We start from the raw sequence: 71,474 nt of genomic DNA on the forward strand, positions 1-71,474 counted from the left end.
GTATTGTGACACACCGAAACTCCTGGGCAGAGACACGTGACCATTGTTTTCTGTCTCTTTGTAGTCCTTGCATCTCTGTGTGGTAACTTTTCTCTTTTCAGATGTTTTGCTTGTCTTTGTGTTTGCATCACTTTATTGTTTTTTTTCCAGCTCTTTCTAGTTGTTTTTAGTTTTCGTCTGTGGTAGTTTTATTCTAAATACCACAATACACTATGAAGATTATTGTTCCCCAGGGGCCCCATAAACTCTTGTGTCCCTAGACCGGTGCCTGATAGGAACATTCACTAATCTAATCTAAGGCCTAATGAGTAATAAATCCTTTTTTTTCAGCTCAGGAAAGAGTCCTGCAGAAATCTGAACATGTGTTCGAGTTTCCAGTGGGTCCTCTGGTGCTGACTGTGCGACGCACCCCGGGACCTTCAACCGGCTCTCCCATCACATCCTCAACTGAAAGCCAGGCAGTTAGCCCGAAACTGGATTCAACATCATCCCAGGTCAGAGTGGAAAGACTTCTGAAATAGAGTAAACAAATAATGTCCAACTGGTTATGAAACTATTTTATTACCATTCTAAAGTTGTAACGTTTATAGATATTATTCAGGGTGAATTCAATTTATTGTGAATTAATTTAAGCATTAGAACTCAGCACTGAAAACTTCTTCAACTTTTTCTTTCTTTCTTTTTATTTTTGTGCGTCTTGGACACTCTTGTGAAACATCAATAACTCTTTCAAACTCATACTGAAAAACAAACTTGATATAATAATAATAATCATAATAATATGTCTTTCCAGCAGCAGACACAGCCGTCCAGTCTTACCTCAAGCCTGCTACCAAGTGGTGAAGAATATGAACTACAGCCTGATTATCACCTCCTACGTTATTTCAAGGAGTGCCCAAAGGCTGCAACAGAACTACAGGATGCCCTCACCTCTGTTGCCTGCTCTGTCCAGCTGTACCCAGAGGAGGGGAGGGCTTTTGTTAGCCGGTTAGCTCAAGCTGATGCTGGGGCTGCAGTTAGAAATTGGAAAGCTGAGGTAGACAAAATATTTGATTGCTACATGTGCCACTATGAGGTGGACCCTCACAAAGTTAAAGCTTTTCTCCAGGCCTGCAGCTCTCATCCGACCACAGATGAGGTGAAGGTGTACAGCGAGGTTGGGATATCCGTTGTGGTTGGGGAGCGTCCTCAAGTGAACGCTATGTTGATGGCTGTAGAGGACTCGTACGTTAAACGACGGTCAGGTTACAGCGAGAAGCAAAAAATCATTCGGCGACTGGGCGAGGCCAAGCTCCGCCTCATCATGAAAGACATGGAGCGCAGTTTGCAACAAGATTTTCCAGGAGTGAAGGTCGCACAGGGAGCTGCAGGTCAGTTAGTTTTGGAAGGTTCTGCAGAGGAGATTCTCAAGGCTGAAGATTTTATCTCTGCGCAGGAGAACGCTGTGTTAGAAAGGACAGTCTCTGACATGAGCCTACACTTTTGGGCCTTCTTGAGAAAGGCATACGGTGGTCCAGGGGTGCTAAGGGACTTTTTAGGAGTTGGTGGCAAGGTGGAAATAGAGTTACGAGACACAGAGGTACGTTTCTTCACCCTCTCCACTGATAAACTGGATGACACAGAAACAAAACTACACGAAACATTCAAGGAAGTCAAGATTGATGTCCCTAACTGCTCCTCTGTGCCATCTGACCTTCGGGAAAAGCTAAAGTCCAAGACAAATGAGATGAACCAAGGCCATTACAGGGCTCAGGTTGTGTTTGGTTCAGACAGCACAGTGTGTCTACTAGGCCACACCAAAGAGGTTGAAGAGCTAAATGAAGTTGTCATCCAATTTATTTTGGACGAGTCGAGCATAGAAGGCGTTGTCATTCTTCCTTACCCAGAGTTGGTACAACTCTTACCAGAATTTCTGCGGCTGCATGATTTTGACTATTCAGGGGTTACCTTCCATCCCATAACATCTACCTCTAGGCCCTCGGTAGGCCTGGAAGGTCCATCTGGAAAAGTGACCGAGGTCAGAAACAAGCTTGGAACATTTCTGAACTCCCTTGTTCAGGATAGAGTCACCATTGACCTACCAGGGGCAGTAAGGTATTTCGAAAGTCCCACTGGAAGAGAGAACATTTTTAGTGTTGCTCATTCTCAGAAGTGTCTCATACAGCTTCAGGAAAACCATTACGCGACAAGACAAGAAGTAAACGCAACCGCTGCTAGCTACAGCCTTCGTGACGGGTTCCAGGTGCTGGTGTGTCAGGGTGACATCACCAAACAGGAAGCTGATGCGCTGGTGAATGCTGCCAACGAGGATCTGGACCACGGTGGTGGGGTCGCTGCTGCACTGAGTAAAGCAGGCGGCCCTCAGGTGCAGAAAGAGAGCAGAGCACTAGTAAAGCAGACTGGAAAAGTTGCTACAGGTGATGCTGTAGTGACCACAGGGGGGAACTTAAAATGCAAGACACTGCTGCATGCTGTTGGGCCTGTAGGAGGAAAAGTAGGTGGCAGAGAGAGGATCTTACTGGAAAAAACTGTCCAGTCTGCTCTGAATTTAGCGGAGAACATGGAGTTGAGGTCGATAGCCATCCCCTGTATCAGCTCAGGTGTGTTTGGTGTTCCTGTCGCTGTGTGCTCTGACGCTATTGTAACTGCTGTTAAGAAGTTTGGCAGTCAGGGAGGGCGAAGTCTGAGAAGAGTTATCCTGATTGATAACAGAGGAGAGGTGGTAAGGGCCATGCAGGAAGCATGTGACCGGCTTCTTCAAGGGAGAAGTAGTGGAAACGCCACACCAAGAGATCTGGGGTTTCAAGGAGGAGCCACTGGTGGCGCTCCTGAAGATGGTGTCCATGTAGAGATCATTCAGGGAACCATGGAGACCCAGCAGGTGAGAAACTGGGCCACATTGTTTTAAATGTTGCTACTTGATTCAGGATGTTTCACAAGGCTCATCTGTAGTTGCTGGGTACCTGTATTCTCCTAGGTGGATTGCCTGGTAACCCCCATGGTTGGCCACAATCCCATCTCAACCCGTGTTGGAAACACTTTGGTAAATATGGTTGGACCTCAGCTGACTGCAAAGTTTCATCAGGAAGCAGGAGGAGCAACTGTGCCTGGGGACACAGTCCTGGTGACAGGCTTGCCCGCCCTTCAATCTAAAGGAGTGTTCTTCCTTCACCTTCTTCCCTGGGATAATAACCCACAAGGAGTTGCCATCCAGGTGAATTTGTATGTTGAATATGTCCTTGTAGGTTTTAGTGCAACCAGGTTTGTCTTTACTGTGCTTTGTTGTTTCTGCTGCCTTAAAAAACAAAGGTGTTTAGTAACCTTTATAATCATTCAATCTTCCAGGTTCTGAGACAGGGCATCAGACAAATTCTGGCTTCCTGTCGTAACAGAGGCTTCAGCTCAGTTGCCTTCCCTGTGCTTGGGACCGGTGTTGCCCTGCGGTTTTCTCACAGCATGGCATCCAGGGTTCTCCTGGAGGAGATCCGTCAATTTGAACACGACCAGGTCACCAGAGCAGCTTTCCTGGTCCGCATCGTCATCCACCCCAATAACAAAAATTCCAGCAAGGTAAGGATAATGCAGTAGCAGTGCCTTGTAACAAAAATGGGAGTGCAATAGTTTGTTTTGTTTTGTATGTGGAACTGGAATTAAACCCTTCACTTCATCACTACAGGCCTTCCAGTCCGCCCAAGAAACTCTGCATCTCAGAGGATTCACTAACGACGCGAACCCAGACAAAGGTTACTGCGCATATTTTTACTTTTCAATGTCAGGTAGAGCAAGACTTTTAATACATTACTTTGATTTTCTTTAAGATAATAATTAGCAAACTTTTGAAATGAGCAAATAAACTCTGCCACAGCATAGTTTGGGCGGACCAACCCACCAGCAAACTCGACCGAAACATTTTTCTCATTTGAAGAAATGTTATTAATTTAGCTAAATGTGAGTTTATTCTTAAATACTTCTCTTTGATTGCGTCATTTGGAGCAACCTTTACACAGAACATTTGTATTCATCAGATTTAGTTGAAAAAATGTAACCAAAAACGTACTTTTATATTTTTGTGACTTTAGCTTCCTTTTACCGCCATGTCTCCCGAACTGATGATGAGGTCACGGCCATGTTGGGTGGAGTCAAGCTTCAGATGGTCCGTGGTGACATCACTCATGAGAGCACTGATGCCATTATCAACACAACTGACTTCTCCAATGACCATTCTGGTGCGATTTGATTTACTAAATGTTTTGATTGACTTTAAATATACAGCACTGGTGCTATTTTAGTTTAACTGTGTGTTCACAAACTCTTCAGGTGTGTCCAAAGCCATTGTGACTGCGGCAGGGCCCAGTGTCCAAGCACAGTTGGCGCAAGGTAATATTTTGTTAGAGGTTTGGGGTGTGCACCTTCCTCTTGTGCACTGGTTTAATGGCACCCAACAGTAAAGGATGAAAATGCAAATTATTTTACATTTGCTTATTTTCTGGAGATTTTGTTTGTATTTGTGCTACATTTTAATCAACCAACATCTTATACACAAATCCAATGTCTTGCTTTTCTCATGGGCATATATGCTTTTATCTCCTTGTGTCAGTGGGCATTCCAGCAGGCTACATGTGCACCACAGGACCCGGGGCGCTTGGCTGCAGGGAAATCATTCACACTAGCTTCAAGGGTGACCCTCAGATTATTCGGAAGAACTGCAAAAAGATACTGAAGCAGTGTGAGAGCAAAGGCTATAGCTCAGTGGCCTTCCCAGCCATCAATACTGGTTTGTACTGTATGCATGTGTGTGTACTTGTGCATGAAGGGCTAAACCAGATGTGTCTTATTAACCACCAAAAGTTAGTAGAAGGTATTAAAGATATCACATATAAATAGATATAATAAAACATGGAGTAAACGTCGGGTATGAATTCGTACAGGTATGTAGATGCATTTCTGTTGGCCTTCAGTAGCATGAAAATAATTTTCCTTAATTATAGTACAGGATCTAAAATGATAATCAGAAAACACAGTGATAAAATAGTCATAGCAACAATGTCGAAGGCATCATTGGTGGTATCTGATCATTCTCTTTATATCTTATCAGGTGCGGCAGGTATGGACTCTGACAAAGCTTGTAAATCCATGTTGGATGGCATGACCTCAGCTATTAGTGACTTGAGACCAAATTCCCTCCGACTCATCCGCATTGTCATCCTCCAGCATTCGGTCTTTCAGGCTTTCAGGTCAGATATAAAAAAGTTACCCTTTTGATCATAGGTTGCATTGTTTGACCAGTCAGACTAGCTTGTTGTAAACTTCCTGTCCTGTACTATGTTGTTGCAGAGCAGAGCTGGAGAAACGCTTTGGACTAACAGCTGCTCGCCACCTCAGTCTTAAAGGTTTGTTTTCATCTACAAGGCTGGAAAATACTTTGTACCTAATTATCAGTTAATATTTAACAGGTTAGTTTAGCATTCTAACATTCTCACTTTTGGCCTCTGTGTTTTTGCCCGGTAGACCCATTTAGTAATTCATCCATGGTACAAACAATATTCTCAGTAAAATGTATATTTGAATTGTTGATATCACACATCTTATCTCTGCTAAAATAATTGATGAAATGAGGTGTCTCTTTTCTTTAGAAAAAGCTGAACAAATTCTCAAGAAGTTTCAAGACAAGCGTTCAAAGACCTCAACCACTTCAACACCTCAAGGCAAAACCTTCACCTCCTCAAAGCCACCACCAGCTGTAGTGAGTGTGATCAGCTGTAGTGCAGACACCAGCAGGACCATCAAGAGAGATTTGGAGGGGATCCTGCAGAAACTGCTGGAAGGGAGAGAGGTGGATGTCCAGGAGTTGTCCAGGCTTGATGGGATGGAGCTGGAGGCAGTGCAGGCCAAAGTCAGAGTCTTAGGTATAAGCCTGGAGTACAGGAGAGATGACAGTGCGAACGGCAACCGAGCAGGAAATGCAGCCAAAGCTGAAGCTAGGAACCGGTCAGGGTCAAGAAAGGAGGTCTGTGTGCTGACGGGGCTAAAAGAGGACGTGTTGGGCGTCATTGAGCTCATAAACAGAGCAATCCAAAAGGGACTTTGCCAAGACCTTCAAGATAAAGAAGAAGCCGGGTTGGCTCTTCAGGTCCAGTGGTCAATGCAGGATGTCAATAAGGCCTGGTGCGAGCTCAGCTTGCGTGACAACTACATGTTAGAGGAGGCTCACCTGAACAAACAAGTGTTTGTAGAGTTGCTGCAAACAGACGGCACGAAATTTAAAGTGAACCTGACAACACAAGAAGCCACCAATTCTCTAACGGGCATCACGTACAAAGTGAAAAGGAGCGAGTCTGAAACAGGTACGTGCAGTTTTACTTTAAATTCTCTTTTTTTTAACGTCTTTAAAAATGCTCAAACCATAACATTAATTCATGTGACTTCTAATTCAGCCTTGGAGTTGCCAACACAATGGGAACCTATGCATAGAGAGGTGTATAAAAAGGTCGTGCTGGATCCTAACTCAACCGAGTACCAGACTGTAGCCAACGGCTTCCTCAAAACGGCTAAATACAACATCCAAAAAGTGATTATGATAACACACAAAAAACACACGTTTCTCACATTAAAAACACCCAGTACAGAATAAGTAATCGATTGTTTTCTGTTCTCAGATTGAGCGGATGCAACACCCGTTCCAGTGGAAGGCCTATACTCTGTGTAGGCAGCGTATATTGGAAAAAAATGGCCTGGCAGACCTCGGGGAGATGTCTCTCTACCATGGCGCATCAGAAGAGTCCTGCAACTCCATTGGACGGGACAGATTTAACAGGAGCTACGCAGGACAACACGGTAAGCAACGTTGTAACGTGCCAAACTGAGCTCACCGGTTTCCGTCTGACGAGTGCATGAAATGCGTTGTTTTTACCCGGAGTGTCTCCTGAAGTTGTCACGTGTCTTTTCTTGTGTATTTCCATCACAGCTGCTGCGTTTGGAATGGGAGTTTACTTTGCCGTCAATGCAGAGTATTCAGCAAGCAGATTCAGCCCGGCAGACGCGTCGGGCTTGAAGAGGCTGTACGTGGCTCTCGTCCTGACCGGCCGTTACACGGTCGGTACTTCTTCCATGAAAGCCCCGCCTCCTCGAGGCTCAGACCCGGGGGACCGCTACGACAGTTTGGTGAACAAGCAGCAGCAGCCCGGCATTTTTGTGATCTTCCACGATGACCAGGCCTACCCCGAGTACCTCGTCACCTTCAAATGAGTGAAACCGAAGAAAGTCTGTGCTATAGTGTCAAAACCATCCTTAAATAATACAACAGTAGCGAATCCTTTTTAGAATGTGCCATCACATTTCTACTTACAGTTAATGTGGTGGGTTGTGTTCATTTCCCAGCTACACAGAAGCATTTTAATAGGAAACTAAAAACAACCAAATGTGATGACAAATAAAGGTGTCATCACATCTGCACGAGCACAGAATTGCAACCGACTCCCGACGAGGCATTTATTGAATTATAGCATTCATCAACTGTATTGAACAGCCTTGTATTGAAGGACTAACCTGTACCACAAACGCACCTTAAAATTATACCTTTTCCGACTTGCATCGGTGATATGAATTGTGCAATTGGTAAAATGTTATGTGCGGTTAATGTAACTCCTACTAAGCGATGCATATTCACTTTAATTTGGCAAAGATTGTTTTTAAGGGTTATTGTAATTTTGTATTAATACCATATTTGAGACAGAAGTATTGCTTTTCTTTTTATTGATTTCATAAAAGTCTTTAGTTATCTGCACATTATTCATCCGTTTCAAGTACTCATATTATGTCAAATATAGCATAGCTGATGCACATATTTTAGCAATGCATGAAACAGAAGAATGAGTGTAAAATTCCTTATTTTCAACATTAAACAAGCAGGGCTTAAACCATATGCACCATGGTACTTGATTTATTACAAGTGGTCACACTATACTGTATTTGGGAAAGTACTATTTTTATGCTAGACTTGCAGTAATATGGAGTAAAGAAAAATAAAAGTCTACTTCAAGTGAGTGAAAAGTAAATCATTTTACTGTACAATAAAGACGTTGTGATGGAAAAATCTAAAGTACATATATTTCAAACAGGCGCAAGAGAATACAGGAGCAAAAAGAGCGGTCTGTGTTTTTGTAATCACGGCATTTATTGACAATGTTACAGAGCTTTTCTAAACAATGCAAATAAAAGAAGTATAAGGAAATGATGATTTGTAAATGAAATTCTGATTCATGTGGTACACTGTGATCAACAGGTATCAGAAAATGGTGATACGAAAAAAGTACAGAACATTTAACATGTATATCAATATTGAAATAGTTATTTAAAAAAGGAAACCGTTAAATTAATTAAATTATACAAGTCTTATTGCCTTAAATATTTTCTCTAACATAAATCATTTCAGTGAGAATGAAGAAAACTGACATTCTTTCCCATTTTGAATTAACAAACAACATGAAGTCAGAACAGAAAGTCACATTGCATGTTGCAGTCTTTTGATTCTGTAAATAATTTTATACACTTCACAAAGGGAAAAGCAAAAATCCACTAAATGTGGAGTAGTTATTTGGATTATTACTGATCTTCCTGTTTTCCCAGAGACGAACATTGACATTGTCTCCAACATTTAGCTGCAAGATGGCGCTGTTGGAGCCGGAGACTGTACGAGTTGGACCATTTGCATACCATGACACGATTCTGTTTCCATTGTGGTACAAACTGCCACCGGTGGACCCATCACGTCCCCACCACAAGGAGCTGAAAGTGAAATAATAGACTCCCCGCACTGGTGCTGTAAAATAACCTGCAACAACAGTGAATAAAACCACAGTTCAATATGAGTTACCAAACAGTACTTGAGAGAACTAATTCAAAATGATGTACCCAATGAAAACTGACCTGTGATTGGGCTGTAATGTCTTCCAATGTTGGACAGAACGCGATTGTAGACGAGAGGGTATTCAATATTTCCAGCAACAAGGGTGCCGTCTATTGATAATACTGCAGAATATGCAATCCGAAGCCGCCCTGAGAGAGATTGACAAGAGATGTTGATGTTGTGAGTGTGGGCTTCATAACCATAACTAGCCTGCAGATCATAATAGTGTAAATACTTACAATAAACTGGTGTTTGTGTTTGATTCCTCTTTACTCTGTTACTTGTATTCACTGGCTATGATACTTAACTAGTACAATCATTTATTTATTTTGAGCAAAAAGGAGTTTTTATTTTATTATTATTTGACTTCATTACAATTGTCACACACACAGTATAAATGTATACAATTTGACCTCTGCATTTCAGCAATCCTAAAAAATGTAGGAGCAGAGAGAGAACACGTCACTCCCGATTTCCCGCTACATTAATGTATTTCTGCCAAATGAAATAATGCGCAACCACAACTTTGATGTGAGATCATAACGGACCACATCATATGGCAACAAGATGGCGGCGCGTACGGACGCAGCGGCCCCTCTCTGTCCTGACCATACGGTGTTTTGTCCAGTTACTACATGTTTGTCAAATAGTTGGTCAAAAAGTTGCTCGTCTTCACCTCGTCTGTCTACGTCGGAATACAAATACAGTCGCCAGGTTCTGTTAATCATCGGCAGGACCAAGCAACACAACACTCTGGATACTGCACAAACAGAGACAATCAAGGAGCAGGGACTACTCCGCCGGCCTACGACAACACCGGACTCGACTGCCACTCATCCCCCAGAAAGGAGACGCCGCAAGCGTTGCGAGAGGAAGCAGAAGAGGGGTAAGCGCGGAGGTATCCGAGCTAGGCTAGCGGCTAGGCCAACTCGTCCAGCCATACCATCCATCATCATGGCTAATGTGCGATCCCTGGACAATCAAATGGACCACATACGACTGCTGCGGACGGAGCAGCGGGACGTGAGGAACTGCTGTGTGCTGTTTTTCACGGAAACATGGCTAAATGACAACATCCCCGACTCTGCTGTGAGACTGGAGCAGCTAACATGCTACCGTACGGACAGAGTCCTCGCCGAAGGAGGAAAGACGCGCGGCGGCGGCGTATGTGTTTACATCCGGGATGCATGGTGCCGGGACGCTGTCGTGGTACGTTAACACTGCTCTCCACTGGTGGAGTTTATGATCATAAAGTGCCGTCCTTTTTATTTGCCAAGGGAATTTACGGCGATTCTGCTAGTCGCTGTTTACATCCCCCCTGACCCCTAACAACAGTGACAAAAACGCGGCACTTTGTGAACTGTACCAGGCCATCAGCGAACAACAGACGGCTCACCCAGACGGCTTCACCATCTTTGCTGGGGATTTCAACCATGCAAACCTCAAGACTGTCCTTCCAAAACTACATCAGCATGTTGATTTCCCAACAAGAGGAGACAACATTTTGGATCTGGTCTACACATCACACAAAGGAGCGTACAAGGCCTCTCCCCTCCCCCACATAGGACTCTCTGACCACATCACCGTCATGCTATTGCCAGCATACAGACCCTGGGTGAAAGTCTCGAGACCGGTTCTGAAGCAGGTCCGGGTGTGGCCGGAGGGAGCCTCCTCCGCTCTCCAAGACTGCTTTGACTCAACAGACTGGGGAATGTTTAAGCAGGCAGCCACAAACAATAACCACACAGACATTGGGGAGTACACAGACACTGTTACTTCTTACATCAGTAAGTGCATTGATGATGTGACCCACGTAAAGACCATCACCACTCGGGCTAACCAGAAGCCGTGACTGACAGGGGAAGTCCATCGGCTGCTTAGGGCCAGAAACAAGGCTTTCAGAGCTGGGGACAAAACGGACCTGAGAACAGCGAGAGCCAACCTGTCCCACGGCATCAGGAATGCAAAACAAGACCACACGAATAAGATAACCTGTCACTTTCAAGACAGCAGAGACACACGCAGCCTGTGGCAGGGCATTCAAACCATCACAGACTATAAACCCGCGCCACAGACCTGCGACAGCAACATCTCTCTGCTCAACGACCTAAACAGCTTCTTTGCACGGTTTGAAGCTCAGAACAACACTCGTCCACACAAGACTCCGCCTCCTCCCCACGATCAGGTTCTGTGCCTGTCTGCTGCCAGCGTGAAGAAGACTTTCTCCACCATCAACACCCGCAAGGCAACAAGTCCAGACAACATCCCTGGTCGTGTGTTGCGGGACTGCGCAGAGGAGCTTAAGGACGTCTTCACGGATGTCTTCAATACATCTCTGAGACAAGCTGTTGTTCCGCCATGCTTCAAGGCCACCACCATCATACCTGTGCCAAAGAAATCCACTCCGTCCTGCTTCAATGACTACCGTCCAGTGGCACTGACCCCCATAATCATGAAGTGCTTTCAACGACTAGTCATGTCGCACATGTCTCCCCCCCACCCTGGACCCTTTCCAGTTTGCATTCCGTGCCAAACGGTCCACGGAGGACGCAATCTGCTCCGCTCTCCACCCAGCCCTCACCCACCTGGACAAAAAAGACTTGTATGTGAGAATGCTGTTCATTGACTTTAGTTCAGCATTCAACACCATCATCCCACAACAACTCATCTGCAAACTTGACCAGCTGGGGCTCAACACCTCGCTGTGTAACTGGCTGCTGGACTTTCTCAGTGAGAGGCCACAAGCAGTACGCGTCGGCAACAACACCTCGAGCAGCATCACACTGAGCACGGGGGCCCCTCAGGGCTGTGTGCTCAGTCCTCTGCTCTTCACCTTGCTGACTCACGACTGCAGAACCAGCTACAGCACCAACCACATGGTCAAATTCGCAGACGATACAACACTGATAGATCTCATCACCAAGGATGACGAGACCCTCTACAGGAAGGAGGTCAACCTTCTGACCACGTGGTGCGGAGACAACAACCTCCTGCTAAACAGCAGCAAGACCAAGGAGATTGTTGTTGACTTCCGGAAAGGCCACACTCAACACCCACCACTGACCATCAACGGTGCGGACATTGAGCAGGTCGGCAGCACCAAATTCCTGGGGGTGGACATCAGTGAGGACCTCTCGTGGACAGCCAACACGACATCGCTGGCAAAGAAAGCACAAAGGCGCCTCTACTTCCTCCACAAGCTGAGGAAAGCAGGAAGCCCCCCATCCATCATGTGCACCTTTTACCGTGGCACCATCGAGAGCATCCTGACCAACTGCATCACTGTGTGGGGCGGAAGCTGCACAGACTACAACAGGAAAGCCCTGCAGCGCATAGTGAATGCAGCTGAAAGGATCATCGGTGCCTCACTCCCCCCCCTCCCCTCCCCTCACCCGCAAGGTGACCTTGATTGTGAGCGACCCCTGCCACCCCTCACACGATCTCTTCAGCCTCCTGCCCTCTGGTAGGAGATACCGGAGCCTCCGAGCTTGCACCACCAGGCTGTCCACCAGGCTGTCAGGAAGCTGAACTCTCTCCCCACAATCCCACTCCGTCCTCTTCTCTAGACTCGCATGTCTGGATGCTGCTAAGGAGTCACAGTCATTTATTTATAGTCCTTCACAGTCTTAATAGTTCCTAATTTATGTTGTCTATATGTCATAGTCTTAATAGTTCCTAATTTATGTTGTCTATATGTTATATGTTGTTGTTTTTTTAACTTTAAAAAAGTTATTTTATTTTTATACACTTTATTATTATTACTATTGCACAATTCTCTATATGTTGGACAGAAGAGAAACATACTTTCGATCTTCTGCATGTTTGCACATTGCACAAAATTGATAATAAAACTGACTTTGACTTTGATCAGCTCACAACACGCGGTTTGCATGACAAACTATGGCTCTGCACAAACACTGTTTACACTGTAAACCTGAACGTCCAAAGTAATTAAATAGATTAAGTAGTGTATACTCAAAGTTTTAGAAAAAAGTTCTACTAACTTAATTATGTCAAGTTGGTGTAACATGTTCTTCCCTTTTGAGTAGTTTTAACAAATAATTTTTGATTAAATGGAACTACTTTGTGTCTAGGTAAGCATAACTTAAAAACATAACTTAAGTACAACTTAATATATCTAAGTAATTCCATGCTAAGAATGGTAAAGTCCTGTTTGTGTGGTGTGTCTTCCGGTCTCTGTCTTCCTGTTTTTTAACCTACATTCCCCTGGGTCCTATGTCGCTCCATGTTCAGCTTCTTATCACCCTCTATGTACCAATGTACATTTATAACAAATACCACACTCAGCGTTGCATTATGTGTCTAGTTGTATTGGTGCATCTCTGGTCTCTCATTGTTCCTCCTGCATCGCTCTTTTTCGTTTTGTTATGTAGCGACAGAGTTTCTTCTTGTTGTGATAGTGGGCGAGCTGTACCCAGCATGCAGTTCGGCAGTGCCATTTTATAAATGTACAATTATTAGTTTTACAAATTGTTTATGTGTCACAAACTGTTGTGTCTTGGTGTTTAACTCTGTTAAAGAGTGTTAGTAGTAGGTTATCAATTGTTTTTATAAAGTTCTAACCATGACTAAGTTCTAACCCTGACTAAAGTTATAACCATGACACGTAAGTAGCTCCGACCGCTGCGCCCTCAGCAGTCAACAATACATTTTGCTGCCTGCTGAAGAGCAACAACAGTTGCTTCGGCTACGCACCGGAAAAAAATATTATACCGTTTTAAAAATGTTACGTTTTGAGTCACATCTTTCTAAATAGACAAACTCAACATATTTCACTAATGTGTACTTAAAACAACGACAATACAAACTAATACAAATTAAGTTTGGTTAACATGAAATGGTGTGGTTGGGTACTTATTTTTTTAAGCTCTGTGAACTTATTCCAGTGAAAATGTTAAATCAAATTAACTGAAAATATTTGAGTTGAGCTAAATGAGCACTTTCATTTAACTGTTATGAAAAGATACGAGTAGCAAGTCATCCAACCTTTTATGTTCTGGAAAATGTTGACTTTTAAGTTAATCAACTTGTAGGCAATCGATTGCCTCAATTTTTTTGAGTTCTGGTAACTTATTCGGGTTTACAGTGTGGTATATTTGTATTACCTTGATATACTGCACTGAACTCAAGTGCAGTGAGCTTCTTGTTTGTTTCCTCTAGAGCTCTCACAGTAGCTTCAAGCTTTTCTTCTAGAGCCCCCAGCTCCTTCGGCATTGTGCAGAGTGTTGGATCACAGCTCGGCTGGGTTTCTGTTGAGGTCGTTGGCAAACTGGTTAACGTGTCTAAGTTCTGGAGAGCGTCCTTCTCGACCCAGGGGTCTGCCAGTTCTTCATGTGTGAGTTCTGTGATCTCGTTCTGGTTGTCCTCGGCTCCAGTCTGGCACTCAGACAGACCAGCAAGCAAACACACAGCCATTAACACTGACAGTCTCTCCATTCTTCAGCTTGGAAGGTCCTTTTTAGATATTGAAATGACAGACAGCAAGAAGATGCATGTTTATAAGCAAGTGCAGGTTAATAATTGTTTGGGGGAAGCAATGCATTAATGAAAGCTGGCGCAAAAATATCAGATAAGCTAATACACTTCACCCTATGTCCTCATGGCATCTTGTTTTTTGTTCTTTTTTTATTGAATTACAACTTAACAATCAGTTAACATCACAGTCAAGGTCCATGTTTTTGTGTAATTCTACCTTTCAACTCTGTATGTGCCCTCAAACATTTTGAAATCAGGAATGCATGCCAACAGTTTGACACGAGCCAGCTTCCCACCCAAATACAGACCCGTTGTTTAACCAAATATACAGAAGATCATCAAAAGAAAAGGCAAATTAAAGCACGTTTCCATCCACTTCCATTGTGTTAATGTTGGTGGAGCAAATCAAGAGAAACAGTTGGTTGTAATTCTCCAACAAGTGCCATTAATTTTCACTCTTGTTGCTGTTTAAAGCTGTTTATATCCCATAGACAGAGCTTCAAATTGATCATACTGACAAGAAGTAGGCGTTTCCCCTGGCCGTAGGGGGAAGAGTCATGGAGGCAAAAGTAATGAAGGAGAAGAGATTGATCAAGACAAGACCATAATGACTTTTTCATTGGAAACTACCCCCTTTTTTTTCTTATACAACATAATGTAGCATGCTCTAGAATAAGATCAGTATAGTTTACTTAGCGTTCAGAATCGTACCCCTGATATGTGTGACACTTAAAAAAATAGCCCAGGTTAGTTTATTTGATGGTTTAAGGAAATAAAACATGTCACGGAAAATAATGTAAACATAAAGTAGAGCATAACCATCGTGGTATCATAATTACAAAATCAGACTATCACCTGAAGAATATATCAAGGGTTAGAGGACTTATGTCTCAACAGGATCTGGAGAAACTTGTCCATGCATTTATCTTCAGTAGACTTGACTACTGTAACGGTGTGTTCACAGGCCTCTGTAAAAAGTCAATCAGAAAGCTGCAGCTGATTCAGAACGCTGCAGCCCGAGTCCTCACTAAGACCAGGAAAGTGGATCACATCACTCCAGTTCTGAGGTCTTTGCACTGGCTTCCTGTCCAACGAAGAATTTACTTCAAAATCCTGCTTCTGGTTTATAAAGCACTGAATGGTTCAGGGCCTAAGTACGTTTGTGATCTGCTGCTACCTTATGAACCATCTGTAACAAGGTCCCTGAAAGCTGCAGGTCTGCAGAGACCCTCAGCTCCTTTAAATCCAGATTGAAGACTTTTCTGTTTGCTGTTGCCTTTAATGGTTTTATGTGAAGCACTTTGAAAAAGCACCTTTTTAGATATTGAGATGACAGACAGCAAGAAGATGCGTGTTTATAAGCAAGTCCAGGTTAATAATTCTTTGGGGGAAACGCATTAATCAAAAATGCCGAAAAAACATCAGATAATAAACCTTACCTTATTTCCTCATGGCATTCTTTTTTTTTTATTGAATTACAACTTAACAATCAGTTAATATAAATAACTAAACAGGGCTGTGAAGTTTTACAGTGAAGCAATGCATTCATCAAAGCTGCCGAAAAAACATCAGATAAGCTAATAAACCTTACCCTATTTCCTCATGGCATCTTGTTGTTGTTTTTGTTTTTTAATTACAACTTGAAACAAACTTTAAACAATCAGTTAACATCATGGTCAAGGTCCATGTTTTTGTTTAATTCTACCATTCTACTTTGTATGTGCCCTCAAACATTTTGAAATCTGGAATGCATGCCAATATGTCAAAAGTGGGGACATATTTTACCTGCATGGGTTTTTATTGACTCCAATAAACATTAAAGTTCATTGCCATTTTTTTCCTTGATGAACATCACAATGAAGTGAGAGCCGAGCTTCAGCTGAAACTGAATCTCTCTGACCCAGTAGCTATGAATAGCTGCTGTTTATGCAGTGAGGAACATTGAGTCTATAAGAGAGTTAGGTGGGACAGAAAGAGTTGTGAAGGCAGCAAGAGTAGATATGAGAAAGACGAGTAATTTAATTTGTTGTGCATTATCGGTAATTTAAAAAAAATACACAAAGACCTTTGTGGTTAGTAGTTTAGAGAGAAAGGAAATCCCAGCCAGAGGCATGGAGTTTAGGCATTACCTTCCAATGGAATGGCAAGAGAGATGGAGGAGAGAGAAGGAGAAGAGGAAACGAGTGATTGAAGAAGGTGACGCAGAAGAGATTGAACAGGACAACCGCGAACTGAGGAGGATCGTTGCGTACAATGACTCCAGGATGGGGTTGATGACAGGGAGGGGTAAGAAACAGGGTCCGGAGGTCAAAATGAGTGGTGCTAGTCAGGAAGGAATTGAGCAGCAATTTGGAGATGAAGGACTTGGTGATAATGTCCATACATACCGCAGTGAAACCTATCCTAAAGAGGTATTCAAAGCCCTGAAGGAATTCTGGGATTCATCTCTACTCACAGACCTGACTCTGACCACTGATAATGGAAACAGCTTTGATGTACACTCCCCTGTTCTTGCTGCTGTCAGCTCCTTCATCCAAGAGAGATATCGAGACGACTATGACGATCTAGAACTCCAAAGGTGGTCAGTGTCTCTGTCTCCCGAGGTTGATCATGTTGGGCTAAAGGCAGTTTTGGAGTTTGCCTACACTGGAGCCGTGTTGTCTTTGAATAAAGACAGCATGTCCTCGATCATGTCTGCAGCTCAAGCACTGGGCATTCCTAGAGTACTGGATCTCTGCAACAAAGAGGAGAGCGTGAAAGAATGTGGGAGTCCTACGAAGGAAGAGTCAAAGATATCTCCAATAGAACAGATGAAGATTACTCTTCAGTCTATTCACCAGTTGTGGGCAGACAGAGTTTGGTGTGATGTGATCTTGGATGTGGATGGTGCTCTATTCCATGGTTAGTATACAGTCATGCTGTTCATACAATTTTTAGGCTTCAATTATTCGATAGTGATGAACTGAGCTCTTCTTTCGGCTGTCTCCAGTCCACAGAGTTATCCTGGCGGCAAGCAGTGACTACTTCCGTGGCATGTTCACCTGCGGGATGAGGGAATCCAGGCAGACATGTATTGCCCTTCCATTACTGCCACCTTCTGAGTTAGAGGCTCTGATTGGCTGCTCCTACAGTGGAACTCTTCTACTTAGCTGGGACTGCGTCTTCGAGATCTCCTGCACGGCCCTCCAGCTCCAGTTCCAACCTGCCCTCTCGCTTTGCCTCAAATTCATGCATCAGGAAATGGAGGCAAGCTCCTGCCTGGATGTGGCATCTTTTGCTGAAGCCTACGAGATGTCAGAGTTGCTTGAGGAAGCCAACGACTTCGTGCTGGTGAACTTCTGGGAGGTGTCCGCCACGTCAAAGTTTCAGGACCTATCAGCAGAGAAGCTTCTAGGCATCCTCCGCTGTGATGATCTGTGCGTGCCCTCAGAGTTGGCTGTGTTTCGAGCTGTAATCTCTTGGATTGAGGCTGATCCCGATGAGAGGTTGGGCCAGGCTGGTGTACTGATGACTGGAGTCCGGTTCCCCCTCATGACCTTTCGAGAGTTCAGGGAGGTCAGGGCCATTAACCTACGCATGGAGAGCTTCGGAAACAAAGAGGTGGAACTCTATAGTTCAGCACTCAAGGAATTTTGTTTCAGCCTTCCAGAAACCCAGGATCAGTGGCGGATCCGACGTCCAAAAGATGCCCTGGTTGTGGTCGGGGGAGACCAGCTGGTCCCAGATGTGGGACAGCGCATACCAAGCAGGGAACTATGGTTTGCAAACTCCTTACGCAGTGGTACAGGGTTGGTGAAGGAGGTGGAGTGGAGGAGGCTGAGTGAGATACCTGACAAGCCAAAGTTCAGGCATGGAGTAGCAGCAATGGTGGGAAAGTTGTATGTGTTTGGAGGATGTTACTACTACTGCAAGGATGACATGATGAAATCCGCCTACAGGTAAAAAGAGACAACTGGTGCACAAATATCATCTTCGCCCTTTGTCTGACAGATGCACAGCCGGGGTCTGAACTTTTCTATCTTTACCTTTTTCCTTTATCGCACACATGCTAGTTATGACCCCGTGCAGGGCAGCTGGAAGAGACTAGCTGACATGCAGGAGTTTAGAAGCAACTTCTCAGTGGTGGTACACGGAGAGCGGCTTTATGCCATTGGTGGAGATAAGGAGATCAACACCAACATCGACAGCGTCGAGATGTACAACCCAGACACCGACTGCTGGAGGTAAGTTTAGGGATGTTACGCTTGAGGTAGAATATGTTTCATCGCTACCAAAGTGTCCTAAATCCAATGGTTTCAGGGCATATAGCTTTCGGATTGGTTGTGAACATTTGAATGTTTTTACAGTGCATGTAACTGCTTTCCCCGCTATGAAGCTGTCTATACACAGTGTGGTTAACCCACTTACAGGATATTGCTCCACATAAACTGGGATTAAAAGCATATGATGGAGTCCATTTCACCAATGACAGTACATTTATGGTGGAATGATGTTGGAACATGCATTTAAATCCAATCCAAGCCAAATCATGCAAACTGAAGTGGATTCACCATTTCTACAAATACTACTAAATGAGAGTATCCTTGTTTAAGGTTAAACAATATGCTGTCTTGTTTGGACTGACAGGGTTATATATGCTAGATTTATTTGGTGGTCTTCAACTGTCCTTCCTGTCCGATGCCTCTCATTTAATTTCCCCAGCTTTGTCCGGCCCCTGGATCAGGCTTTGAGCGGACATGCTGTCACCGTCATGGATGGAGGAATATTCATCTCTGGAGGCTTCGATTGTAAGTATGTGTGTCTGGTTTCCATGTTCCTGTACCACCCAGAGAGAGGAGCCACCTACCTGGCAGACCTGAGCCATGACCGGGCCCAGCATTGCATGGAGCCCCTGCAAGGCCGTCTCTACGTGGCCGGTGGCGTGTGCAACCTGAGGAAGTTTTACACCGACCAACTACTTTGTGAGGTGTATGATCCGGTGGCCGATTCCTGGACTGCTTTCGCGTCACTGCCCCTGCCCCATGTGAGTGCAGCCTCAGCCGTCCTGGAGGGGAAGATCTATGTACTGGGAGGATACCGCCAGGACGATTACAGTGAGACTGGACTGGTCCATCGGTTCGAACCCAGTACACAGCGATGGGAGAACGTGGGCAGACTGCCTGGGGCTTTTACTGACATACGGGCCTGTCTGCTCCGACTGCCCCAACACTTCAGGCTTTAGTAGATGGCTGCTCAAAATAATAATGTTTAGAAACTGACAGACATTTTGAGTGGGATCTATTATTATATGTTTCAGCAAAGAAAAGAAAATATTGTCAGATATATGGTATAAATTATACAAATATTTGTCAAGAATGACTGTTTTCTTTGTCATTTTTATATACTAACACGTAGGATCAAATATAAAATCTCAAATACTAGTTGGTATATATTAATCATTTAATCATCTATCAATAGTATATCATCATATGATTTGAAGCTCTACATGTTCCTTTTTGCTGAGTGACAAAACTAAATGTTAACTCATGTATATCAATCAGAGTCACCTACTGTAATCTACTGTTTACTACCATCATCATAATTGTTTGAAAAGTAAAATGGTTTTGAAATGTTTATTGTGTTTTGATAAAGATATACACTATATGTCTGTTGATCTTAGGTTTTAAAAACATCTTCAAATAGCAGTAGGAGCTGTTTGTCTGATGCACAGCAAGCAAATATAACATTGTTTTACCGCTATTTAATATTTAAAAAATAGGCCTTTAGTGCGTTTGAAAGGTTTGTCTCTAATCTTTCCAGCGCACTATTGTTGTTTGCAGCAGTATTTGATTCTTTTCAAGGTTTGTCTGAATCTCATCCGAGGTGTTAAATGTTTCTGTACTTTGAGCAAAGAGTCTGTGTTTCTTGTCTTTGCTCCAGGTCACACCTCCGTCTGTGTGGGAGTTTTGAAGATGCAAGGAAAACCACCTGGGTGACTATTGTCAGAGATGAGATAAGCTTCTTTACTTTACAGTCTGCAAAGTTAGGGTTCCTGTGCCGGAGCGGGCTATGAAGCAGTGAGTCTTGTGAGGCAGCTCCTTTTACCTTACCTTAGTCCTTCATCCTCATAAAAAATGGTGCAGTGGAACATTCTAAAATAAGCTGTAATTAGATAAAGTGTCAATAATATGAGTATTGAAAACATTTAAAATACATACATGGTTTTCCTCTGCAGAGATGTACAAAGACCTCTAACTTACATTTCTCTTCGTTCTATCAGTTACTTGCAAGTCTTGAAGTCCAAAGCAATGCAATAATGCAATGCTTTGGAACTGCACTATGAGATAATATTAAGGTTTATTTCCCTTTGGAATAACATTAAAGCATAACTTTAATTATCATAATGTATCATATAGGCTGTATGATGTTTATCACATTCCCTATTGATATTTTACTGGCAACCCCGCTCACAAAATCCTCCCAGTTGGCTTGTTGGGACACGACTAGAACTGGGGACCCCGAGGGCCTCAACACTGCTTACTCACTGACATCCGACGACCCCTCTCAGTGGGGAGAGCGGGTATATAAGCCGCTGTGGAAAAATACACCCTCCACAAACTGCGAGGAAAACAGCCAAGAGACTGGAAATTTATAGATAATTGGAAATGGAGTTCAGGGCGTTGCTTCTGCTGACCCTCTTGGGACTCTTGTTCGTGGAGCCGGGGTTCGGACAGAGAGGTGACATAGATATTGGCGAGTGGCTGAGAGATAAAGTGGAACTAATAAATAACTTTGGGGACAAGCTCAAAGACATTGAAGCTCTGGAGGTCAGGCTCAACGCGACTGTAGACGAGCTGACGGGACAGAAAGCTGAAGTGGACAGACTGAAGGAAGAGAATGAAGGTAATATTCATTATGATTAACTATAAACTACTTTTTTTAATAACTGAATTTTAAAAAAACGTATACAGGCCTGAAAACGAGACTGAGTGCCAGAGAGGAGGAGATCGACAAGCTGAAACAGAGTAATGCGAATGGTGAGATGATCAGATTTCTTTGTATTTAAGTCTCTGTGTGACCATTCTTCAATTTTACACCGTGCAAACTGTTGCATCTTTCGTATTCATTTCTCCATGTAACTGTACACAGCCCCTCGGATCGCATTCTCGGCCTCTTTGGCCGACTTCGGGGAGATTTACAAAGGACCGTGCACAGACAAGGCCCTGATTTACAAACGGGTCTTCTCAAACATCGGCGATGGTTATGACCAAAGTACAGGTACTGTGTGTGTGTGTGTGTGTGTGTGTGTGTGTGTGTCAACATTTATTGTACATTTTCCTCATGGTTTCGCAAAGAAAGTCACTCTCACAGTATTATTTTGAAGCATTTTGTGAAGATACGATTGCTGTTTTTTCTGAGAATTGCATGTCCTAAGGCCGTAAAACTCACACACCAGCTTCTGGTATTTCAAACAGGAGCAAACAAAGACAAGAATTTGCTGAGCCCGTGTTTACCAGTGCAGATGTTTTTATTTCATATTAACAAAGGAGTAAATGACCGAGTGTAATGTGAAAGGGGTCACTCTAAATGACATACTTGGCCAGTCGTTGGCTCCAACAACTTAGTTATTTGTGATTGGAGTAACTCATCTTTCGTCTGCTTCTCTTCGCTCTGTTACAGGAGTCTTCACAGCACCAGTGGGCGGCCTCTACTTCTTCAGCTTCAGCACCTATGGCTACAACACTCACGCCATGGGGGCCATATTAATGAAAAACGGCGTACGCCAAATTTCAACCTACGACGGCCTCACGGTTGACGGCTCGGACAGCAGCAGCAACGCTGCCGCTCTGCAACTGGCCGCCGGTGATAAGGTGTACATGGAGCTGTGGGACGACGGCAGAGTGTTTGACAACTTGAATGGACACACGACCTTCAGTGGTTTTCTTGTCTTCCCCGTGTAAATGATTAGATCAGACAAAAAAAGTCTTTACACTGAGAATGATACATAATTATGATGATTCGCTACAAAATAAAAATACAAGTTCATCGAGAAATCTGATGAACCCACGTATGTTTTTAATTTTCAAAATAAATTTTTAATGCAAAAATAAATGTGTGACACTTCTGACCGTGTCTCTCTTCCTGTGTCTGGTGACCAAACGCATCTTTCTGCACCTTCTGCAATAGCTATGACTAACTACAATGTGTTCACTGCACTCACACTAAAAGTGATACAGGGGGGAGCAGCTACATCCTGTGTTCATAGTTGGTTATTGCGGTTATTCGTGGAAACACATTTTAATAATATCTCTCATCCCATCCCAAACTGGAACATGAATATTTGTATTACAGTGCCTTTTGAACACTGTTTCATTTCAATTTATAGCACCAAAGATTCTCTACATTGGTATCCTACCTTTTGCATGCCTAAAGGTTTACTTGATGTACTGCGTAAGATACCTTTATTTACCTTTATCCAGATGTCAAACTATTGTCAGACGTGATATTGTGGACAATGAAAGAATGTTAATAACATGCAATATGTACTAAACGTTACATACAACAATGACATGTATATGTCCCTGTGTTTTACAATCGGACATCCGGTGGCAAACACAGCACAGATGCTCGTATGTCATTGTTCGGCCCGGGCATCCTGCCCATGTTCTCCCATCTGTGTGTGGTTGGATCGTACCGGTGGACCATCCCGCTGTCACTGTAGTCATCCTGGCTGTATCCGCCCAGCACGTAAAACTTCCCCTCCAAAGCTGCGCCTCCTGCTCCCACATGCGGCACCGGCAGAGACGCGAAGGCGGTCCAGGAGTCGGCCACCGGATCGTACAGCTCGCAAGCTAGCTGGTCGACAGCGCACACGTTGTCGTCCACGGTGATTCCGCCGGCTACGTAGAGACGTTCGCCCAGGGTCTCCATGCAGTGGCGAGCTCGAGGCTCGGCCATGTTTGCCAAATGAGTGCTTCCTGTCTCAGGGCGGTAGAGAAACATGGATGCAAGACATTGGAAGTTCCTGCTCAGCCCACCTGAGACAAAGATCCGGCCTTGTAAAACTTTTGCCACATGTCCAGCCAGAGGCAGATGCAAGGGCCGCGTGAAGCTGAAGGAGAAGACATGTTTTTCAGGCAATGAAACGTTTTAATATGTGCTAGTTTATTTTAAGATTTTGGGATATTTTGCTTCCGGAACAAATTGACTAGTGGTCCAGAAAGCATCCAAAATACACATTTACGTCTGTATTCATTTTTACACTTTGTCTCATTGCGTCTGTAGATTTCTTCTATATTCACCAAAAGCGAGCATTAACTAATTATCAGAATACTTGTAATACAAAAGATAATCATCACAAGGTCAGTAATTATAGCTTATGTAAGTTCTGCCTGAACGATACGCTCCATAAAACTGTCAATTGTTCCTATATAACAGATCTTTTTAATCTAACCTCACCTAAATATATATTTATATTTTGTACCTAACCCAAAAGTTAATGGTAATTTTAGTCTTCTAATTCCTGAAGACTCAATTTTGCAACTGTGTTTGGTTTTATGTTTCGGTTATGTGAAATTTCATAACAATTCATAATGTGCAGATGTGTCGTATGAGCTATCTAGTTGGTAGACGGGTTGTCCAACATACCTCCAAGAGTTTCCAGTGGGGCAGTACCGTTCCACACTCTCTATATATTCAGAGTCACAATGGCCGCCGATGGCATATATCTTTCCATCCAGCACAGCCACAGAAAAAGAGCATCTTTTTTCCTGCATTTCAGTCAGGCTCTCCCAGCTGTCTTCAAGGGGGTCATACCTACACAGGAAAATATGAGTAAAGAGGCATTGAAATAAGTCTTTAATTCTCTAATCATCACCCCTCTCACCTGTAAACTGAACTCAGGGTGTCTCCGCTGCCGTAATACTTCTTGCCTCCAAACACGTATAGTTGTCCTTTGAGGACAGCCACCTCATGACTGAACCTCTCCGGCTCTGGCATCTCTGCCAACTTTCTCCACTCCATGTCCTTTTTTATCCCGATATGGTTCCTCAGGGAATTCACAAACCAGAGTTCTCTGCTGATGCTGCGGCTACCCAGATCTTCAGAAATCTGGTCCCCTCCAATCAAGACCAGACTCTCTTTCGGGAGATAGATCCGACACTGACTCTCCTTGGAGCAGAACTCCTTAAAAACTGCTTCATAGAGCTCTGCCAGGCTGGGATCAGACCACATGTTCAGCGATTGGACCTCTTTGAATTCCTTGAAAGTCATCAGGGAAAAGTGGATGGTTTTCATTAGTTCTTTAATGAGCTTCAGCCTTTTCCGGGGTTTTGCTTGGATCCATGTGACCACTGCCTTGAACACAACTAGCTCGGATGGAACACAGAGCAGACGACTATTCAAGTACTTGAGGAGCTTTTTGGCTGGCAGGTCCTTGAACTTTAAGATACACGCCACCTTTTCAAATTGCCGCGAAACAAAACTGTCTGCGACTTCAAGAAGCGGCGACATCTCGTAGGCCTCAGCAAAAGATGCCACGTCCAGGCAGGAGTGAGGATTTATTTCTCGATGCAGAAAGCTCAGGCACAAAGAGAGAGCAGGCCGGTACTGGAGCTGGAGAGCGATGATGGTGATCTCGAAGACGCACTTCCAGCTGATGGGGAGAGCCTCGCTGTAGGAGCAGTCAATCAAAACCTCCAGCTCCGATGCCAAAAGGAAGGGAAGGGTCACAAAAGGCTGATGGGACTCCTTCATCCCCAAGGTGAACATGCCACGGAAGTAGTCACTGCTCACAGCCAGGATGACTCTGTGGACTGAAGGGAGGACGGTAATGAGAACAGTATAGTAGACCCACTGTAATCCAGACTGAGGTATGGGGCTCGTTTATCATCGAGCTGTTTCCTAGAGATCTTGTTCATTCGATTATTATTGCTCACGTAGCTTGTACAACTCACAATCTGGGAGCATTGGGTGAAAACTACACAAGTACATTACACAAAAAATTAATGCCTGTGGTCTAATGTTCCATCAAAAATAATCTTTTGAGGAGTTTATGAAATATCTTACACTGTGCGACTATAGTTCAAGTCAAGGTGACAGTGTGGCCCAACTGCTTTCTCTGACAGCACAAAGGGCATATGTTGCAAATAAAAAGACCAGACTGAGATATAAAACCTAACCTCTGCAGAGGTGAAAAGAGACTCCAAGAAATCCTTCAGAAGTTATGAATGAATATTCCTCTAAAACAGTAAAGTTCAACTTCCATTCTGCATTTTTATGTTTGATTTGGAAACCAGGAATCGACGGATCGTATCTCTTTTACAGCCGATGACATAAAAAATACGTGTTGGCATGTTGGCAATGGCGGTGATGTTTTGCATGCACGCAAAATGGTTCTTTTATGTTCGGTAGTCAGAATTGGTGTTCAAACAGCTGACTTGACAGGACTACAAGTGTTTCGGTGTAACGTGTGACCGTGTTTACCAGTGACTTTCAGCAAAATGCCTCTTCGGTTGGTAAAGGGGTTGAAATGGATAATAAACACAGACGAGGACACCTACATGTTCTGTTTGTGTTTATTGAGTTTAAAAACTCAATAACCTCTGTCTTGGTATTTGACATTCTGTACAATACCATGGATAACATAGTTGAAAGTATCTAGAGACTTGTCTGCTTCTCCATTTGGTTTCTCCACCAAATACATGTATATATTTGGCCACATGAATGGAAAGTCAAACCGTTCCGGTTGCATTCACAATCTTTGGTTGGACGGTTAATGCTTGACAAGCTAGTCAAGGAGTTCTACTCACCGTGAAGCGATCCTCCGAGAGCCTCCAGAACGACATCACAGCCCACTCTCTCCATCCTCAGCTGTCTGATGGACCGAAGACTGACCTTCATTTCTTCTGCAGCCGAGATCACGTCGTCTTTCCCCTGCCCTCCAGTTGTTGTGGACTGTTCCTCCTCCTCTTTGCAGAGATCCAGCACCCTGGGGGCGCCCAGCGTTTGAGCCGCGGCCTTTATCTGGTGCCGCGTGTTCTTGTTCAGACATGATATGAGTCCAGTGTAGGCGAAGTCCACCACTGCCTTCAATCCAACCTGATCCACCTCTGGACCCAGAGACACTGACCACCCGTGGAGTCCGACACTTGCATCTTTTCTCTCGTTATCTCCATTACTTTGACTGAGTCTTTCTCGGATACGGAGGCTGACAGCGGCCAGGACAGGGGAGTGTACGTGGAAACTCGTCCCGTCCTTTGTGCTCAAAGTAAGGTCAGTGAGAAGGGAGGAGTCCCTGAACGCTGTCAAGGTGCGGAATACGTCTATGCAATTATCGTCTTTGCAGTAAACCTTCACCACATCTTCCTCATTGCCATCTGCTTCTTCATCCGGTGAATGTTCTGCTTCCTCATCATCTGTAGACTCTTCCTCTTCCCTTTGAAGCTCACTGTGATCAACTTGAAACCTTTCTCCTTGAGTTGTCTGAGATGATTCTACAACTGCTTTGTTCTCATCTGTCAACTTCTCTTTTTCATTCCTCTGTGAAACTTCATCGGGGTCTTCCAGTTCCACTGGATCCTTATATTGTTTCTCAACAGCACTCATTTCAATTTTGATTCTGTCAAAGTTGTTTATTCCATCTTCTGATCCCGTCAAATCAGAGTCTTCCTTCTCAGATTCCACTGAATCCGACAAGTGTTCTTCGTTAGTGACTGTTCTGAGCTCTCGGCTCGCGCTTTCTCGGTTTTGCAGAATTTCCTCATCCTCAGCTCGATTCATGTTTTTTCTTAATTGCTCTGCACGGTGATATTGCTCCTCTTCCTCATCATCTTCCTCCTCGACCTGCTCTTCTTCCCTGACTAAATCCACCCTCCTCTCTATCTCCTTTTCTCCTTCTGCAGCAGCTTCCTCAAGTTCCTCTACTTTCTTCGGCATCCTCTCAAACGTGTTCTCTTTTTCTCTTTTTTTCGCTTCCCCTTCTCCCTCATCCTTGCCTTCACACACTTCTTCTTCCTCGCTGCCCACATCCCATATCTCCTCCTTCTCCTCTTCGCTCGACTCAACTTTAACCCCCAGACTCCCCCTCGCCCTCTCCAGTGTCACCATAATCTGAGCTAATCCTTTTAATCCCTCAACACATCCACACCTCTCAAAGTCTTAAAATTGCAGATCACTTACTTCCTGAACGGTTTATGAGGAAAAATGCGCTGAGAAAACCCTGTACGTCCCGTAGCGCTCTTTGCTCTTTGGATGCTGCTGTTATTGTTGTGAACTGCGTCACCTCTACACCCGTCTGCAGACACCAGCTCTGTCATGTGTTTGTTCCTCTCCCGCCTCTCCCGCCTCCTGCATGTGTTGCATGGTTGCAGGCTCACTAATCCTCCCTTTAACCAAATAAGTTGCTATATTCAGAGCACTATCACGGGGTAATCTAAATTCTTGAGTTTTTGAGATGTCATCCTGAGACCCAACAAAGGTCTGTGACGGGTTGATGCTCTATAATGTAAAGTTACGTGTTTCCTCACTTTGTACTTTCATCATTTACCATGCACAGTATATTTACAGGCCATGCAGTTTATTATATTGCTATTTATTGAGTCCACTTTGCAGCCTCTCCCTGTAGTGATCAGCTCTGAAGTTATACTGTAAAGATTTGACCTGAGCAAGTAATAAAAGAGGGTATGATCTAGGCCTCTAGGCAGCTGGATTTGTGTCTTTGGGGTCATGGGATCTTAACATGTCTCTGAGATTAGTATTAAATACCCTCTGGGTCACCAGTGGGATCACATTGCTCCTCCACATCCAAGACCAGTGGAATCTGGGCCATGGATAGAGAGACGTGAGGGGAAGAAACATCAAGGCCGTAAAACAAAACAACTCCATTTACACCTGTTGCCCTTTGTGCTGACAGAAGAAAGCAGGGTCACACTGTCACCTTGACTTAAAATACAGTCGCACAGATCACAAGTGCAATCGCTGGCAACGGATCCTCCCGAATGTATTCTCTCCTTGCATTGTACCACACTGGTATATATGGCATTGGGTTGCATCATATCTGTAAATTGTGTGTGTATTCTTTTCTAAGTTGTTATTAAAGAGATAGACTGTACTTCTCTATATCGTAACATGGCAAATACTTGTTTGCTGTTATATTAGTGCACCTATAACTACTGCCTAGTTTCAAACTAGTGACAACTTTAATGTTGTGGAAGTCTGGAAAATATTTCATTGTTTAATTTTGGCATTCTTGAAGACCCAATTTCCCTCGACTAGGAGCCACTAACTCTGTAGCATGTTTTTCATGAATGTGGCTAATGTTCCTATTCTTTATTCTCCAAATGATGGAACAGTACAAGCCCATTTCCCCAAATCTAAAGATCTCGTCTTGGAACCTCGGGCCTCTAAATGCTCTGAAATCACAGCTCTTCAATTTTGATCAACACAGGGTGAGTTTTTTATTGAGGCGCTTTGAAGTGGAAGCGCTGTGAGTGGGTGAGTTGGAAAATGAAACTGGTGGGCAACACACTCCTACCTGAGAACGCAATGACTCTGGTCGTTCACATGTGAGGCAACACACACACACACACACACACACACACACACACACACACACACACACACAGTCACATGGAGGTTTAAACAAGCAGTCAAGTGAGTCAGGTTATTATTCAACCCTACGCAAAAAGCAGAAGTTGAATGCATTTAAATAAATTGAGGACTCGAGCTGAACGTTTGACATTTCGAGACATCCTTAAGTGCCACGTATAGAAAAAGATGTGCAGAGGTCGGTCTTCACATTATCGCCCACGGTGAGCGCTTCGCTCCGGGCAGCGGCTCACAATCTACTTATGAAAAGTATGTTTCCTCTGAAGTCCTGATTGTTACCATGACGACGCACGCAGCAAGAGGAGGAGTGAGGAGCGCTAACCTCCAGGCCCTCTGTTTCAAGAGCAGCACACACTGCTGGGACCAGAAGAGGCAGATTCCTCTGTATATTCTTCTTCTTAATAGCGGCAGCATCGTCTTCACTTATCAAAGCTTTATTTTTAAAACTGTATGAACACATTATTTCTGAAATGTAACTGAGCACATTCGAGAAGAACGTCCACATTTGTACGTCTGTACGGGTAGCATGAAGCTGGTTAGCTTAGCTTAGCATAAAGACTGGAAACAGGGGGAAACAGCTAGCTTAACTCCGCTGAAGGAAGAATAAAATCTGCCTGCGACAGCGTGCGGCTGGTATTGTGTTAATCTTGGGAGTCTATATGTGTCATCATGGTAAATACTATTTGTGGTGTTGTGTGCGGGTCGATGCACCATGATGCAGGCAACCAGCAGAGAGGAGAAATGCTAGCTGTCTGCTGCTAGCTGTCTGCTGCTAGCTGTCTGCTGCTAGCTGTCTGCTTTGTCTGCTGCTAGCTGTCTGCAGCTGTCTGCGTCTAGCTGTCTGCTTTGTCTGCTGCTAGCTGTCTGCTGCTAGCTGTCTGCTGCTAGCTGTCTGCTACAATCTTTGCACGGCTGTTATTTACAAAAAAATAAGCTTCATCTTGTCAAAATACAATCTAGTTTTATTGAACTTCTATGAATCCATGAAACACAAAAGGGAACACACACATGGAGATACATTTAAGAACGGCATTACAACATAATGGAAGTTAGAAGAAAAATAAAAAAGTTGCTAAATATGAATCTAATTGGCTCATACTGTTAAATACAACCTGTTCTTAATTTGGAATAAACATCTCTCTACAAGGATGCAAGCAACTGTGCAGAGAAAAATACCAGAAAAATACCATAAATAAAACATACATTACAGAAAAAGCCACGGCTTTTATTACAACTATTTTGGCTTGGAATGAGTAACAATGACTGATTGTCAAGCTCACTTCTCCTCTTAAATAATAATTAATGAATATAAATACAACATAAATATTATAATTTAACATAATAACAAACAACTGTAAGACTGTGTTTAAATTGCTTCAACATAATTAAGTTTCACAAAAGCTGCTTCTATTGTGAGGTCAGTTTATTCTAATGAAAACTACTGTATGAACTTGTCCAAGAAGAAGAAGAAGAAGAAGAAGAAGAAGAAGAAGAAGAAGAAGAAGAAGAAGAAGAATCCATATTTTTGTAAATTAGTCTGCAACAAGTAAAAGTATACATGTAACCATCAGATGTACTGCCAGATCCTGAGCTGCATCAGATCTCTTCAGCTATTGCCTTTTTTAATTGGGTCATGCTCTATTTTAAAACGATAACTCACTGCTTCCCAAAGAGAAAAGAGACAGGGCCAAGAAGGTGACGACGGTGCCAAAGAAACAAGAGACTTCTTTAAACAGCAGTCAGGATGCCGCGGTGGGAACAGAAGAATTGCATAGTTCACGGCATCATCTTTTAAATATTGTCCCACTGAGCCTGTTCTTTCTGGGGGGTGTTTATGTTTCGATGGTTCTCCTGAAGCCCTGAAACCTTTCCCCCCTCGCGTATCACTCCTGTGGCTCATTAGAAAAGGAGTGAGACGAGTCGAGGTCTATTTTTACAAACGAGGGGGTGAGAAAGCGAGACAGAAGGTGAGATTTCATGAGGCAAAAGCGAGGGCTGAGTTTATGTCGTGAACAGATTCTGGATGTATAAAATCTCTATATTCTAGGAGAGGGTAAAGAAAACTAACTCTAAAATATGGATGGTTATGTCTATAAACGCATATCTAACTTACTATTCTGTTTTTGTTTCCATTTTTTGTGCCACCCACTGCATTGTGGGAGTGGGCGGAGCCTTTTGAAAATGAAACCATCCTCTCGAAACGGAAGCCGGTGGGTCAAGCGCTGGCCCGCGGTCGAAGGAGAGACACGATGACGATGACGAGGGAGAGGGAGAGCGGCAGCAAGAGGAGGAGGACGAGAGGGAGAGAGAGGGACGGCGGCCACAGAGACGTCAGGCGCCGGGAGCCTCGGGGCGGCTCGGGCGGCTCGGGCGGCCTCTCCGCGTCCGGCCGGGAGATGACCAGCGGCCTGACCTGTGATACGCTCTCCTGGTGGACACAGAAGAAAAGAGGCGGGGCTTGTTGTGGACGAAAGGATGTGATTTGATAGAAATGTGTTTTTGCCACAAACTGCATGCAGTGCTATTTATAAAGTCTTTTCTTGACTCAAATCTGAATCACTCTCCTGCAGGGATAACGTAGTTTTGTGTCGGCCAAGAAGTTCGCATCGCACTGGTTTCCTTGAAGGTGATCTTTCCATTGGATTTTGGATTGTGGCATAACATAAGCTCTGTGGCAAACACAAATTTGGGATACTTGCACATTTCGTTCAGCAGGATAATCTTCACCAATGAGCACAAATTTCATGATTTTTGAAGCATGAATGTAGTATATATTAACGAGAGGGGTATTTACTGATGCATTTTATATTATAGAACAAAACGTTCAAACTTGTTTTACGCACAGACCTTATTTCAGGCATCTAACCAAAAATCAAAAGTAAAAAAAAATTAAAAACCTGACTTCGAGACTAGGGAAGCAAAGGTGGAAAAATGCTCACTGATTTCTGGGTTGTAGGACAATTTGCCGATGGAACCTTCTTTTGTTGATTCTTTAATTCTTTCTTTCGGTTCATCTGTAGTTTAGCTCTGATCCAGCTAGTTTGGTTGAGCTTAACCCAGTTCTAAACCAGTAAATAAACTATGTCACAGCCTTGTGTGCTGACACTGATTGGCCTCTCCATTGCTGAGTGTTCTACCTCCAGTATGGTCCTGTTGTGTGCTCGGTCAGGACTGAGCCGGAGGTTCCAGCGGTGCGACCGGTGGCTTTGCCCGCCGTCGTCCTCGCTCTCGGTGGTGTCTTGGCGCGCGACCTGCGGACGCCTGCGCCTCCGCGAGCTGATTCGCTGGAGAGGACCCGGCTCCTGGAGTCTGAACACAACGGGTTAAAGGGCACGAGGTCAGAGAAGCAGCGCTGAGCGCGGACATGCACGTGTGTGCGTGTGTGTGTGTGTGTGTGTGTGTGTGTGTGTGTGTGTGTGTGTTTGGTGCACACCGAACCTGCAATCTGTGTCCTCTATATCAGCATCTGCATCACTCTCACCCTGAGGGTCAGACAATAGGCACTCCTCCTGTAGAGGAATGAAACTCTGTAATTAATATTTAATCAAATACAGAAACGTGCAGAAAAACGGACAAATGTAATATACAGATAATTTGCTCGAAGTGGTTCCGTCCTTTTTGGAGAGAGATTTGAAAGCCTATTTCTGAATACAACCCCCACATTACTGTTGGGGCTTTTATTTTGTAGTCGTTGGATGAGACACAGATGAGCCACGCGGTGAATCATTGCCACGATTTGTAAACCAGACGCAGCGACTCTTGGCATTTGTCTGTGTGCGTGTTCTCGCGCGTCACTCATTATTATCACCATTATTATTAGGTGTGAATCTGCTGACACCTCTACACATGAGTAATGAGCTCAGAGACACCTAATCTGCTGGTTGCTTCCTACTGGTTTGTACTGTGTATGTAAAAAACGGCATAATTCATCTTAATCATCATAATTTGTGCGTCATTGACAGTAGAGCCGGGCATCAATCCTTAATACTTTTGGGGTGCCGACCAAAATGTGTATGTTGATCTGAATATCCACATTTAGATCACAAGCTGTTTATATTCCTAAAAGTAAATGATAAAAAAGAGTATCATATTGATATAGTGGTTACTTTGGTAACCCCTAAAACTCTACATCATACATATATTATTGAATATTTTAAACAAAAGATGTTTACCTAAGAGTAGTAGCACTACAATGTTTGTCAAGAGAATATTTGCGGGCCCTAAATTAATTTTACTCTTATAATTTAGACGATTATAGGAATAGTTGACATTTTTGGAAATATTCTTATGCCTGATGTCTGAGGAGTTTAATTGATCTTCTCATCTTTCTCTTTAGTATATTATAGAATACAATATTGCACTATTCCTTAAAAAAAGAAAAGAAAACAGTGGTAATAATATGGCTTCCATGAACAATGTTTCGTCCTTTCAGGTTTGTTTGTGACCAGGAACATAAATGATGTCATTCCTCTCAATTCCCAAATATTTCTCTCATTTAATGAACGCTGTTCGTCACATGCTGCAACCTTGAAACAAGACAAACAAATACAAAAGCTAAAATAAAGGCGACGTCAATATCAAATCTTCAGACACATGCATGTCAGACTCGTAATAGTAAATAGTAAATAGTCGCATGCACACGCCTGTCAGAAAGAAACACGCACCACACCATTAACCACATGTACGGCCCTGCAAAAATAAACTTTAATCTCAACTGAGTTCAAAGGGAAACGTATTTTCACCTGGATTATGTTTGAAGTTAGTTCGGTTTAATTTAAAAAAAAGTCTTAGTTTGACAAAATGAAAAAAGAATAGTAATTGGTTTACAAGTACTACTTGATGAAGTACTACTTGATTATGTTAAGGAAAAGAAATATTACTTATTTATGTTGAGGCAACAAAAGTACTAGTTAGTAGTTTAGTTATATATTCGCTGCAAAAGTACTACTTGGTTATATTGAAGCAACTTAAGTACTACTTGGTTATGTTTAAACAACTAAAATACTACTTGGTTATGTTTAAACAACTAAAATACTACTTGGTTATGTTTAAACAACTAAAATACTACTTGGTTATGTTTAAACAACTAAAATACTACTTGGTTATGTTTAAACAACTAAAATACTACTTGGTTATGTTTAAACAACTAAAGTACTACTTGGTTATGTTTAAACAACTAAAGTACTACTTGGTTGTGTTTAAACAACTAAAATACTACTTGGTTATGTTTAAACAACTAAAGTACTACTTGGTTATGTTTAAACAACTAAAATACTACTTGGTTATGTTTAAACAACTAAAGTACTACTTGGTTATGTTTAGACAACTTAAGTACTACTTGGTTATGTTTAAACAACTAAAATACTACTTGGTTATGTTTAAACAACTTAAGTACTACTTGGTTATGTTTAAACAACTAAAATACTACTTGGTTATGTTTAAACAACTAAAATACTACTTGGTTGTGTTTAAACAACTTAAGTACTACTTGGTTATGTTTAAACAACTAAAATACTACTTGGTTATGTTTAAACAACTTAAGTACTACTTGGTTATGTTTAAACAACTAAAGTACTACTTGGTTGTGTTTAAACAACCAAAGTACTACTTGGTTGTGTTTAGACAACTAAAGTACTACTTGGTTCTGTTTAAACAACTAAAGTACTACTTGGTTGTGTTTAGACAACTAAAGTACTACTTGGTTGTGTTTAAACAACCAAAGTACTACTTGGTTGTGTTTAGACAACTAAAGTACTACTTGGTTATGTTTAAACAACTAAAGTACTACTTGGTTGTGTTTAAACAACTAAAGTACTACTTGGTTATGTTTAAACAACTAAAGTACTACTTGGTTATGTTTAAACAACTAAAATACTACTTGGTTATGTTTAAACAACTAAAGTACTACTTGGTTATGTTTAGACAACTTAAGTACTACTTGGTTATGTTTAAACAACTAAAATACTACTTGGTTATGTTTAAACAACTAAAATACTACTTGGTTATGTTTAAACAACTAAAATACTACTTGGTTATGTTTAAACAACTAAAATACTACTTGGTTATGTTTAAACAACTTAAGTACTACTTGGTTATGTTTAAACAACTAAAATACTACTTGGTTATGTTTAAACAACTAAAGTACTACTTGGTTATGTTTAAACAACTTAAGTACTACTTGGTTATGTTTAAACAACTAAAATACTACTTGGTTATGTTTAAACAACTAAAATACTACTTGGTTATGTTTAAACAACTAAAATACTACTTGGTTATGTTTAAACAACTAAAGTACTACTTGGTTATGTTTAAACAACTTAAGTACTACTTGGTTATGTTTAAACAACTAAAATACTACTTGGTTATGTTTAAACAACTAAAATACTACTTGGTTATGTTTAAACAACTAAAATACTACTTGGTTATGTTTAAACAACTTAAGTACTACTTGGTTATGTTTAAACAACTAAAATACTACTTGGTTGTGTTTAAACAACTTAAGTACTACTTGGTTATGTTTAAACAACTAAAATACTACTTGGTTATGTTTAAACAACTTAAGTACTACTTGGTTATGTTTAAACAACTTAAGTACTACTTGGTTATGTTTAAACAACTAAAGTACTACTTGGTTATGTTTAAACAACTAAAGTACTACTTGGTTGTGTTTAAACAACCAAAGTACTACTTGGTTGTGTTTAGACAACTAAAGTACTACTTGGTTGTGTTTAGACAACTAAAGTACTACTTGGTTATGTTTAAACAACTAAAGTACTACTTGGTTGTGTTTAAACAACTAAAGTACTACTTGGTTGTGTTTAGACAACTAAAGTACTACTTGGTTGTGTTTAAACAACTAAAGTACTACCTGGTTGTGTTTACAGGACACATCTCCTAGGTGTTTTTTAACCCCTCCTCTCTACGCTGACCGATGTGAAACTTATTCCTGATACATCATAAGCAAACATAATCCCTAAGGAAATACATTGCCCACAAAATACAATTAAAAATGCAGTTTTGTTGTGGGAGAGAGTACTTTTGTCGGAGACAAAGCACACATAGTCACACATCACCTCTGTGCCGTATCCCTCAGAGAACCTGGTCACCATCACCCTGTTTTTCCCACAGTGTTCACACGGCAGCGAGTCCTGAGAATAGAAGATAATGATGGAAAGACATCGTGACAACATCATGGACGGTATACACACGGTAAAGAACACACACACACACACACACACAGCAGGCAGCAGATGGAAAGAGGTCGGCGGGGAAGTTAAAGGTATGTATTTAGAGCACGGTTACAGATGAAGAAACAACACTGAGCGGCGGCCACAGGCACTTAGGTGGCTCAGCGGAGCACTCACCGGCGTGGGTGTGTGTGCGTCTGAGTGAGCTGCACGGGGCCCGGCCTCACACAGACACACACCATCCACCTCCCCACAGCGCGCACCCATCTGAGACAGAGACAGAGAGGAGAGACGGCTGTTTGTGGCGCTTCTCGGACCTTTTTTATATATTGCTGAGTACAGGCATATTATCACAACGTTTGTATTTCATGCATTCAGTGATACGGTTTCTGGCTTTCAACCTTTTCCACCGACTCGCATTTCAAACTGGAGGAATTGACCGGCACAACTTTTGTGTCAATTCGCGGCCCACAAAGTGCGATGAAGCCGCTTTGTGTGTCATTTAGAGATTCCCAATATGCAGGTAACGGGTGTAAATTAATGACCTCACCTCACAGTCATTGTCAGACGTCTCTCCGGAGGAAAAGAGGCCGCGGGGGTCCGGTTCCCTCCGCAGCATGACCTCCGACCCGGCTCACACGCTCACGGAGTCCTGCTGCAACACACACACACACACACACACACACACACGGCAGGTTTCAACGTCACAGTTATGATATTGGTGAAAGGTGATAATATGCGATAGTATCTGAGCAATCATGATTGTAGTGGCCATTTGTCCAATAACTCAAATAAAATCATAGGCCTACCCAGGTGCATGCTGGTCCTGTACCTGCCTACTCCTATATATAAACCTCAGGTGCCCACAGCATTACCAATTAATAAACCAATAAACAATCTAAAGACTGATAAAGCTAGACAACTACTATCAAAAAAAAAACTATCCTAATACATCAAAAAAATCGAACCTAAATAAGAAAACAACTATAATAAATAAACAACTTGTGAGTAAAATAGCATAATATCCAATGAATAGCTCCTCCATTGATGTCCCTTTCAAGCAAAGGTTATTCTAAATGGCTCCACTTTCTAATATTAATAATATTTACAGTAATGGCTTTATGAATTCATTGTCTTACATTCCTATGACTCTTCTTCTTTTCTTTTGTTTTGCTTTAATCAAAGAAAAGAGATTATTTATTTATTAACTTGGCGTTACAGTGGTGGACAGATGCCGCCGTCTTTACGCACGCAGCCTCGCTGTAACATCTGCTCAGTGTCCGCATCTGGTTACGTAAGAGCCGACGACACTCAACGTTAGAGACAACTTTTCGGATATAAAGACGAGAAAGATGATGTCATCAATTAAGATATCACGTTTCTTAGTGATAATCAAACACATATAATTAGTAGTAGTATGCACACACAGATAGCTTCTTCCTAAGCGATAATAAGATAGAGCATGTTTACCTCGTGCGCATCCTGTGCAGGGACATGGAGTAAAGCCGTAACGCAGTGAACGGGCTCATCGTGGCGCGGGGAAGCCGGGAGCTCGCGCCGCTTGTGAAGGTTGGACATCGTAGCAAATCCCCCTCCGGAGTGACGTCAGCTCGAGCGATGACGCGCAGCTCCAGTGTACAGGCTGTAGCGCGCGCTCACCGGGACGCCGAATGTAACCCCAAAAGCACCGCGGGAGCGCGGAGAGCGGCGGGGGCTTCCGTTCGGGACTTTTTCAAAATAAAAGACCGTGTTGGTGGAAAGTCAGACAACAGGTGGTGGGGGGCTTGAATAATCAGTGGACCTCACCGTGTGTTCTCTGGCTTCAAAACTAAAACAAAGATGAATATCAATTGGATTTGGACACAAAAATGCAGCGTTTTATTCTCCAAAATATTTTCACAGCACATTCATATCCATATATTAAGAGCAGAAATGCACTTTGGGTTATAGACACAAACAGCAACAAATACATTAAGACAAATCATGTACACGTGGGGTCCTGTAAGCTTTTTATTGTTTTAGTTAATTCAGTGTTTTCGTAGTCCATATTCAACATTTCTCTAACAATTGGTAATCCAGTTTTGCCTTTCAGAAAAACTAAACTTGTGTTTTGGTCCTCTCCATATCTCTGGCAGGGTTCCCCCTCCTGGATCATGATCCCAACCTGGTGTGGTGAACCTGGCAATCATCAGGTCCAAAGTAGGGAGCCTACATTTACATGAATGAATGAATGAATATTTACTTTATTAATCCCCGAGGGGAAATTTGGTGTCGACGTAGCAGCAATTTACAGGCAAAAATAAGATATAAAAACAACAGGGATGGAAGATATATACAATAATAATAATAATAATAATAATAATAATAATAATAATAAAATATATCGAATAGTGAATATAGCAGCATGGTACATCGGCATTGTAATGGTCTTTCAGGAAAATGAGACGTTTACTTGCTTAAAATGCTGCACATTCAATTGTGTGTGTGTGTGTGTGTGTGTGTGTGTGTGTGTGTGTGTGTGTGTGTGTGTGTGTGTGTGTGTATTGAATTCGTGCTCACAGCTCAGCTCATCTTTTGTAACAAATTCAAAAAAAGAGTTGGCTCACAGGCGTCATAATGAAGTCATCATCTATATTTTTGCACATAAAAAGGTCATCTAAGGTCATCCCCGGCCCGCAGCCCGGGATTACCGACTATCCCTTTTTATTTATTAGGATTTATAAATAATATGAGCCGTGGTCCCCGGACCCTCACGACGTAGAAAACCTGAACTCTCTCAAAGCAAACTGCTGTGATTACATCTCATCTTTACCCCGATCTTTATCTTGAAGCTGTGAAGACACTGAGAGAGTTGAGCTTCATTCAGACAGAGCAACAGATGAAAAGAGGGGCGCACGTTTACATGCACAACCCTTACCACACACACACACACACACACACACACACACACACACACACAGAAAGTACCGGGGCCAGTTCTCAGGAAATCACCCGGAAATGTCTGTCCCTGTGGGAAATCTGTCTGTTTCAGTAGCTGCGCCACATCAACACCAAAACACTGAGAGTTCAAATCCAGTTACATATTGATTATCATTGGCAATAGTACACACACAAAATTACACGAATGAGATGCTACAAAGAGGATTTAAGCTCTTGAAAACACCGTTGGTACATAAAGAGCTCGTTGGCCTGGATGTCCCAGGAGTCCCGTTCCCGCCTCCAGACAGCGGGGCCACTGAACGAGATAAAGGGTAATTAGGGGCGACCTAATGGTCCGAGGGAGGGATTCCTCATTACGGCTGCATGTCGACCATGCAAATGACCCCTGTGAACATGACCGTACACTGTACGGGACTGCAGGCGCTTTTTATTTCACCCAGTGAGGCAGTCCATGTGACTATTTCTTCCTTCTTTTATTCATTTTTTAAACGGCCAATGCTGGTCTCTACATGCACCGATGTCCATAATCCCTCTGTCCGCTGCTTAATGATCCAAAACGCACAGAAACTTTGCGGCACGTCTCATCGAGGCGTCTCGGATGTGTCGTCCACGAAGTTGCACGTCGTTAAAAAAAAGAAAATGGGGGATGCACGCCGAGATTTGGTCAGTCGTGCTCTGTTATGCCTTCACAGGGAAGAGGAGGAGGAGGAAGAGGAGGAAGAGGAGGAGGAGGAGGAGGGAAGTAACTGATCTCCAGAGGCAGATATACGTTTGTGTATACACAAGTAGCAATACAAACAGGAGATGCAGGCTCGATAAGGAAATTAAGGGAAAGGGTGCAACTCAAATAAGCCAAGAGTGATGCACCAACGGACAAATGCACCTCTCTCTCTCCCTCTCTCTCTCTCTCTCTCGGCTCTCTAAATCTCTCTCTCCGAAAGAAAGAGAGATGAAAGTCCAGGCATAGCTGCAGAAGCGTCGTTTGGATATTCTAGAGAGAGTTGCTTGAATTCTCCCCGTCGCAGTCGGACGGAGGACCAAACGAAGCGTCCAAAACGCCTATGAATTCTTTCCCCTTTGACCGAGGTCACGGTGGACTTTTGGATCGAGGCTTCGGGCTCGCCATTTGAGACCCGAAGAACCAAACCCGAGGCAATTGCAGGTCACGGTGCTGCGGGCGGTTTCGAAGATCGTGATCTGTGCGCTTCCGTGGACGACGGGTGAGGCCGAGCGTCACGCGCCATAAGGACGAAAGCAAATGGGACCGGATCCCCAAAAAGGCCTTGTTCTAACCCTAACCCTAACCCTCCAATAAGAGGAAGGGGCATGCTTTCTTCCTGCAGCTCAAAACAGAGGTTATCACCTGGTTTGTCAACAGAACTTCACGGACAGCTGTGACAGGCCAATGAAGGAGCCGGACCCAGCCAGGGATAACCCCCCAACTTGGGATTTCGACCAATCCTTCCTGAAACCAGCTGCGCGTCTCTGCCTCAACGCTTTGGACTTCTCAGACCTCTGGGACGAGGAAGACAGCACAGAGGACGAGGCGACCGGCTCGACCAGCGAATCGTCGGCGTGCCCCCGAGGCCCTCCGGCCCCACCTCCTCTTCCTCCACCTCTTCCTCCCCCGCTCGCCCCACCTTTGCCCTCGGCCTCCCTCGAGGGCCCGGCCGCCAAATGCCGCACCGTGAGGCTCCACTGGAGGGAGCTGCAGAGTTTAGCTCCCCTTCCCAGGATGACGCGCTTCGGGGCCCGCACCATTTGGGCCGGACTCGAGCCGGTCCACTTGGACACCGACCGGCTGGAGTGCCTGTTTGAATCTAAGGGCAGTAGCGGCAGCTTCAACGTGGCTTCTGGGAGGCAGGTAAGACCCACGAGACAGCACGACGTCTCAGGAGTGGAGCGAGATGATGCTGACCGATGTGTTTTTGCAGCATCAGATTTAAGGACTTTGGGGAAATTGTGAGAGTTATTTGAGATATTTGAGCATGTGACGCAACATTTCTGCATTATGCACCAAACATTTCTTGCCCTCAACTAGATGTCCCTTCCTTTCAAATAAGGCACGTTTGCACCGATTGATCCACTACAGTGGAATACAGGGCTCCAAATCATATTTTTTTACAAATCTGATTGTCAAATACTTCTTCAGTGGGACAAATCGTCAACTTCCTAAAATAATGGCATGTAATGCTATGTCATGTTTCGTCAAGAGTGAGACTTAGGCTATTTTATTTTGCCTAAGTCAAAAGACAGTGGGACTTAGGCAATTTTACAAGCTTTTCAGGATGGCATTTTGAAGCTAGCATTTAAGCTAGCAATTTAGTTAGCATTTTTGTCAATGAAAATCTCACTTGAACATGATGTTAGTAATCATAACATCATTTGACATTAACAGCTTGTGCACCCCTATTACATTTGGTCAAGTTTTTGGTGTTTTCTGAAAAAACAGAAAAAAAGGACCATTAGTCCTAGTCCTAGACCATTAGACCACTTGGGCCATTATTTTAGGAAGGTGAGGAAATGCAACCTTCCATGCGCTTACAGAAATGACTGTCTCATATCCTCCTCTTCATCCCGCTACAGAAGCCACCGGCGCTCTCGGTTTTGGGGATGAAGAGGAGTAACATCATCACCATCGCTCTGAGCCGCCTGCCCCCTCCCCGCCTCCTCCCCCCAGCGATCTACAGCATGGACAGCAGCGTGCTGGACAGAGAGGACCTTCAGGTACAGAGGTCGCAAGAATTTGACCTTCGGCATTCGCTTAACCTTGAAAGTGTTTTTTCCCTGACCTGCAATTCGTTGCCCTCACCGAAATGAAACCTGAGCTTAAAGACAGACACGCAGCTTCTGTCGAGTTCATCTCTTTCCACGTTCCCTCCTAAAACAGCGGCTCACAGCGCTGATCCCCACAGAGGAGGAAGTGTGTCTGATCAAGGAGGCCCAGGCCCAGAACCCCCACTCCCCTCTGGCCCCGGCCGAGCTCTGCCTGCTCACTTTGGGGGAAATCCCACATCTGACCTCCAGGCTCCAGCTGTGGGCCTTCGCTCTGGACTACGACTCCTTGGAGAGGGTAAGTGAAAAATGAGAAGAATGGATTCATTAACAGCATTTTCATGAAGACGGATATAGTCTGTTTTGCTACCCTTTAAATTCCCAACAAATTGGTCTGGACACAGATGGAAGTTTTTTTAGGAGTCTTTTAGTTATTTAACATGCATATGTGCAGTACACCTTTGAGCCACATGAGGGCGCATGCATGTTTATATTGTTTAAGTTTAGCTTACTTATAACATTAAATCTAATGTCAAAGACTAACGTACATAACGTTCTTATTTGGGCGTATTCAAGTATTTAACGCGTGTATATGATTTAAATCATTTATACAACAAAGTATTAAACTGAAATCTCTTAAAAATGACTTTTTTAGGTACTCAAGATAATAAAAGGTGATGCATGAATGGCAGTAAAAATGGTTTCTAACATAAATTTACGCACAAATCCGCCATTTGGAGAAGGCCTGTTGTGAATTGGGTGGCGGTTTATTTTAAAGTTCACCAAACACTGGTCTAAATGATGCAAAGAGTGATTCAACCTGCATGGCTTCATGGTACAAACTCCTGCATTTGCATAAGACAAATAAAACTGGATCCATAGCGCGAGCGTGACTACTGTTGATGCCGCCTACACGAGCTCCATCCTCAACACGTCACGGCCCTGTTAGAGTTGCGCAGTACCGCCGTGACTTCCATCCACCGAACGTGTCACCAGACTAAAAATAACACACGGATTCGATGGCTCACCTATGAATCACCACATTGTCCTCCTTGGCGGCAGGAGCTCGCCGAGCCTCTCTTCCATCTGAAGCTGGCCATGGAGCAGCTGGCGGCCAGCCAGACCTTCAGGTGTCTGCTGGCGACGGTGCTGGCGATCGGCAACTTCCTCAACGGCCGCAAGGTGAGCGATCCCAATCTTCATCCCGCATCTTTATTTAAAACATGTTCTTCCTTTTTTTGTTAGTTTTACCTTTCCAACTAAATCCTCTCAATGTTGATGTGCCAAGGCCCGGGGCTTTGAGCTGAGTTACCTGGGGAAGCTGTCCCAGGTGAGGGATACGCACACTCGCCAGCCGCTGCTGCTCCACGTCTGCGTGCTGCTGCTGCAGCTCTACCCGCAGTCCACCGACCTCCACTCCGACATCACCGCTGTCACCAAAGCTGGCAAGGTGCGTACACCCAGCCTTTTTGAGTGTGCATTTGAAAACCAAGTAGAAACTGGACTATGCAACAAATGTAATATAATCCACGACAAAGTGCCCAAACGTCCCCTCTCTTTCTCTTCTCTCCAGTTCGACTACTCCCTAGTCCAGTCCAACCTCACCCAGCTGGAGGCCCTGTGCAAAGCATCATGGGAGCAGCTTAAGATCCTGGACAAGGCAGACGGGAAGAGGAGAGGAGGGAAGGTGGAGAAGAGGAGAGGAGGAGGAGGAGGTGGAGGAAATGAGGAGGGCTCGCTCCGTCATCGGCTGCCGCAGATTTTAAAAGAGTGCGAGGAGAGGCTGAAGGTCGTGAGAGCCGTCCATCGCCGGGTCATCAACAGGTGAGGGCGAGGTGTGATTCATTGTGTTCACTCGTGTCCAGTTGTGTGTCATCTGTTCCTCTGCAATGTTTGAGCCTGAGGCCACAAGTTGTCCTTTTTATTGCTGCTGTGGTTAAGTTTAACTCTTGGACTCACACCTTGCGTTTGGGCCTCCAGGTTCCACTCTTTCCTCTTATTCCTCGGCTACTCCCGAGCCATGGTGAGGGACACCAAAGCGGAGGACTTCTGCAAAACCATCAGCAACTTTTCCTTGGAGTACAGGACCACGCGGCAGGCCGTCCTCCTGCAGAGAGAGAGGGAACGCCAGAGGAGCGGAGCGGGAAGCCCGGGCCCCAACGCGCCCACGGCCAGGAGGAAACGCCAACAGACTCCAACACAGGTTTGGGTTTTGATCTCAGATGCTTTCGAGGGTGAAGCACCGTTCTGGGAGAAGAAAAGCAAGATCAACTGGTTTTGTTAACCCGCTGTGTGTCGGCCCACCAGGAGGACGAGGAGCAGTGCAGGCTGGAGGAAGTGCTGAGAGCTCCCGAGTCCGACCTGAGACGGGACGCCACTCTGCCTCGAGCTCGCAGGAGGATGGCGGACCATATTTATTCAATCTCACAGAAAATGAAAGGGGGACCCTGCTGATGTACTTTCAAAAGCCACGCGGTCACTGGTGTGATTTTTGTTATTGTTATTTATGACATTTGTTGTTTGAAGTGACATTTTTTGCAGCACAAAAGAAAATGAACAAGTGTGTGAAATGGTCATGCCATTCTGTTTCCATGAATCCAATAAATATATATATAAATAATGATACATCACATATATTGTATATTGTTGGAAGAAAAAAACGCTTTTACTCTTAATCAATTACTGTTTCACTGTTATATTAATAATCATATGTTCTGTTTATTATTATTAATATACTGTGTAAATGCTAGTGACTTCTCATTGACCTCTTTCTTGTTAAAACATACATATGCTTTTCAAAACACAAAAAAGACACACACTAAAATAATATCGGGAATGCAAAATACTCAATATATACAATAAAACAAAACAGCAGAGCGTATTCATTTAGGAAACTAAACAATAAAGAAAGTGCAAAAATACAAAGTATGTGCAGTGCATATGGAGTATAAAGAATACAGTGACTAACTAGAGTGGTTCTCAAATGGGGGTACGTGAGATATATTTAAAATGAGCATTCATAAAAAAAAATCCTTTACATTTCAAATATAATCAAATATAATTGTAAATTAATCTGGTTATCTCAATGATGAGTTCTCCAGTTCCGGAGTCCACAGCTGTCTTAAGGCCCAATCGCATACATCTTGCATCCTATACCTCAGGATGTCAGCAGGTTTGAACTAGCGGTCGCATGCCATTTAAGGCTCTTTTCCTTCAGATTGTTCTGCTTTCAGGTAAGTTGTGACAGGAACTTGCTTAACGTCTCAATGGGCCTCAAAAGTCAGTTACTTTGTCTTTTTGTCTATAAGGTATATAGCTTTCTTTATGTTGAAAAGTGTTGAAACACTCTATTAAAACCAAAGTGTACAGGGCATTACGTCGATGATATTCACATAAAATTGCATGTCTTCCAACAGTGTATATAATATATTAATATACATATATTTATATTATATATGTATATTATATATGAATAAATAAAGCCTAAAACTATGGTGAAACCCCAAATCTGTTCCAGAGACGCTGTCTTCCACATCATAATAATATAATATTATATTAATATATAATAATTGTTAAGTTGTATTCTGCATTGTTACAATATATCAATAAAATGTGTTGCTTTGTATTAAAATGGCTATATAACATTATATCACATGCCACATTAACAGTCCCTGTCCCATACGGCAACATCGGACATATTGCTCTCTGTCGTCATTATGTGTGCACAACATATTGCAAATTAATAAAGCATCATATCTATATCTATATATCAGATATCAACTCTTCGCTTCTGAGGAATAATGGCTGCTCGTGTAGCGCGAGGGGCCTGACGAAGGTGTGGGCAGTCCTTCGCGTATTATGAGGGTGTTCTTCAAACCAATCCGCGGACGGCAGCCTGCGTGTGTCAAAATTCGTGAGCTGGACTGACAAGCGCGTCCGCCAATCGGCGAAGAGCACAGCCACACGGGGCGGCTTGACTAGCCAATCAGGAACTGTGACGCAGCGGGGGGCGTTACCCTTCTTCTGTTGTGCGCGCTTGAGACGACGCCATTTCGTGTCCACTGTTTCAAGGTGATACAATCAGCCTGCAGAGCCCTAAACGGATCTTTACCTACTCAAGTAGAAACAGCGTTGAATTTTACTCATTTTTAGTGTTAAGCTCCTGGTGAGTATTTTTAACCGAGAGATTTTTTCCCCCCCTATATTTTTTTTTCATTTTTTTTTCTCGACTTTGAAATCTCTTTGGGACTTTTTTTTGTTTTTGTTTTCATTTTTAATGCATTTTTCCTGGCTGGTATATTCCCGAGACTGTGTTGGCTTTAGTGGCGTAGCTACATTTTGTGTTTGCATATCGAGCTGCGCAGAAAACTAGTGTGAAGTAGCTTCCGCAACACGATTTTTGCTTTTGTTTTTCGAGACATTTAAAAAAAAAAAGAGAAAAGAAAAGGAAAAACCTCCATTTTTTTTTCAGGGCCGCCGTGTTGCCTCATTGTTTATCTGATTGTGGTGATGTTTTCCGAGGAGAGAAAGATGGAAGATGGTTCCAGTCTTTTCTGGACGGTGTTCAAAAACGGGTCGCCCTTTTTCCTGGAAACGTGTTTTCAGAAGGCTTTTTTTAAATCTCGACACCTGTAACTTGATTAACACTCGTTTGAAATTGACTCCGTAAAGACGTGTTTTTCCTGTTCCCTTTGTTGCTTCTGGCGGTGCAGAGGCGGTGTGTTTTCTGCAGCAAATCTTTCACGAGTGATGTCATTTTTCAGGCTTTTTTTTTTCTCTTCTCCTTCTTCTCCTCTTCAATGACGAGTGGGGCGTTTTTCTTTTTCCTACATATTTTTTTTTTAAGGAACATTAACACCTGGGAGTGCTGTAGCATTGGTGTGACATATTTTGAGGCATTTTGGTAATTCTGATATAATAATTTGACGTTGATTAGCAGTTTATACTGAGCGGTGGAGCTGCCTGTAGACCCATGAGGGAGGCCTCTAATAAGATGGAGGCCTGCACCTTTAAATGTCCTCTTTTCTTGAATTATCATTTCATAACTCACTTGTTTACATATATTTTATTTAATTTAAACGTCTTATCTGATTTGCAGCAGAGGGTTATGGTGGTGAATCAAGGTAGTTGTTGTTGTTGATGCCCCCCTCCAAAAAAAAACCACTCCCATTGGCCCCAAGTGTGTCCTCTGGAGGCGTCCTTGAGCGAGGCCCTCCAGCCTCTAGGGGCGCTGTTCTGTAGCAGAGCCTTTACTTTGGCCGGCTGCAGGAATCAATCATAAAGTCTGTCAGTTCACACATCTGTGCAGAAATATGCAGGTTATTATTGCAGGTAAACAGTCATTTAGTTTAAAAAACAATCAATTTACTATTTTGTTTTTGCATGACCTTTTTGAATGGACACAGGTGTCTGAAACTCGATTATTAGTGTATGTTTTGTTTGGGAACGGTGACTTAAAGTTGAAGTTCACGGTCAGAGGGAAAACAAGCCGGTATCAGACTAGTGTGAAAGGATTGTGGTGAACATGAATAAGTTATTCATTAAATAATAACTTGCTTTATCTTGCAGTTACCTGCCTGCAATGTCACTTTTTCTTTTCTTTTTTCATTGCAAAAGAAATGCAGCCTCTTTTTTTTTCTGCAAAATGTTAATATTCTGTCCATAATGACAAAGGTGTGAATTGTTTTAAGATTAGTAAATGAGAGTAGATCAATGGGTTTTATTGTACAGATGTGTTTGTGCCAGTGGCATTGAGGGCGTTATTACATATTTTTGTGATACTTATTTCCCTCCCAGTTTGTGGAAATACAGTTTCAAATTCATTTTTGCAATGGCCTCTTTTCTAATATTCCGTTTTTTTGTTTCCCCCCTGTTTAGTTTTTGAAGCCACTTTTTTGAACGGCGGCAAATCGTAAGTTGGTCTCAACCCTTTTTTTGGTTTATTTTTCACCTCAACTTTTTGCATCTTTTTTTTTTTTTTGCTCCACTTTTGTTTCCACCCCTCTGTGATTCAGCCCATTTCTCTCCCTTTTGGATTTCCTAGAGCAAGTAGCATGTAGTGTTTTTTTTTCTTCTTTTTGTGCTGTGCAAGTAGAAGATCAACTGCTACATTTTCAGACTGTGTGACACTAGCGGCCCCTTAGATGAGCTTTTCCCCAGTTTAAGATAATCAAATGCATAATGTTCAGTGTTGATTATGACAGCCCCTTCCATCTGTAGCTAATTGCCGAATAACACTCCCTCGACTACTTCCTGCATCCAGTCCTTGGATTAAGTACTGGCACTGACAAAGGCAAAAATAACTGCTGCCTTTGCTTTGTAATTGTGTTTTTTTTGTCTTTTGAGTGCATGCCATTTGATGGAGTCAAATCTGGTCTATTACCCACACAGAAAAACAGATACCTGCTCTTGATAATAACAATTATGTCACCATTATCACCGAAAGTAAGTTTGAACCCATTCAAATAAGCATGCATACTGAATACCATGAATAACTAACATCTTCTGTAATCACTAATAATGATTGTGTTTGATTTAAGTATCTTTTTCCTGAAGTATTTTCAGCAGAAAGAGTTCAAAAGGTTGCATTTCTCACAATCATCAGTTTCACTGAGCTTTATATGAACAGTGTTAAAGTTAGCGAGTCATCATTTCCTTGATTTTAAAATCCCCTAAATCTATAAAGTACACACACAGCTCCATGCACGTGTATACAAACTGCTTTCTGTCTCATTTGTGTCTCGTCTGTCTCCGAGCGTCAGAGCTGCAGTCGCAGCGTCTCTCACAGTCAAAGCACAAACATTCACATCACTGATCTCTTTTTATTTTAATTTTTTTGTATCAATGAACCCACTAGCCAAGTTAAAATGAAACCTAAAGATTCCCAGTGAACACCATCACACAATAAAGCCCAGATGAGGCCCGAGGAGCAGTTACTGCCGTTATAAATGTAAATATAACATGAATGGACCTTTAATATGAGGGGCCACCGTACACAGTAGTTAGGAGTGAGAGGGAGCACCTTTCAGCGAAATGCAATCTGACATCATAGGCTGCAATAAACGCCGCCTCTATGAAGCTTATATTGGTCCGTTTATTGAGATCATGAAGCGTGCGCATATTTGCCAAAGAAACGAAACATAAACGCCGTATTTGGCGAGACAAAACAAATCGGGGCGTTTTATATTTACTGATCGATGACGATGAATCGGCACCTCCGGTAACGTGGAAAAATAAATGCAAATATTATGGTCGTCACCATTTTTTTTTTCCATCTACATTCAAGATGTTATGTTTTTTTCTGCGGATTTTATAAATGCAAAAGTCTCCCAATCCACCTGTGCATAAGCTCTGGGCATCTCCCCTCTACTTTGAACCACCAACACGCCACATGATTTAGAAACCCCTGCTAAGCAGCCTGTGCGGAGGTCCCAAACCCCCGGTGCTGTGGACTCCCTGTCCGCTCGCCAAGCGGACAGAGAGCCGCACAAACACATTGCGGTCTGAGGCCGTTCAATGGTCGTCTTTCATGGCATCAGATCTTTATTAACAGGGTCAACTTTTTCGTCAATATGATTGTCTGAGAATCTCCCCCATCCCTCCTTCCTGCAGTGTTGCGTAACAACTCACGCGGCGACAATCTGGTGTTAAAGCCGGCGTACTTGTGATCGGTGCTGATGAATACAGTTAGCAGACCCTCGCTAGAACCGACTAAAGGAAACTCAAGTGGGATCATTAACCGTGTAATGGGATCCACCACGTCTGCCCTGTGCTCGGATACGAGTCTCGTTCATCGTGGTTACGCCGGTATGGAAACAAGCAGATTCCGGCTGCAGCTGCGTCCCGCTATGAGCTTCAGTGAGGTGGCGTTTCCACTGCAGGGAAGTTAAAATACTAATGTATCCTGTTTTGTCATAACAAACAACCATTTATCCCACAGGTTTTTTTTACTATCTTTTTATGGCTGCCTCCATTAAAAAAAACTCTTTTAATTCTAATCATTTTTTTTGATTATTTACCAGCCCCTCTTCCCCTTTTAAGCACTTATTGGGTTTGCCAAAAAAACAAGAAAACCAACGTTTTTCCTCTTTTTTTCTTTTTTTTTTGGAGGTGTGGTAGACGTCACTGAGCCCATTTCTCACAGTTCCTCGACAACCCTCTTCTCTCCAACAGACTCAGGCAGGCAGGCAGACCTCCACCGACCTGATCACAGATCCAATGGAGTGAGTTCTAGCTGCTTTGGTGACCCGTTCACACTGTTGTCTATTCTGCTGTCTCATATCCTCCTGTTTCCTCTTGTGGGAGTGAAACCCACCTGTACTGTACGTAGGAGGTAGAAAGAAGCGCCTTGACTTGTTCAGCTTTTCTTGTTCATATAAAGAATGTGGCTGCCATGGATTTATAATCAGTAAATGAGCACACGAGCGATGAAATGTGATAGAAATGTGAGGGATTGCGGCTTTTCTCTATTTTACATGACTGTAAATACAATTATTCATTGCATTTCCATTTAAAGACGTCCACTTTGGTTCTGCAAATGTTTTTATGGACATTTTTCTAGACTGTCGCCCCGTTTAAAGCCGGTTGTTTTGGTCTTTAACAGCTTCAACACTCGCAGTGTCAGGATAATCTACATCTCACTTGTCCTCTTCTCTTTTCCTCCCCTTGCCCCGTCCTCCCACCTGTCCCCCCCCACTCCCGGGCAGCCCAATGGCCAGTAGCAACGTGACCAACAAGACGGACCCCCGCTCCCTCAACTCCCGCGTCTTCATCGGCAACCTCAACACCCTGCTGGTCACCAAGGGCGACGTGGAGGCCATCTTCGCCAAGTACGGCAAGATCGTGGGCTGCTCGGTCCACAAGGGCTACGCCTTCGTGCAGTACGCCAACGAGAGGAACGCCCGCAACGCCGTGGTCAGCGAGGACGGACGCATGATCGTGGGACAGGTGCTAGGTGAGGAGGAGGAGGAAGAGGAGGAGGAAGAGGAGGAGGCAAAATGTTAATGCTGGGGATCTGCAGAGGTTATTTAGGCGTCACAAGTTTGAAGAACGTTTGGATGCGACTGAGATTTTCTTTCCAAACCCACCATTTTGTTTTCTTTACATTTAAATATTGCACCTTTTTGTGTAGAAGCAAAATGTTTTTCCTCTGCATATACATGCAGTGTGAAGTCACATGTGGAATACCGACACGCGGTGCACATGTTGCGTGATGCATGAATCCCAGAGTGGCGACAACAATTAGAGTCCAGGACGTTAGCGTCAGATGTTTCACTCCCATTTCCTGCTCGTTCATATTCAAGGCCACGGCAGGGCCGGAGCCTGTCCCAGCATGCACTGGGAAAAAGATAATAACCCCTCACCCCCATGAGTCTGTGGCAGAGCGTAAACGCAAACAGATGAACGTGTAGTCAAGAGCAGCTGCTTCACTTTACAGTCAGATCACCTTTAAACTCAAACCTTTTTGAAGGTTCAGCCACTGTGCTGCAAACCAGGGATTTAAAAGCAACACTGGAAGGAAGATGTTTTATTTTTTTCCCCACAGGAGACATTTTGACTTTGATGGCGGCTGAATTCCATTTAGCAGCTTTGATTCCCGGCTCCTGGTCTGTTCACTGTCAGCCTCCCTGGGTCACCTGAATGGAACAGAGCCCTCGTTAGCGTCATTAGTAACACCTGTGCTTTTTCCTGCGGCTAGTCAAAGTGTCAGCTGTCGGGAAGGCAGACACGTGATATTTAAAAACATCAACACCTCGCATATCTAAAGACAAAACTACTTATTTTTTATCTACATTTTCCGGGACCTGTCTGATGCTCAACGCAGGTTTAAAAATAAATGTGAGTAATTATTTAGAAATACCACCAGACGGGCGTTAAAACCTGCGTTAGTCCTTCAAAATAAAACACCACCAGGTGAAAGGAAGGAGCGACAACATGTGTAAAACCGGAACCGTCGGCTCCTGAAGTGGCTCTTTCTCCCAGCTGCTGGCGACTCGTAGCTCCTCCTTGACTCTTGTGTTTTTCCTCCCTCAGACATCAACCTGGCAGGCGAGCCGAAACCTCACCGATCGAAGACAGTGAAGCGCTCGGCGGGAGACATGTACAGGTGTGTGTGTGTGCGTGTGTGTGCGCACTTGGCAGCTATTCCAGTATTTCCTGACGGGCCTGGAAAGCGACGGCGCTTTACTTCCTGTCTAAGATGAGCCGTGGTTAATCTTTCTGTCTCTCTCCACAGTTCATCTGTTGAACTGGACTATGACTTCCAGAGAGACTACTATGACAGGTATGTTCTTCATATATTTTTTTTTAACTGCTCTTATCGGTTTGCTGATTTGTCCTTTTTTTTTTTACGCCTTTAATTCATATTTTGAGTCAACTTTGTTTGGTAATATCCTGTTTGAATTAACAACACAACATTCTTGACACAAGTGTACCCATCATGCAATGTTTTCCTCCGTCAGGATGTACTCCTACCAGTCCCGCGTGCCTCCCCCTCCTCCCCCGCTGTCCCGAGCCGTCATCCCCTCCAAGCGCCCGAGGGTCAGCATGAGCGGAGGAGGGAGCCGACGAGCCAAAACCAGCTTCTCCTCGTCCTCCAAGACGAGCCAGAGGACGTCCCGCACCAGTACGTGACGCTTTTTCTGCCCGCCGCTCCGCAGCACCGCCGCCGTAATGACCTCTCTCCTGCTTCCCCCCCCACAGTGAAGGTAGACGACCTGCAGACCATCAAGAGAGAGCTCACGCAGATCAAACACAAGGTGGACTACCTGCTGGAGAGCCTGGAGCGCATGGAGAAGGACCACAGCAAGAAGTCAGGTGGGCCCCGATGTGTGGAGGACGACGCGGGAAAGACGGAGATTGATATAAAACAAAGATGTAGACGTTCCGTCTGGTTCCGACGTTCCTTGCTTTTATTTAACGAATGTTCTTTTCCCAGATATGAAGGGCTGCAAACCAGAACCAGGCGAGGTGTCCCCTCTCCACTCCTCCACCTCCAGCAAGAAATGTGACGGCCTGAAGCGGAGCCTGAACGACTCAGACGACGAGGGAGATCTGCTGGAGGATGACGACGAGGTGAGGAGGAGGAGGAGGAGGAGGAACCAGGGAGAGAGCGAAGAGCTCGTACCAGATGACTAAAGTGTTATTTCTACCTCCTGTGCAGATGAAGAGCAGAGGGCGAGAGGATGACGAGGAGGAGCACGAGGAAGGAGAGGACGACGGAGATAGCGCCAACGAAGACGAGTCCTAAGCGTCACACAGGCAGACGCACACACACACATAGGCACACACACGTACACACATTGTGTGCGACTGCATCTCCACACCAGACCTGTACACAAGTGTTTATGTGCTCGTATCTGCTGAGCTGGACACTTACAGTATAAACAGCGTATTGTAGATATTGCTTCTTCACACACAGAATATGTCGAGTAGTCGTTTCTGGACTTTTCAATGTTCCTTCAAGTTGGTAATTAGATTTTTCTTACTTTGTTTTCTGACACATTTTGTTTGACTTTTTCTTTTTTTTTTAAATAGATATTTCTGCTATTAGATGAATGCAAACTCTGCTTTGTTACATTGAGGATACCTTTAACATTGCATAGCATTCTGTTTGAACTCAGGGCCGTAAGCCACTCCAATATAAACAAGAGTTTTTTTTGATGTCGGTTTACTTTATGTAAAATATTAAACAACGTAGAAGCTGACATCGAAACACAATCAGAATAAAAATATGCTACGGTTTGAATTGTAGGTCATGCTTGAGACCAAATGCACGGTTCTACAGTCCGGGCTTGAAAATGTATTCGATTTAAAATGTACTGCTGATCCAGCTGCTGCACGGCTGCCGCCTCACCAGCAGGTGGCAGTGCAGCATAACAACACACAGCGAGCCTCCCTGTTCCCTTCTGCTTGTCTGATTACAACACAGCATGTACAAAACCCTCAGACCAAATCTCCATTGCTCTGGAAATAGTTTTGTTTGTTGCCGAGGTGTTGCGACCTTAACTGACTTCTGTAATGCAGTGGCTACTCCATGTTTGTCTGTTTTTTTTTTTGTTTTTGTCATTTAACTGCACTGGTGAAAGTGAATAAAACATGTTTTCCAAGTTGGAACCTGTCCGAGCTTTTTAGTACAATTCACACGAGTGCTGCATTCAGGTGCTGTGGGTCGTCTGCGCGCCATTAAGGTCGAGCTTTATAAGCGGTGGATGGAAATTGAGTTGTGCAATAGACTGGGAGTGTGATGGAAATATATATTCGGTGGGTGTAGAGCACACATGTTGAGGCTGGAAGTTATTACCTCAAAACTTCTGGCTGAGCCGGTATTTTATCTGTACCTTTTTAAATACAGGTAGTTTTACTATTATTTGCCCAGCTTGAAATCTACATCTGTATAAATTCCTGTTATTCCTTGTTGACAGCTGATGGGTTTACAAAGTAGGGGCGACAACAAAAAGGTAGTCTGACGTAAATATGAAGTGAGTTTCCCATTCCTATTATATATATTTTATTGTCTTTACTTCGATTTTGGGGGATAACCATGCTGACATTATGGAAGCACAGGTCCCACAATGCTTTGGGGTGTAAACAGGAAGCATGGTGGAGTCCGTTTGTTCGCTGTGGGCCACAACACGTACATTTTGGCAACTTAGCACCATTAAAAGTCTGCAGAATAAACTATTGGCACTTCATGTGTGGAACGTGCACACGCATCTCCAGACGCCACCGCTGGGTTTCTTTGACATTGAAAAGAGAAAACGTGAGTACTGGAGTTTAAGGAGCGTCTTTGTTTTCTACGATTTAAAAATGCGAATATATCAATGTTTATTTGCGATGGACAACGGAGATTTGACTGGTAATGACGCTCAAAAGAAGTATGATTGTTTTTTTTTAATGCAAATAGCAGCAACCAGCACCATGCAGTGTATTGGTCTCGTCTGGTAAAGTTTTAAATCCTCTGTGGCAAAAAAAAACTATAAAAAAATTGAGCGGTTAAACAAACTATTTCTAAGACTAAAAGTCGTAGAAGTAAAAACAAAAAGGTCTTGTTTGTATTTTAGGTGATTTAAAGGATCTTAAACATTTCAATTCAGTCTACAATTCAGACACGGAAAAGGGAAAATTAAGATGCATCTACAAATCCGCTTGTTAGTCCACAAGTCCATAACAAATGACCGAACGCATCAATCAATACGCGGCTTCCTCATTAATAAACACGGACCCCGTCTAGTCTGCTGAGGGCCTGGTGGCTCTCGCTAATGAGGGAAAGAACAGAGAGGAAAGAGGGACAACTAATCAATAAACAGCCGTCTCCAGGGGGAACTGAGCCTAACAAGGGAACAGCAGACAGGCAGAGGGGGATGGATGCATAACCAGAGGATGGAGGAACAAGCCACAGATGGAGGGAGCAGCTGACAGATGGAGAGACGAGCGGAAAAGATTGTGTGGCCTTGCAGTGGAGGGGGTGTGAAGGATACGTGGAACTGGTGTGCAAGAGTTAAAAGTAAACTGGTGGTTGTGGTTGTGTCCGGCTTTATCGGATGGGAGACGTGTTGATTTGCCTTCAATAAACGACCACGAAGAGATTATATCGCATTCCACAACAGGCCCGAGACACCGACGCGGCGGCTGACTGCGCTTTCCAAGAAGCCGTCGAACAAATTTAGATCAGACGACCGTGAAACAATTACATCTCCTGGGCTCGGCCGTATGACGAGCGCATGCACGGCCGTGGCCTGGTGCACATTGATTAGATTAAAGGGAGCACAGCGGGGTCGTATGGGGAACGTTTGCCCGGTTCAGAGGAATGAATGGGGCTCTCACACACACACACACACACACCATTTTTCTCACTTTCTTTGTCACATATTCTCACACATTCACTACGTGAACTTTTAAATTCTGCACGCATACATAGAAATAAACTGCATCTTCTTTTCTTTCAAATGAAGAAATAAAAACCCATTTGACACAGCTGATCGCTGGCCTGCGTTGACCTTTCGGAGGTGGACCCAGGAGGCCGTGCGGGGATGGAATGGGTTATTTCCAGCAGGTTTTTAGCAGCCCGGCAGACGTGTTGTTATGGAGAGTGTCCATTAAAGCGAGAGGTCAAAGGTTTGATTCCAGCACTGTGTGTTACCCGTCCCGCAGAGCGAGACAAGTCCTCCATCTGTGTGTCCCTGGTGGATTATCATCACACGCTGTGTGAACGTGGCACCATCTCAAAAGGGACAGAATGAGAGCTTGAAGCAGCTCTTTTATTACACAAAGTATATGATCGTCTACGTTGGGTTAATAACGTGTGTACAGGTCCAAATCACTCAGCGACAAAACAGCCAACCGGGAACATGGATAGATAGATGCATACTTTATTTATTTATTTAGGGGAAATGTGTTTGTCACAGTAGCAAGCAACTTGCATGTGAGACACAAAAAAATACTTCTTTTTTTTAAATAAAAAAATAAAAATGTTAAAAAAATATCAGAAAGAATTAAATACAAATTTTAAATATCACAAAATATTTAAAAAAATATCAGAAATGCAAAATACTCAATATATACAACAAAACAAAACCGTAAAGCGTAATAATTTAGGAAATGAAACGATAAAGAAAGTGCAAAGCATGTGCAGTGTATATGAAGTGTATGGCAGGAAGTGGCTTTAATGACATTAATAACGGCCGCATTCCATTTAGGTTTTTGCAAAACCATTAATGATGTCATTAGCGACACCAAAAACTGCTCCTTCAAACTCAAGGGGACTGTCTTTTGCTACTTTATCATCATAACGCGTGTTCTGTGTCACATCATCATTTTGGATGGACATTGTTCTTGTGCACTTAACACAGTCGGCATGTTAAGTTGAGCCGAAGCCCTTTAGTGCAGTGATTGGCTCTGGAGGGTTTCGGCACCTCTGTGCTCTCACAGCTCCATCCAGACGCCTCGTAAAACTGGAAAGGAACCGAAGTGAAGGATGCGCAGGGGACTGAGGTGAAGGAGGGAGGGGAGGATGAAGGAGGGATGAGAAGGCTGTGAAAGAGAGAGGAGGAGGGAGAGCATTATACGGGGTTGCACAGAGGTCGAGAAGCAGGGAGGGGAGGGGAGGAATCATCTGGAGCTCTTTGTGTGAGAGACGGAAGGATTGGGAAGCAAAAAGCACCACGAAGGAGACGCAGACGGGATGTGACGAAGTCTACGAGTCAAACAACACAGACAACTGTCAAGGAGTGTGACTGTGTGTGTGTGTGTGTGTGTGTGTGTGTGTGTGTGTGTGTGTGTGTGTGTGTGTGTGTGTGTGTGTGTGTGTGTGGAGGTCAGCATGAAAGATGCAAAAAGTGGAAATTAACCTTTTTTAATATCAATTTGCACCTAATTCACACTCTTGACACACTGCGTGCTGACACAGCGTCATGGAGGGTAAAGCTGTCAGTTCTTATAATAATCTTTGGACATTTTTATTCCAGGTAGTTATTTGTCTTTCTCTCGAGTTTAAACTGAATATTATTGATTTGAGTGATATCCCCTTTATTTCTAATTCATGTATTTATTATATATCCTATTAAAATATGCTAAACGTAGCCCACGAGGTCTTTGAATGGATTTTGTCCAACAATCTCCCCTCATTTAAGAAATACACTTTTCTGCTTCACCAGTTTTTTCTTTGGCATTTCCCCAACAATCAATCAGCCGCTATCAAAACTGACATGTTTATTAAGTTCCGGCTGATTACCATCGTAATTGTCTAATCGTCCCGGGCGACGGCGCCAGATTTTGGCAGCTGTTGGGCCAATTTTGGCGACATGACACCCCGTCCCCGTTCCTCCTCTGGACTCATTCAATTGCTTCCTTCCCTCTTTTCTTGTGGCCCGGCGGAGCGTGCTGCACAGAGACCAACAGAGACGCTCCTCTCGGACCTTTCATCCGCAGCATGTTGGGATGAAAGAAGAAGAAAAGGTTCCTCCTCTTCGGTTCCTGCTTGTGGCTGCACTTGGTTGCACTTAATTTAGCCGTACAAAGAAGAGCCTGACTAACAATGCGTGTGTGTGTGTGTGTGTGTGTGTGTGTGTGTGTGTGTGTGTGTGTGTGTGTGTGTGTGTGTGTGTCCAGCCCTGTAGCTGGTGTGAATATAAAAGAGTAAGGACGAAAGGTTTTTCAACAAAAACGAGGATGAGAGGAGGAATCGTTGCTTCGGACTGTTTTGCCACTTTTTCTCCGTTTGGCCTTGTTCACCCGAGAGAGGGAAAGTTGGATTACTGTGCAACCTTTGAACATCTCTCTCTCTCTTTCTGCCTCCACCGTTCTCGCTGCTTCTTGCTCCGTATCTCCGTCCCTTCATCTACCTTCTTCCTGGGACTCTTTCCTTAAAACCAACATTTTCCTTCCCACCGTAACACAGCTAACACACGGCCAGCACCCTGATGATGCTGCTGCTGCTTCCAGTGCTACGAGAAGCAATATCATCACGTGGAAACACTGAATGACAACTGCAGATCCTGTATTCAAAAGCAACGCACTTATGGGTTAGTTAACATGAGACAATGAGAAGGTTGATACCTTTAGAATTAGTTTTTTGAGAAAAACTTGATTCTATTATCATCTGTAAAGCTTTCTGAACTACCTCAGTGCCGTTTCTCTTAGACTTCTCCTTGTGGTCTGACACAAGGCCGGATCAAGCAAAAGGTAAAGAGAGACGTTTTATTTATCTATGGGGTTCTTTCCAAACCGTTTTCAGACACTTCTAATAATAATCTGAGCCTGTCAGTGGCAAAAACAAACACTTTTAATGGGCATGAATTGCGCCGAAGCAACCCTCTCATTCAATACTGGCTTTATTTAGTCAGTTAGACACAAAACATGGTCAAATATAGGGTGAAAAATAGCAAAGTCATTTGGTATTCACCAAAGGTTTGACCTGCAAGACACCAATGTACAGTTTATATATATATATATATATATATAAAATTAAAGCTCCTCGCAGCTGTGACTGGGCCCTCGCTCCAGCACGTCGGGGGAAGCCGAAGTGTCGCCGGCTCGTCCGGCCGAGAACGTTCACCTGCCATGGGCATCCCCTCCATATTTTCATGGCCGGAAGAATTGTTCTCAAATCATACTTCAATCAGTCAACATATGTACTTTGCATACAACAGCCTAATATCGTTTACCCTATAGCCATTTAGCACAATTATTATACTCATGATGTAATTCTAGGCAACAGATTAGTAATTTTCTGAAAGTTAAAGTGCATCCCGGGATTGTGCTCAGGCTCAGGTTGCGACGTTACACTGATCATCACTCTGGATATTGTATTGTATCCTTCTCTTTGGTCCCACAGAGCCGGTCTGTCCATATGGTGGAAGCATGTCGTCCCATGTTGTCACTTTGTCAGGGCCAGTGCTGCTTTCCAACACATTAATATTCATCAATAAAGCTGCAGAAATTGGGTTATTGGCAACGGGTTGATGACTCTGCCTTTTTGCTCTCGACCCCCGGTTTAACTGGAGTCCTGTGTTGGTTTGCCTCTGTATGACGGGGGAACAAGAAAGGAAAGGGGAAGATGAATGCAAAAAAACTAAGAAAAAAAGACGAAAAAGAGGCCAATAAAAAGGAGTTGTATAAGAGAGGGAGGAAGGGGGCGGAGGGGAAAAGGAGAGACAGAGTGAAAGAGACAGCAGTGACGTCACGGACACTTTAAGTAGGTCAGGTACGACGTTGTGATGTCACGTACACTGGAGTCGGCCGACTGGGCCAATGGCGTGCAGGGACACACCCCCTTTTTTCCGCTGGAAAACAAAACTGCAGCCCCCCCCCTTTTCTGCAGCTGCCTCAAATCACAGACACACACAAACACATGCAAACATTCCAGCTGCCATAAAGGCCGACATCGACAGTAACAGTAGACTACTGTAATCCCCGGGGAGATGGAGCAGCTTTTACTCGTTTCCCCACCTTTCTTCTTCTTCTCGCCCCTCTGCTTCCTCTCACACACATCAGTTCTCACCAAAGCCTCTTCAGATGGTGCTAAAGAGCACGTCTGCACAGCGGAGCTATTTCTGATGTGCTTTTGATTTTCAGCATCAAACACACTCACTTGTCCTTCATTAAGACTTGATAGGGATGCATTGAAGTCTGTGGATAGGAGATAGTGTGTGTGAGAGAGAGAGAGAGAGAGAGAGAGAGTCTGTGAGGCAGATTTATGCAGACCCTGAGGCTGAGGCGAGTGGGTATTAACATGAGCACAGTGTGGAGGATGGGAACTTGGCAAAACGCCTTTTATAGCCAAACACATGTTACAATCTTAAGGTATGGAAAAGGGAGCAAACGGACAATTCGTGATAAGAGAAAAACATGAAAATACCATGTTCACATGTTCACCTCAGGTGCAAATGAATCAGGGAAACGAACAGGTGCAAAAATCATTATTATTGTTATTGTCGACCAAATTGCACCACCTCGGAATGCGGGCCGTAAATAGAGATAATGGTTGAGTTGAATAATTGTATTTTTCCCAACATTTCCTGCAAACCCCACACATACTCTCTACTTCAGTCTTACGCAAGGATGTTTTCCTTGGTTTTTCATTTAGTAAAACAAAACCTTTGCACCAGACTGAGGTGAGCAGAAAGGAGCTGATGGTTTCCAGTAGTGTCGGAAGTTTAAGAAAGTTAGACATGGATAATCAAATGTCGTCAGCGTATTGTATGATCACAGATACAGGCCTATAGACAAACCGACGTGTCTTTGTTGAAGCAGATTGTGAGACTATCATTTTGAAACTCACATTATTGAGTGCAGAGAAAAAAGCTAAATAGATTCCTCCGGCTACACAATTTATTTCTGTCCTTCCACATCTTGAACATTTTAGAAGAGAATCGTTTCGCAAGTGAATACTGTTAAAAAGTCCAGCGGAGAACGACACGGATCAAACATGTGTGGCCGGAGTTTATTTTGAAAATAAACCAGACGCTCTTCCTGTTTCTTTTCCTGCCTGACCCTGTCCTCGCTGTGCAACGCCGAAAATACAATAGGCACGTATTTTAAGCATATCGGAGAGATGCTTCTGGGCCACTTCTGAAATGTAAGGGCCCTGGATCAAGTGTTTTATATTTTGCAATCATGATAATGAAATTAAATGAGGCATTTTTAAAAGCCTCATCCACTTCCACGAGGACGTGAAGGCATGCAAATCACAAACGCACAACTCATAAACATTGAGGTCACATTCCCGTTACACAAGGAAGCAGTTCAAGCATTCATGGCATTCCTTGCTATTTATTTCCATTTGCACCACCGATGCTTTAAGATGCACGATTACTGCGGCTGTATTTTTTTAATTTCATCTGCATCAGAATACAAAGTGTGTTACATTTGCTTTTTATCTGTTTTTATTGTTTTATGGTGTTTTTTTACTGCTCCATCTTTTAATGTGTATTTTACTATGCTCTTAACTGTTGAAATGTTTGGCCCCTGTTATTGTCAATCTGGTTTTAACACCTTACTTACTTACTTACATTCTCAGGAATAGGCAATAGAAGGAAATAGACACTGCTAGTGTCTATTTCCACTTCAGGTGAGCACGTGATCCTGCAAAGCGACACTTACCTAATAAGAAGAATTAGATTCAGAATATGTAGCACAAGTTATGATTGGTCAATAAAAAAAATATGCAACGTATAACCTTTTTTTGTGTAATTTTGAACATCTTTCATGCAAAAAAAAAAAAGAGTTGTGCGTTCCTTTAAATGTGTATATCCTTCTGTTTAAGCCTGACAGCGACAGTATGCTTTTGCAATTACACTTCCGTCTGGCTTGGAGCGTAATATCAGCAACATAATCAGAGTGTGAGTAAAGGGGGATGGCTTCGCTTAAATGTGGACGCCGGTGATCACTCTGGATAAGTGTGTCAGCTCAACGGCTGAGAAGCGAACGCTGTGCTGTCGCACGTCTGTATCAGAGTGGAGGGACGGAGGTGTGGGGGAAGATGAGGTGAGAGGAAACGTGTGAAGCCTCACCAACAGAACCCAGTGCACAGAAAGGACTGCGGATGAGCAAAACCATCCTAAATGTGAGTCCGTCTGTGAATGCATTAGCCTCCTTTAAAACCCTTTCATAAGGCGTCTTTTGGCAAAGCTCAAGGTATTTTTTAATACCTTAAAAAGAAGATTATTAAGGAAAAAGCTTCTTTTTTTTTTTTTTTTGCAAGAATGCACAAGAAAAAGGGCACACATATGGATATGTCCCCCCAAAAAATTGATGTGCTCACGTTTACAGGAGAATTCTCTTCAGATCTATTTCTGTTCTTTTCTGCAGAACATTGCATAACATGGCCATGTGAAAGCTGTTATATGCATTTAGTGAGAGTCATAATTTGAATAACAGAACAGAAAGCCAGACTGGCTTTGGATCATTAGCATCAAGGTTGTTTTTTTTCACTCTTATTTTCTTCTCCTTCAATTAGCATTAACCCCCGTGGAATGCTGCCAGCAGGAGGGCGGATGTGGAGGGTAAGAGAGAGAGAAAGTGTGTGTGTGTGTGTGTGTGTGTGTGTGTGTGTGTGTGTGTGTGTGTGTGTGTGTGTGTGTGTGTGTGTGTGTGTGTGTGTGTACGGAGGGCAGATGGGGTCACGGGGTCAACTGCAGTGATTAAAAGGAGCCGTGGTTTAGCCTGCGAGGATCACCGGTAACCGACTGGAGCTTCTGCACATCATCCAATGAGTTGAAGTCATCGAGAGAAGAGGAAGAGGAAGAGGAGCGAGCAGGAAGATGAAAGCAACTTTATTCACAAAGAGCTGTTTGCAAAACAACAGCCAAAGGAGGGCCGAGGCAACGCAAATGCTGAAGAGGAGCTGACATGAGGATGGAAAAGTGTAAAACTCCAGGCCCCTTAGGTCTGGACAATAGAGACAAAGACTTTTTTTTTTTTTAACTGGACAAGGATTGATACAGGCATTTGATTCGGCCACAAAAAGCTGAAACTCCAGAGGATTAAAGGCCTCGATGTTGGAAAAAAAAGAATATGAAATATCTCCAAGTAATTGAATCCACCGGAAATCTTTCATCTTTGAGTCTTCATGCGTTAGCGAGCGACGCTGGACAAAAGGATGCAGAGGAGCTGGTTGAGGATGAAGGTGTTCGTCACCCTCAGGCCGAGGGTGCTGCTGGAGCGGGAGCACAGAGGCCCCCGGTGTTGGGATCCTGCCTCTGAATTTATAGGATGAACATGTTTGGAAACGACTGCATCAGAGTCTCCGGAGCAGAGCTGTGTTGCAGGGCGGGACTTAGCAAAGTGTCAATTGTTTTGGTTTTCCGACCCCTAAAACTACAAAAAAACTCTTTAGAAGCTAACTGTACATTACCTGCCCAGCACCACACGGCCGACAGAGAAAGTCCGCCACTATCTGGCGAACATAGCGGAACAATTAGCGGCTAAAGGCTAAAGAATATTTGACGCCCCTTCACCTGTTGGCCAGTAACATGTCTCTAAAGACCGTAAAAGTCGGGTTACACGCCGCTACTACCTCCGGTCAGTGTTCCGCTAGCTAGCGCTGCTACTAGCTCCCCGCTCCTGCTGCTACTGGCCCCTGCTGCTGCTACTGTCCAAGTCCCCTCTGCCCAAGTCGGGTGTAGAGCCGGGGCTGGTCCCTACCTTTGGTGGTTGTTGGGGAGCTAGCGGAAGTTAGCGGAAGTTAGCGGAGAGCTAGCAGAAGTTAGCGCGGAACTAGCATGAGCGCCAGCTGGCTACAGCGGGGTACAAATGGGGACAATGACCGAAGGTAGTAGCGGCGTATAAACCCGACTTTTACGGTACATGTGAATGTTAACTCTGTATATACTCAAATGGAAACTATCTTCCTACCTATCAACTTAAAATGCCACAATCCAGCATATAGCTCGTTTCTACGGCCCTTAAGTGGCACAAAGAGGGTGTAAAATAATTGCTCAGGAGCTGGAGTATTTCTGAAATCCTGAGCCGGGAGCAAAGGGGATCTCACGAGAGTGACTGAGCAGTAAATGAGGTGATAAAATTGTTCAAACTCGGCATTCATTTGAGACACACACTGCTGGATTTGTGCTGACAGTGAAGATGTGCCCTTTTCCCCTCCGCCCTGCAGCTTGATTACATGACCGGCTACCTGAACCTCCCACGGCTCCGGTCCCCCGATGGTTCAGTTATGATTAAGCTCAAATCTCATCTTTTTAATGGCACTATAGAGAATTACACCTCACTGGCTGGTATTTGATTGACACGGTGGGTAAACTTGATGATAATGGACGAGTGGGCGGTATCGAAAAAGCCCAAATGAGATGTGAACTCAGAACACACACACTGATAACGTTAGATGACTCGGGTGCAACTTCATCCTCTCTGTTTGCGGGTTATTTAATGCTTTGTTTGATTATAATATTGCACGCAGTGCCAGTAAACACATATATCACATCCTTCTCGACATTGTCTCTCCAACCCGTATTTCAACCTGAAAACAAACAAACTGTATTTCCAGGCGGATTCTTCAGTGTGTGTGTGTGTGTGTGTGTGTGTGTGTGTGTGTCCGACATTGTGTGTTTTTCTTTAGCATTACAGTACAATGTGTCCCTCCTGCTAACATTGATATTGGCAGCACTACAAAACAGACACATGTTTACGCCTGAAGCCATTCGTCTGCTTGTTCCAGCGCTGACATGAGTCGTGCCAAACATCCTCACACACACACACACACACACACACACACACATGCAGGTATAATAGAGAAGGAGAAGACCTTTCATCAACCAACCTGCCGTGACCTCAGGCGCAGACACATTATTTGAGAGTACAGGCGCTCCATCACTGACTCCTGCCGCGTCGGAGTGATTTCTCTCGCAGGACTCTTTTATTAAAGGTCGAGGTTGTTTCAGGTCACTCAGAGTTCAGGACAGATGGTGAAGCCGAGCGCTCACGCAGCTCCAGTGAACCTCAGCTGTCCGGGCCGATGATAGCACGGCCACTTGTGGTTTTGGGAAATGTGGCTGAAGAAGCCGTCGATGGAGCTGCAGATATTCTCATCAGGAGGCTTTTACTAGTTCACGTGACTGAGACGGGAACGTATTCCCTGTGTTTGTTTATTTGGAGCTCTTTTAGCTAAAAGGCGAGTCCCCAAAGAGTCCGTGTTGATATCGCAGTAAAAACATATTCATATATGTAAATGGCATCGGTATACTTTACAAAGAATATCACTTTGTGATGAGTGAGCTCTAGGGGTGCTGGTAGGCAGATTTTGATCTTTCGAAAGAGCCATGCTAGCTGTTTCCCCCCCCGTTTCCAGTCTTTATGCTAAGCTAAGCTAACCGGCTGCTTGTTGTAGCTTTAGTTAAGCTTTTATTTTATTTACCGCACAGATATTGTGAGTGATATCGATCTGCCCATCTAACTCTCATCAAGCAAGCAAGTAAACATTTTATTTTTCCCAAAACGTTGAACTATTCCTTTGAATTAAAGTATAAATTATGCATTAATTTAGACGTGTTGGCAACAAATGAATGTGCTGTGCAGGAAACCGTGCAGGTTGTCAATCAAGTTGTGAGCGCTAATGCCAAATGCAAGCTTTTTAAATGAAACAAAAATATTTATTCTAATGACTTAGTTGAATAGAATACATATTATATTGATATTGTGATATAAGACTATATTGTCTTAGATTTAGTGTATCGTCTTTTCCTGGTTTTAAAGCTGCATTACAATGAAGTGATGTCATATCTTTGAACTATTATTATTTGCCTTCACCTACTTATTCCTTATATCCACATTACTGGTGATTGTGTTTCAAAAATGTAAGCCCACAATATAGTCACAATGACGCAGGATACCAAGGTTTTTGTCAAAAATATTGTGATTATTGTTTCCATACCTCGCAGCCCCACTTATTAATAAAATGTTTTTGTTCTCAGAGGTCAAATTTGGCACAAGCGTTGACCATTTTATTTCATATTTGTTGGCGGCTTTGAGTAGCTCCCTTGTGCTTTTTAAAAATGTCAATTCACACATTGGCACTTTCAAAGAGCGAGTACAACCTGTGGTGGGGGTCGGGTCCCGGGAAGCGGAGGTCATAAAAAAATTTTAATGAAAAAAGGTGCTTGGTTGCCCTCAGTTTCACGCCTGTTTGAATTTGTAACCACACCCATCAGTGATGTCACTGAGTCCTAAAGTACATTTGCACGTCACTGCGGCAAGGCAGGAAGTTAAGGTAAGGGAGTTTATTGTCATTGTAAAAAACATACAACGAAATTAAGTTTGACTCATCAGTCAGTACAGCAGTAACAGGTAAAACATGGATAAAAAACATTAAGACTGGACATTCTAATTTAAAAATAAATAAAACATAAAACACAGGCATCAATGGCTTAGAAGTGAAAAAAAGAAAAGGGCTTCCTTTCTGGTTTGAGCCTTTAAGCCAAAACCACATCCAACAATGACATCACGGTGTATACGCAGGTCAATATAAGTGTCTAAGAGTTTCCTTTACATAAAGATAGTATGTAAACGCCCTATAATCCTGATCGGTTTGATCTCTCCATTGAGAGAAGTGTTCCCCGTCGAGTCGAAAATCATCCCCGAAATCCTCTGCGCCAGACGATGAGTCACGTCTCCGACAGCAATCAGACGGTCAAAGCTTATGCCGGACTGCCAGAGGGTGTGTTACGTCACCCGGGAGCCTTTTTAATCCATCTGGGGCAAATGACCACTGATATATGACTGTGTGTTGAGAGCAAGAATGAAAAAAAAATCACTTCAACAGGACCAGTATGAGCGGAGAGAGTTTTTTAACCCTTGACTTCATACTTTGCGAAAGTTTGAGCACACGTTAGAATAAAGTCTGTGTTTGAGGTCCGTGTGCTCGGGGCGGATCCGATAGCTGGCTCATGACGGAGGCACGGATCTGGAGGTTCATTATGCAAGGTGGTTCCTGCGGGGACATTTCAAAACCGCCAACTATGATGTGGAAAACACACTGAGGGAGTTTTGGCGCCAAAACGCTCCAAAAAAACTGGATTATTTCTCACAGAAAATAGTTTGGTGGCTGAAAAAAAACGCCATTAGAATTTCCTGCAAGAATCCTGACAGTTCAAACGGTATCGTAATGCTCGGTAGAATTAAATGCAACGGTAATCACCGCTTCATCGAGGATTATTTCACTAATATCGCTGTCCTTTTCCACTCTGACGGCAGCTGGAAACAGTGCGGTCCTTTAATGGCAGGACAAATGAGTCTGTGTGTGTGTGTGTGTGTGTGTGAGCGGACTTGTGTAACCACGGAGCTGACGAGTGATGTCCGGCTCCTCAGCAGCTCTGCTCTGGCTCTTGTGCCGTACAGTTTCATCCCGGGTGCCGTGTGTTTTCCCACTCTGCTTCCGTATGAAAGAGCTCAATATGCATCAAAGAAAACCCGAACTACGCGTATAGTTGTAGTTACAGTGGAGGAAAGAGACGCTTTTCTGTGTCGGAAATGTTTACACGGAACTTTTCATGATCACCTTAGACGTCCATATAAACACATAAACCTTTTATCATACCTGTTAATCCACGTCTAAGTAAGCAGAGAGACTAAGTGCTCAAATCTCCTTTAACTTGTGCCAAAGTGGGACAGCAAGTCGAGCACTAAACTAATCCTCAACTCAAATACAACTGAATGGTTATTTATGAGTAGAACTTGTTTGAACCGATATCTCGAGCTGTGTCGCCGTCTGATTTAAGTTAAATTTAGTGAAATGACCACAAACTAGACTGAGCATGAGTACTTAAAATAAATAATTAGACTGTGTGTGGTCTACTGCTGCCACTGTGGATTTATAAGCAACAGGATACCGTTGTAAATTCAATTTGATGTGTTTTATTTGGTAAAAAATGTAGATGTTATAAATTTATATCACTTTTTCTTTCTCTCTTTTTATTCTACGGATGTGGATTTGTGAGAAAATGTAGAGTTATAAAAGTACCAGAGGCTGAAAGCTCAGTCCCTCCCAGGGGACACGGAAACCTTTAACCCCAATCCAGTGACCCTCTGCTGGGGGAAGACTTTGAGCCGAGCCCCAGACCTCCAGGAATGGAGCTCACACTGTTGGACTCCTTAAAGTCTACACGTCACCCCCCTCCACACACACACACACACACACACACACACACACACACACACACACACACACACACACACACACACACACACACACACACACACACACACACACACACACACACACACACACACACACACAAACACATTAATTAGCGCGCCTTGACTCCAGGTGTGCTTATTTACCTGCTGGCTCGTGCACGGGATTGCTCGAGACGTTCGGCGCAGTTCCACAAGCTCAACAAGGGTGGACCGTACCACTGTGAATAAGTGGAGGGGGAGCCAGAGAGATAAACGCTCTCTCTTCTCCCGATACCGCGACAGCATTCAGTCAGGTCCGAACTGGAAGTGTCACCAAGATACATCGAATATAACCGCTGTCTGATTTGGATTAAAATTAAAAAGTTTCCTCGGATTTATCGCGCATTTATTCGCAGATAACTTTTCCACCGCCCCTAAAAACTCCCTCGCTACGTCTTGCCTTTTCTGATTGACCGCTCCGTATTATTATTTTTCCTCTCTCTCTCTCTCTCTCTCTCTCTCTCTCTCTCTCTCTCTCTCTCTCTCTCTCTCTCTCTCTCTCTCTCTCTCTCTCTCTGGGTGCCCAATTCCCCTCCTGCTGGAGAAAGGAGAGAAAAGAACAACAGTGGGGGAAACAGAGAGAGAAGGCACAGCGGAAAATAAAAGAGGTGGAGGGAAGAAAGCAAAAGTGAAATAACAGGAGATTTGCGCTAACATTGGAGGAACTGGCTGCAAAGAGCGAGAGAGACATTGCGCAAGTGGAGAACGAGACTTGCCCTAAATATTTGTATTTTTTTTTTTTTTTAGAAGTCCCTGCTCTCGTGTGCAGATTTTTGTTGTTGTTGTTTCCCATCTGCTGATTTCAAAAGGTGAGTTTATCCCGTTGTTATTCTAACAGCATATTTTTCCCCTCCTCCAAAGTGTTTAGCTCTCCAGGAGAAAGTGAGGGAGTAGCCTGTGCACATTTGTCATTGTTCATATAACAGTCGTGCAACAAAGCAATAAGACGAGGAAAAACATATTTTTTTCTTCTCCTCTTCCTCGGAGGAGTTATGTGTTGCAGTATGCATGGATGCACCCTGTTTATTAATGCTCTATGCAAACCGATGTCAAAGTAATCAGCGCTCCCTCTCCCCGTGTTTTCCTCCTTGATTGAATCCAGGAATCCGCGGCTCGGTCCGCCTATCAGCAGCACACACACACACACACACACACACACACACGCACACGCACACACACGCACAAACACTCCACTCTGCAGCACATTACTATTTAAATGAGTTTGCAAGCACCGATTGAAAAAAACACCAAGATAGTTATTTTGTGTGTGTGTGTGTGTGTGTGTGTGTGTGTGTGTGTGTGTGTGTGTGTGTGATGGAGAGCGTGCGTGTTATTGACGCGCACATGTGGCATAGCCAGCGGCTCTTTGTTCCCCTCCCTCCCCCCCGACTAATAACCGACCCGGGCGTGACAGCTCGCTGGGTGTCCTGCAGACAGAATGGAGGCCGGTGTTGACATCCTCGTGCCGCATGGACTTGAGTCGCGACCCCCTCCTCCTCCTCTTCCTCTTCTCCGCGCATCCCTCCTCTTCCTCCAGCCAACGGCGTCGTCTCCGCTCTTCTTTTGTGGGATTTTAAAACGGGAGTCCGTGCAGCGAGATTTCATGGTTAAATATGTTTTTTTTTATTGAATATAAAGGTTGTTTTTGTCTCTTTTCTCGGCGGAGGACAGAGTTAGTTTGGGGGGCTTTTCAGAGAGAGGGGGCCTTAAAGTGTGTCAATGTCAAATAGAGGTGTGTCCCTTGTGTGGGCTTTCAGTGCCCATGTACTGGCTGGGATATTTTAAAAAAATAAGAAGAAAAAAAATCATGCAGCAAAGCCTAAAAACATTGGTTTCGTAAGAGTCTCCCTTATGGAATATATATATATATATATATATATATATATATATATATATATATATATATATATATATATATATATATATATATATATATATATAAAATAATATTATATAGCCTGGCGCGCGAGGGGTATGTTTTGCTTTAGTGTGTCGTGCCAGACCAAGGACACACACACACACACACACACACACACGCACACACACCACTCTATACACACAGCTCTCTACAGACAGGTTTTCACTGCGCCTCAAGCTGCACGCGCGCACTCCAGCAAAGCTCGCGCGCATATTCTGTGAGTCATACTGCATTTGGAGACTCGAGCCCTCCTCACTGCTCAAGTGAAGTGGAGCCCCTGCTGATAACGCGCGTGCACACACACACGCACACACACACACACAGACTTGTGCACAAGCGCAGATATGCTCCTCTGAAGTAGATATTGTTTCAGGATTGTGCATTTATAGATGTACAAATACACACACTTACACAAGCTATGTCAGAAATGATAGACTGTGATGATATAGAAACGCAGGCGCACACACACACACACACACACACACACACACACACACACACACACACACACACTGTTTCTCTTTCTTTGTTGGCGATGCTGGTGGGTGTGGTGTTACCAGCAGCCGTGTGTCCATAACTGTGTTGCTGTCTTATTTCAAATACATTTTTCAGTCTCATATCAGCATGAGTGGTCACACATTGAAAGAATGCTGTTATCAGTAAGGGTATTAAATTAAAGGGCCAGTTCGCAGAAAAGTTTCAGTTCACACATGCATCACAGTTTGGGGTTTTTAAACTTTCATTTGCTTTGCCAACGTCTCCTTCGGTGCTCCTCCAGCTCGGTCACGATCCTCCCGACTGGGGATGGAGGCAGAAATGCCGGCGGCAGATATTTCAAAAACCCTCAGCAGACAGAAGCAGGACTCTCTGCACAGCTAGAACACGATGCTCGAGTCGTAAAAAGCGCTCGTCTAAACTACCCTGCTGAGTATCGCACCACAAGGACCTGCTACAGCATTAAAAACCCACTTGCACAGTAACACATGAATAACTGAGCTCTCTTAATGACCACATTGACTTGCATCAAGTGCATTTTGCAGTATTACGATGTAGTAGAACTCTCACTGCAGGATTCAATTACGTTGAATGTATATTTTGACATTATTACAGTGCTTTTACTTACATTACTTCATTTCCCGCCCTCGTGAATTACAAATCATGGGGTATTGATAGAGGTCAAAGGAACAATGTATTCTGCTGTGATTTTTTACTGAGCTGCAGAGCCAATCTTGTTTAAGACGCCTGGTAATCTATGGAGTTAGTGATGTTCTCGTGATGAAGAAAATAAAAAAATGAATGCTGTTTGTTTCACATAATTATTTTGTGGTTTTGTACTGTTGATCAGACAAAATCGGCCATTTATTGCTGCAGAAAGGCAATGTATTAACCGGGAATGCAACATTTTTGGATGCAGGAGGGTAAAGCAGATGCACATTCTGATGTTGCCACACATTATGGTGTCCGCAAAAAGCAAAATGACTTCACT

General features: G+C 43.5%; 4 protein-coding genes across 7 annotated transcripts in view; 3 read left to right on the forward strand and 1 right to left on the reverse strand.

Moving 5' to 3' along the window:
- LOC306734458 (protein mono-ADP-ribosyltransferase PARP14-like) overlaps positions 1–7,921 on the forward strand; it is a gene marked incomplete at its 5' end in the record, with an annotated part of 8,603 nt that extends 682 nt beyond the window's left edge. Inside the window, 14 exons of the mRNA XM_079215814.1 lie at positions 331–494; positions 797–2,881; positions 2,978–3,214; positions 3,346–3,570; positions 3,677–3,743; positions 4,080–4,226; positions 4,318–4,377; positions 4,598–4,774; positions 5,096–5,234; positions 5,335–5,390; positions 5,634–6,344; positions 6,435–6,568; positions 6,657–6,834; positions 6,965–7,921. Of these exons, the coding sequence (XP_079071940.1) occupies positions 331–494; positions 797–2,881; positions 2,978–3,214; positions 3,346–3,570; positions 3,677–3,743; positions 4,080–4,226; positions 4,318–4,377; positions 4,598–4,774; positions 5,096–5,234; positions 5,335–5,390; positions 5,634–6,344; positions 6,435–6,568; positions 6,657–6,834; positions 6,965–7,245 (4,661 nt within the window). The 3' untranslated portion in view covers positions 7,246–7,921. The remainder of the gene's footprint in view (positions 1–330; positions 495–796; positions 2,882–2,977; positions 3,215–3,345; positions 3,571–3,676; positions 3,744–4,079; positions 4,227–4,317; positions 4,378–4,597; positions 4,775–5,095; positions 5,235–5,334; positions 5,391–5,633; positions 6,345–6,434; positions 6,569–6,656; positions 6,835–6,964) is intronic.
- Positions 7,922–16,455: 8,534 nt separating this feature from the next.
- On the forward strand, positions 16,456–19,622 carry LOC306733939 (kelch-like protein 33; the record flags this gene model as incomplete). The annotated part of the gene is made up of 4 exons (XM_079215250.1): positions 16,456–17,302; positions 17,391–18,339; positions 18,454–18,624; positions 19,103–19,622. Exons 1-4 carry the CDS (start codon positions 16,513–16,515, stop codon positions 19,620–19,622), a joined length of 2,430 nt encoding a protein of 809 aa, XP_079071376.1. The 5' UTR covers positions 16,456–16,512.
- A 3,347-nt stretch (positions 19,623–22,969) lies between these two features.
- Positions 22,970–27,487, reverse strand: LOC306734459 (kelch-like protein 33; the record flags this gene model as incomplete). The annotated part of the gene is made up of 4 exons (XM_079215815.1): positions 22,970–23,492; positions 24,029–24,196; positions 24,267–25,194; positions 26,191–27,487. The coding sequence occupies 4 exons, from the start codon at positions 27,485–27,487 to the stop codon at positions 22,970–22,972; spliced, it is 2,916 nt and encodes a 971-aa protein (XP_079071941.1).
- An 18,455-nt stretch (positions 27,488–45,942) lies between these two features.
- LOC306733946 (heterogeneous nuclear ribonucleoprotein C) lies at positions 45,943–53,932 on the forward strand. 4 transcript variants are annotated; one of them, XM_079215259.1, is made up of 11 exons: positions 45,943–46,054; positions 47,767–47,800; positions 48,280–48,333; positions 50,062–50,111; positions 50,610–50,842; positions 51,922–51,994; positions 52,124–52,171; positions 52,350–52,513; positions 52,591–52,704; positions 52,826–52,962; positions 53,051–53,932. In XM_079215259.1, the coding sequence occupies exons 3-11, from the start codon at positions 48,313–48,315 to the stop codon at positions 53,135–53,137; spliced, it is 927 nt and encodes a 308-aa protein (XP_079071385.1). In that variant the 5' UTR covers positions 45,943–46,054; positions 47,767–47,800; positions 48,280–48,312; the 3' UTR covers positions 53,138–53,932. The 4 variants fall into 4 exon arrangements, with proteins under 4 accessions (XP_079071385.1, XP_079071387.1, XP_079071384.1 ...); XM_079215261.1 differs by lacking the exons at positions 45,943–46,054; positions 48,280–48,333; XM_079215258.1 differs by lacking the exons at positions 45,943–46,054; positions 47,767–47,800 and having other exon boundaries at positions 48,177–48,333; positions 50,595–50,842.
- The last annotated feature ends 17,542 nt before the right edge of the window (positions 53,933–71,474 follow it).

This window comes from Taurulus bubalis (assembly GCF_910589615.1).
Source record: "Taurulus bubalis genome assembly, chromosome: 3".
NCBI classification, from domain to species: domain Eukaryota; kingdom Metazoa; phylum Chordata; class Actinopteri; order Perciformes; family Cottidae; genus Taurulus; species Taurulus bubalis.

Excerpts from the sequence above, each read along its gene's own strand:
- LOC306733946 (XM_079215258.1), top strand. The coding sequence starts at position 48,238 with ATGCCATTTGATGGAGTCAAATCTGGTCTATTACCCACACAGAAAAAC. Across the intron at positions 52,514-52,590 it reads CCAGAGGACGTCCCGCACCA|TGAAGGTAGACGACCTGCAG; the intron begins GTACGTGACGCT and ends CCCCCCCCACAG. Across the intron at positions 52,963-53,050 it reads TGCTGGAGGATGACGACGAG|ATGAAGAGCAGAGGGCGAGA; the intron begins GTGAGGAGGAGG and ends CCTCCTGTGCAG.